Consider the following 72,089-nt stretch of genomic DNA (forward strand, 5'->3'; position numbering starts at 1 on the left):
TCAAAAAATATATTACCTTATTGAATTTCAATTGAGGATTTCCAAAAGGATGCTTAGGAATTGAAAATGAAACAGGATGCCGAGTAGATGGAAGATTCGTAGGAGTGAGAGACCATTGCTACAATTTGATTAAAGTTGAGGGACCATTGCTATAATTTACTCTTTTTTTAACACTGCAATATTAGTTTTCTACTTGTGTGCTATGGGATAAAATTATTTCTTATGTTATTATGTTGGTTTTTTTTATAATTGTATCTGTGTTCTAGGGAAAATCGAAAGGCGAAGCTGGTGAAGCGATGGAAGTTGCTGAAATTTCTCATGTTCGGAAGCTTGTTGAAGGAGAAAAGCCTTGTGACATAGAGAGATGACATGGAGAGACAGCAATGTTTGTAAATACCATTCGTTTTTTGTTGGGCTGGCTGAGTCTTTTTGGTATCAGCCTGCAAAAATAGTAGTATACTTTCCTTATGTTGGTAATACCGTTTTGCTGGGCTAGATACTACTTTCCTACTGTTGTTAATACTGTTTTGCTGGGCTAGCTGATTGTCATTTCGGCACGAGACTGCAAGAACAGTAGTATACTTTCCTTCTGTTGTTAATACTGTTTTGTTGGGCTAGTTAATTGTCTTTTAGGCACGAGTCTGCAAGAACAGTAGTATACTTTCCTTTTGTTGTTAGTACCGTTTTGTTGGGCTAGCTGATTGTCTTTTCGGCACGAGTCTGTAGTATAGTTTCTGTTGTCTTTTTGTTTCTTCATACCATCACGAAATTAAGTTTTATTAAGATTCAATGTTGTTTTCCTGAATTCGTTGTATGGATTGTGAATTTCTGAAATTGTTGTAAAGATTGTGAATTTCTGATAAATCGTTGAGGATTTGCTTTAACAGTATTGGTTTATAGAATGTGTTGTTTGATTGTTGATTTCTAATAAATTGTTTAGTATTGTTTACTTGGTTGTCTATCTGTTTCTTCATGCTATCACTGAATCAAATTTTGTTGAGATTCAATCTTGATTCCTGAATTGGTTGTATAGATTGTGAATTTCTGATGAACTGTTGGGGATTTTAACAATAGTAACTTGGTTTCTGCTGTGAATTATTTTGTTTCTTCAATTGTGTTTACCTAAAATAGTCGTATCAATTGTTGTTCTCTGATAAATTGTTGAGTATTGGATTTTGTTTCTAGTATTAGCTAGTGAGAAAGTAAGAGAGGATTATGTATGCATTTACAGCTCAAGTTATAGATCTACTTGTGTTGTAAATTTGAAGATTCAATTGGTTGGTTTGTTGAGGAAGATTCAGTAATGCTTTTTGTGCTGCTATCGTGATCGATCCTTAGAGTGGGTTTGTGGCTAAAGAGTGAAATCGATCTTTGATGGGGAACTTAGTATACGAACCGAAAAAACCCACCCTATTTTCCCCTTTTTATGAGATTACTAGCTATGACACAAAGACTTTCTAAAATTACACTTTTCTTCATTAACTTAGTCCTATTTTTGGCACTACGATCTAGTTGTATGTGAGAGGTTTGAATTTCATGGACGGCGACTCCGCAACCAATTTATTCTCCCTCTCTCATTTTGTTTTCTTTTTAATTTCACCGCCTTTTGTAGTTTGCCATGAATTAGTTGTGCGTTTAAAAGTATTTGCTGCTCTAATTTTATTATCATTAGCATTCAAAGTTGCAATCTTTTAGTTTTTTTTCGAATTTCTGTGATGTTTGCCATACCATGTATTCCTGTACGAAGAACAGGTCTGCTACTTATAGCTTTCTATTCGATTCGTAAATGGTTCAGTAGCTGTACTATGTATGTATCCTTTAGACATTAGTTTCTACAGTACCAGTAGCCTTTTTCATCGAAATAGTTTGCGTGGTTCGAAGGGATTTTGATTGAAACAACTGAACTCCAATTGGGCAAACAACTCCAATTGGAAAAACAATTTAATCATCTAAGACTATATTTTCCAATAGCCTTAGGACAACTAATCATGGACCCGAAAACCAAACAATTCTTGCTTAGCAATATTTTGTGTGAAATTCTGATTAGCTTTTTTGATTCTGAATGCTTTGAAACTTTTAATGTGACTCTTAGATTCAACACTTTTAATGCTTTCAAGCCACACTCATGTTCATAGGACATGAATGCTTTTTCAAATGAGAAGACGTTTTATAGTCTCCGTTCCCTTATGAAACAAGTTCCAATTACAAGAACGCCAATTGCAATCAATCAATCAATCAATCCAACAATCTGCACAACAATAATCATGTTAAATCTTGATGGTCTCCATGATTCTTTGTTGGTTGAAATCCTCGGTCATCTCCCCTACGAATCCGTAGTGCAATGCATGCGTGTCCAAACGTTGGTACAATCTCGTTTTTAATCCTTATTTTCTTAGCCGCTTTTCTTGTGTCCGACTCCAAACCGATAGTCAGACCCCGCTACGCGTACCATGATCGTCACAAATCCAAAGAACCCTAGCAATTTCTTTTCCATGTCATCCGAGCAGCCTCTTGGCCCCACAAAATTCCATAACTTCTCTTTGAGTTTCCTCCCTTGTTTCCAAGGGCCTCCTGTCTTCGTCAGCACTAGTACCCATGAATTTGAACCAGGACCCCCTGTGCTAGCATCGTATAACGACCTACTTTTATGCTGCGCAGCCATGTTTTCTCAACGTGATTACTACATCTGCAATCCGTACACCAAGCAATGGGATGCCCTTCCTCCCCCTCCTCAATGCCACCACCTTGTAAAAGTTGGACTCATCTGCAATCCCGGCAATCAGCTGGGAGTGCTTATCAATGAATATAGCTACAGGGTTGTGCGAATAATTATTCCCCCACCTCCAGTGTATCCTTCCAAGCAATTTAAAGTACATATTTTCGCTTCCGAGAATCGTACGTGGACAGAAACTGCTGTGTCATCCCCAAGAGAATTTAGTGTTGCTAGTTTGCTTTCAATGGGTGCAGCGTTTGGTTACGATGGAACGTTGTACTTCGGGGGCAGTCGTGGCTTGATTGGTCTGGAACTATACTCCAGCAATATCAATGCTACTTGTACTATTCATTGCCGTTTCATTGATTTACCTGAAGATAAGGCCAATGTCATGGATTTGCCTGAAGATGATCAGGTCAAATTCATTGACTTACCTGAAGATGTATATCGCTTTTCAAACTTTGTACACCTGGGTGCCATTAAAGCTGGAACTGGAAGAGGATTTAGTATGCGGATGTGCGAGCCCTTTGGCCATTTTAAGAATGGACACTGTTACCATGATGGTGTGGGTGTTTGGGACTACTTTGAAGACGATCAGATTCAGGTCGACAAGGGAACCAAACGTTGGTGTTTAGTAGACATAGTTGCCCTCAACTGGGTACGTCGTCAATGCCCATCGATCACGGATTGCAGTTGTAAATATAAGGTCCACGTCGACAACTGTACAAGGGTACTCGGTTTTGACCCTTATAATGAAGATATCTTGTATCTAGAATTTTGTCAGCACCTCGTCATGTACAACGTTGGCGCGAAAACCCTAACGCAGGCTTGGAGAACTGATCTGTTTAGTTATGGTGATGTTATGCCCGGAGGAACTGTCTTCCTGTATGTGATCCCATGCTGGCCAACACTAGTTCTTGGACACAAACAACGGGATGAGGGCTCTAGTTCATATCATGTAGCGGAAAAGGTTAGTGTTTCTGCCGCTGCTTTAGCCACAAGCAATCCTATTTCTTACCCTAGCGTAAGTCCTGGAAGCAGATCAAGCTCAAGCTCAACAAGGTCGGGACTTGAAGAGATTGTTGCAAATAGAAAAGGTGGTACAAAGGAACATAAGAGCAAACGCAGTCGCCTTGCAGCTAATTCAAAAGCAAGTAAAAAGAGGAAAGCGAATGAGGCAGGTGGATGAAAGGCAAAGTGCGGCAACCGATCTGAATTTGAATCTACCAACTGATTCATAATATCCCCAGTTTTCCCTTAAATTTTCCTAGGTATTTTCATGTCTATTTATCTAATTAATTTCAATTTTATATGATAATAATTTATCACTCATCGGATTTGTTAGTTTTCACGTTAGTTATCAAACTATTTGCATGTCTATATATAGATATATATATATATATATATATATATATATATATATATATATATATATATATATATCAGTAATGTTATTCTTATCATATTTTTATACCACATTTATATAGGCATCTGATGTGTACTATGTTGGACCATTGATTGACGATGAAAAAGAATCGGGTAATGATGCAGATGCAACAGAGGAGGAAGACTGGCGTGGAAAAAAATTGGGGTAAAAAAAAATGGCGTGAAAGAACTGGCGTGGAAGAAGAAACGGGAGAAGAAGTAGGATTGAATGGGGAAGGAAGGGTATGCCACAATCACCATTTAATTCCAGCTTTTCTTAAATTATTGGTTTATTAACTGGTTTTTAATTTAAATTAAATTCTGATTAATTTAAATGCCACATAAAATGGTATATAAATGTGGTATAAAAACATGGTAAAAATAGCATTACTATATATATATATATGTATATTCAACTATATAATGAAGCATATTGCATGTATTTAAGGAGAGTTTTTGCATACAACTAACTATAGGCTAAAATAAATATGTGCATGGTCTCATCTATTTATATTTTACTGGATTGCATCTTTGCTTGTCAAATCTATTTCTATTCCAATGTTTCTTTTTTTATCTGTGTTATTTTCATATCAATCAAAATGGCATTTGGATAATAGTAGTGTTTAATTAGTAATCCCAAATAATACGGCTAGAATTAGAGTTGTTCATTAGTAATATCGACATCATACATATATTGTGAATAGGTGCTTATCGCAGTAATGAATTCTTATGTTCATAACTCGGAGCAATGCTTTAGAATTTTGGCATGGGAAATAAGGGACAACTTTGGGGGTTTCGGGTACTCAAATAAAAAGGCCATACCATACGTACCCAGCTTCTATTCCATAGTTGCATTTCTCTCCCGGTGTCCTAAATTGATGCCTCTAATTCCCTATCTGGTAAGGCCCTTGCCTCCCGCTACAGAAAATAGATCTCTACTCGACTGCCAACAACCGACTGTTAGAAAGAACTCCAGACGAAGGTGGAGTTAGGAGATTCAAACTAACAAGACACTCGAGTCTAAAACACTGTACGGGACGGGTGAGGCCTTTGTGGATTTTGGAGTATGAATTCACAAGAATATAGGTATGAATAAGGGAACATTCATGCATTATCAAGGGACCATTGCTTCTAATTTCTCGTTGCTTTCAACTTTAGCCGGTGTTATCTCCATGAACTACATACTAACCGATAGACGCGATATTACTACATTCGCTATCCCTAAGCCACTGCCCGGAGCTGAAGCAAAATCGAGTAAAAATAGCTAGTTTGTTCTCTTCTGTGCTGTATTTGTGGTTGGAACTCTTCTACATTTAAGTTGGTCGTACTATATAATTTGTGAATTGAGCCAATTGAGTTATTTATTTGGAATCATAACAAAAAAAAAAAAAAAAAAAAAAAAGAGGGGTCAATTGGTTTGTGCTTACTTATTTGATCTGTAATTGCTTATTGTGTTCGTTCTCTCTTAAATTTAATTACTTATATAGGATGAAGAGTGAAGTAGGTATTTTGTTGATGCACACACATGGCTTGGACTCACACAAACACAATCGAAAGGCAATATACTTTAAATTTGATTCGCACAGAGAGGAACTGGCACGCCCGCATGCACACTCGGCTCAATTCAATCCACCAAAAGAAGAAAATTAAAAGTTATTACTGTAATTTTTTTAGTGCAATGATATATTTTATACTAAAAAAAGAAGGAGTTCGGCTAAACCACAATAATTGGCAACTTAATTTGATATCGAATTCGTCATTCACAAAATTTGAACTTAAGACCTCTCACTCACAAGTGAAAGGGATACACCAGACCGTAATACTGAGTGACAAAATTTATTACTGTAATTAATTAGTCAAGATACTGTTACATTACTACACTCTATAAGAATCAGGGTACCCGAACCGAAAATATTTTCATAACAGCGCTAGTACCGAAAAAACCCACCCTATTTTTACCCTTTTATGTGTCATGCTAGCTATTACACAAAGACTTTCTAAAATTACACTTTTCTTCTTCAACTTAGTTTTATTTTTAGCACTACGGTCTACTTATATGTGAGAGATTTTAAGTTCAAATTTCATGGAAGGAGACTCCGCAACCAATTAATTCTTTGCGTAAATTATTATTATTTTTATATAAAATAATAAATAAAAGTCTGATTGATAATTAATATCAACTAAACTTAATAGTGCATTTTTTGTTATAGCTTTCGTTTGGAACTTCTGTAGGAGCCCCTTTTTTGGTCAAGGGGAAGATTTTATTCCAACCAAAACACAAACTTGCAAACAGATAAAGACCCAACAACACCTATAAACAACCAAAAAAGGCCTAAGCAGAAAGAAAAAACAACAGAAACAAAGAATGAGCCCAAAAGCCCAAAACCAAAGAACATCCAAGAAGCACCCACTACCTTCTCCACTGACGGTCCAAGGAACTGCCAGCCAGCCGATTCTCCAACCACTGCGGATCATCTCCTTCACTGACGTCTCCTGCACACAGTCATAAGTTAGGGTTAATTGGCATCCACACTAAAGAGGCCAATCACCAGGTGGAAGCTCAGACCAAGTCCCGAGAAACACTGCAGCAAGCGGCAAACACAAAGAAGAACGTGGTGGTGTGGAAAATACCCTAGCTGGTTCAAGCGTCGGAACTCTACACAGGACATGGCTTAAAAACGAAGCAAAGAAGAATGAGGAAGAAGAAAACCCACAAAGTTGGAGGAATTGGACAGGCATAATTGAAAACTGGGGAGAACCAACAGTAGATGCAGGGAGAAAAGGGAGAGGAGGACGCAACACCCAACCCCAGCCGAAGCTAGGGCCAGTGCCACCGAAGAGTCTGGAAGAAGGTCTCACAGAAACACTCTCACAGCAAAGAGAAAGAAACTCTCGCAGAGGAGATCTCACAGAAGCACTCTCACAGCAATGAGAAAATTGTAGCATTGATAATTAATATCAATGCTACATATATAATTGAGTAAATTGTAGCATTGATTCCTTAACTTTAACTCAATTGGAGCAATGGTCCCTCAACAAAAAATTCATTACCATTGGCCGCTCAACTGATCAAAACATGCAACTATGATCCTTCTACTAAAAATCCATTATCATTGATCCCTTAACTTTAATCCAACTGGAGAAAGGGTCTATCAATTTTACCCAATTGAAGCAATGGTTTCTCAATTTTAACCCAATTGTAGAAATGGTCATTCCAACATTACTCATTTTGACAAATTCTAATGAAGTTGATGAAAAAGACCATAACTACATGTTTTGATGAGTTGAGGGACCCTAATTGTAGCAATGATCTTTCTAACATAACTTCTTTTGACCAAATTTTGACGAAGTTGACGAAAATGATCATACCTACACATTTTGATGATTTAAGAAATTAATAGTAATGAATTTTTAGTTAAAAGATGGTTACACCAATTTAATTAAAGTGAAGTGACTGTTGCTACTATCTACTCTATATAATTTGGTCATTCCGAGTCTCCAGAGCAAAAAGTCTTTCTCAAACATCAAAATTGCGACTAAAAACTCGATCCTCGGCACCCAAAACCCAAAACCCAAAAATGGCAACTTTGGTTGCAATGCCCAAGATTCGAGTGAAGGTTAGACTTTTCCCAGATGTTTTTCCTCCATTTTCCCACAATCCCCCAGTAAAGTCTCAGTCTTCCATGGAAGGAGAAGGAGTTTCTCAGTCTCTGCTGCGTCGACCCAACATCCAGTACGCGTTCGCTTCGCTCCTTCTCCCACCGGGAATCTCCATGTCGGTGGAGCCAGAACTGCGCTTTTCAATTATCTGTTTGCCAGGTTCCTTCCTCTTTTTGTTTTCCGTTCGGTTTCAGGTTTTGAGCCCGAAACGTTTCGGGGTTTTGCTTATTTGATTGAGCATTGTTGGTTTATGAGCATCTGTGTTGTGTTGGGTCAGGTCCAATGGAGGGAAGTTTGTTTTGAGAATTGAAGACACTGATTTGGAGAGGTCTACTAAGGAGTCTGAGGAGGCTGTGTTAAATGATCTCTCTTGGCTTGGCCTTGATTGGGATGAAGGTACTGCTTTTTAAATTGTTTACTTCTTCTCCACTTCTTAAATGCCTAAATTTCCGATCCGAACGCAGTTTTTTCTTCCTCTGTATGTGTATGAATTTGGATATTACTTGAATTGTGACTTTGTACTCTGAAGAATTTGGATATTACTTGAATTGTGACTTATGCTCAGTGACTTAGTTGTAGCTTGTAATGGCTTAGTTTGAGATGGTAGGATAAGTACTTTTCTCAATTGGGTTTATCTTGGAAAGTGTCCAACTTGGTCATTTCATTTTTGGTGAACTTTGTAGGACCCGGTGTTGATGGAGACTATGGTCCTTACAGACAATCAGAAAGAAATTCATTGTACAAGCAATATGCTGAGAAGCTCTTAGAATCTGGTCATGTTTATTGCTGCTTTTGCTCTAGTGAGGTGATTCTCTTCAATATTTGAGTCTTGAAACGTGTCTTTACGTGCCAAATTATATGATTGGAAACTCCCTAGAAATAAAATTATGCTGTAACAGATTTACAAATGGAAACTTTAGAAGACTGAATGCCTTTATTACTTGTCTTTGCTTTTCCTTTTAATTTGTTACTTTTGGTTCTGTATGTCTTGTTGTTGGCTAAACGAGTGGCAGATTTTTGTTAATGTAAATTTGAAACCTTAATGGCTTTTTCTGAAACGGAACTTCAATAAAAATTGCTTCACATATTTTTCGAGGTGTTTTGGCGTCGTAAATCCTTTATTGTTCATTCAGTATTTGTTCATTCTCTCCAGGAACTAGAAAAAATGAAGGAGATTGCAAAACTAAAACAACTGCCACCAGTATACACCGGGAAGTGGGCCAATGCAACAGACAAAGAAGTACAAGAAGAGCTGGAAAGAGGAACTCCTCAGACATATCGGTTTCGTGTGCCAAAGGAAGGAAGTTTAAAAATCAATGACCTTATTCGAGGCAAGGTGGTTCATCTTTCTGTTGCTCACTATCAAAGGAAGGCACTCCTAAGCAATTTTAATTAGCTTCAATCACAATTAATTTATTATTTAAATTACTTTTATAGGAAGGATGGTAATATGTTATATGTTGTCATGAAGGTCAGTTGGAACTTGAATACTCTTGGAGATTTTGTAATTATGAGAAGCAATGGTCAACCAATGTACAATTTTTGTGTCACAGTCGATGATGCTACTATGGCCATCTCACATGTTATTAGGTAATAAGAACAGTCTATTTAAAATGGATTATAATGTGCTATTTGCCAGCCTGCTAGTTCACTATAGTTTTTTGGATTTTTGTTTGTTGATTTTTTGTTCATCTGTTTATTAATGTTTTTGATTTATCAAAACTTGCATTCAGAGCAGAGGAGCATCTACCAAATACCCTAAGGCAAGCATTAATATATAAGGTAATTTGCAAACTTGTGGCCTGATTTTTATTACTGCTAAGGTTTCTAATATCTTTCAACCATTACAGTGAAGCTGATTTTGTTTTCTAAATACCATTGTAACACAGGCTTTAGGATTCCAAATGCCTGACTTTGCACATGTTTCCTTAATTCTTGCACCTGATCGGAGTAAATTGTCAAAGAGGCATGGCGCTACTTCAGTGGGCCAGGTGGTTATCTATATATGTGCTTATTAGTTATTATTATTGATAAATATGTTGGGCTACAGGATGTTTCTTACACTGCTTATTAGAGGTCCAGCCCCACCTTTCTCGGTTCTGATTTCCTTGATTTAAGAGTTCCTTTATCAATATTTAATGATTCAGTATTCTTGATGTCTAATAACTAGAGCACAACAGTACAGGGAGATGGGCTATCTACTCCAGGCAATGGTGAACTACTTGGCACTGTTAGGTTGGGGTGATGGCACTGAAAATGAATTCTTCACCCTTGAGCAACTTGGTTAGTGAAACTTTTGTCATTCTCTTGCTCCCTATCATCTTAAGCTGCTCAACTCATGCGTGCTATTTAAATAGCCAAGTGTCATGTTTGACTAATTTCGTACTCTATTTCATGCATTCATAGTTGAGAAATTTTCAATTGGTCGTGTCAACAAAAGTGGTGCCATTTTTTACTCTACCAAATTAAGGTAATTTTGGCTTTTAATCTAGTATAGTGTTATATGCCTAGAATGGTAGCTAATTATTGCTTCTACCTAGCATTCCCCTCCCTGGAGAAGCAGATTGAATGAACATTTTACAGTTGCATGTTCTCCGTAATATCCCAAATCTAGATTTAGATTTTCATGATTTAATGTGGATCGTGTCTTTGAGAATTTAGGATGCTTAAAGAATTCTTGAATTAATGGCATTACTGAAGCATTGACATTTCCTGTTTATATTTTCTTTCCATATTCTTACAAGCTAAAGGTGGATGAATGGTCAACACTTAAGAGCACTTCCATCGGAGCAGTTGACAAAGCTTATTGGTGAGCAATGGAAAAGCACTGGCATCCTTACAGAAGCAGAGGGCTCATTTATTGAAGTAAGACTCATTTACTCATCATTTTCAATTTTCAGTTAATTTTTCATTTCTAAGTTCTTGATTCTTCAACATTGCTGTAGATGATACCTCTCTTTCAAACAGGATTGTTTGTGCCTTACAATCTTTTAGAATAGGTCTGCTGTATTTAGATAGTTCTGTTACAAAGAGCAGATGCATATGCTTCCAGGGGAGGTTCTTTACTTTCCAATGATTTTCTATTGTTGAAATTCTCCGTAAATGAAAAAGTGTTGACTGCTTCTCTTGTTACTTCAATGTGATTTCTCTTGTGATATTTTATATTCATGAAAAGTGAAGCATGTGTGCACTTTGTAATTTTGCAGGAGGCAGTAGAGCTACTCAAGGATGGGATCGATTTAACACCAGATTCAGATAAAGCCCTCTCAAACTTGTTGTCTTGTCCTTTACATGACACTTTATCCAGGTGATTTTGAATTGCACTGGAACTCTGGTTTTATGTTTTCACCATTCTGTTTGTTGGGAGGAAAATTAACTTTTGAATTGGCACTGTGAGAGTTTCATAAGCATTTTAGAGAGGTTGATATAGTTTTGTCTAATAGAATATTGGAAAAAGGCTTGCCCACTTCTCAACTTTGATGTTCTTTTCCTCACTTTTTGGATAACTAGTAATTTCCCTATTGAGTGCATTGGGTAGTTTTCGGAATTCTCTCTTGAATTGGGTGACAATGACTTTGAGTGCTCTATCTGAAACAACAGCATGCAAGCAACAACTGAGTATCGTATAAGTCTGCTTTTGGGTTTATGATCAATAGTTGACGTGGCCCTTTGGGATCTGGTTGGGCTAGGCCATATCATATCTTGTATAAGATTGTGGTCTCACTCAGATGGGATATTATATGGATTTGTTTCAACAGAAGATTATCCCTAAATCCAAGGTTGCAATTAGGTTGTGCCACTTCTAATTCTATTATAATGGCTTGCTGTTCATCATATTTGGTTTACTTGTGACTTGTAATTTGTGTTTGAAGCCGGGGACGGTTGTTGGCTGTTGATGTTAACAGAATGCTGTATGCTAACCATGATTTTGTCTCTCCTGGCTGCAGTGTTGAAGCCAAACCAGTTTTAGAAGACAAACTTTCAGAGTTTGCTGCAAGTTTCATAGCTGCTTATGACAGCGGTGAACTCGTTGGTGCCCTTGAAGAAGGCCATGCTGGTTGGCAAAAGTGGGTTAAGAGCTTTGGCAAATCATTAAAGCGCAAGGTGGGCTCATTTTTGTTCACTTTCTTTTTTTTTTTTTAAGCTTTAGCAAACATTCCTTCGTTTCTGGAAAATGAACTGAAAGTTTTGTTCATTTGAAATCCTAATCTCAGGGAAAATCACTGTTCATGCCTCTCCGAGTGCTGTTAACAGGAAAGTTGCATGGCCCAGATATGAGGACTAGCGTGCTTTTACTGCACAAAGCTGGAAAGTCTGGTATTATTGCTCCTCTAGCCGGTTTTGTAACGTTGGATGAAAGGTTCAAACTTTTGAGAGAAGTCGACCGGGAAGCATTAATTAGGGATCAGCCTCTCCTGGAGACTGCCACCATATCAAACTGAGAGTACGCAGTTTTAACCGGCTTTTTTTCTTTCTTTGGCTTCAAAAGAGGGTATCTATCGCGTTCCTGTTGTCAAGAAAACACGAAATCTTTACTCAGTTACATGAATTGCACCCTCATCTGGGTGTTTCAGTGATCGTTATGGCGAGTACATTGGTGGCACATAGACAATGAAGAAAACCCAGATACCAACACCACAAGAAAGGACGTGACAGATTAGTGTAGTTTCACTCGAGTTGTCTCCTTGATCTTTAAAAAGATTTATAGATCCGACGGAGTGAAGTCTCCCCGTGCATGTGCTTGATTTCCGTCGTGTAATTTATTTTTGAAGCACTGGTATTATACCAAGAGTTCTCATAGAAATGTGACCTACATGCATTGGTAGGTCCTATTTGTATTAGAGGTAATGCAAATGCGGTATGAAAAATGTGATAAATATAGCATTATTATTGCCAAAAAATATAAATCTTATGTTTTGGTGCCCAATCTGTAGGAGATATTTTTGGGTGAAACCAAAGCATTGCTCAATCATGAAACGGCTGTAATTTTGTTCATTGGGTTAAAATTAAATGGGCCAATCCTGCTAAAGCTGTCTGATGGACAATGACCATAGATTTTAAAAATTAAAAAAAGAAGGTAAAGAAGAAGAAAAATATGAAAAGTCTATGGTCCACCCACCAGTAATGATAAAATAAAGTCTAATAATTCTACTTTTGGTTCTTTCTCTGGATTTTTTTTTTTGGCAATTTTCAATGAATTTAAAGACAATCACGTCACTTTAACATTTCACTCAAATTTTAATACTTTCGTCCACATTTATTATAATATCTAAAATGATACACCGACTCGTATTACCATGCCTATAATATTTCTCCTGTTTTTCTTGCATTGAAATTTGAGAGTTTTGTCTTTGTGTACAACAATAATAACAACCAAGTCTTATCCCACTAATTTCGTCTGTGCAAGTTTTTCCCTGACAAATTTCACATGTGCAAGTTTATCTTACGCTTCCAGTCCCAAGGCCAAATAAAGAAGAAAAAGTGCGTTAGGTAGGTCGACAATAAATTTTCCGTTTTTCATGTTGAATCCCTATATTGTAGTTTTGCCTCCGTGCAACAAAAATAAAAACCGAGTTTTGAGAATTTCTGTAGAGGGCATCAAGTGGTGCATATGGACAGTTCAGTACATGAAAATATTATCCACATACATCCCAGCACACTTGGCACCTTACAATCTCTGCATAATATCCACACTTCCCAAAAATATTCAAAAAATATATACAAACCTTTGGCAAATAAGAAATTCAAAGAAACAGATTTGTAGAATTTACAGAAAAACAAAAGCCACATTTCAACAAGTTCCATTATTTGATTGTAAAAATATAGCTAGCTAGTTAGCTCCCACCAGATAAAGAAAGAAAGAAGGAGAGAGAGTAATGGCTTTGGAGAACTGCTTGCAGCTAAGCACAGTATGCACTACAAGAGTTGGTGCTGCTGCACACCATCCATTTTCTTCCACGGACAAGTTTGTTGTGCCAACTTCCAATGGATTGAAGAAATCTGCTTTGAAATTCTCTTCATCATCCTCATCGTTTTCTCGTTCCGGCAAATCACAGAAATCTCGCTTTATTTGCAAAGCTCGTGAAGCTGTCAATGAAGGTAACTCTAGCTTTATATATCTTTTAGGAGTCCCTTAAATTCTGTATACCTGCATATATATGGAGCAAATAGAGTGCGATATGTGTGTGTGTGTGTGTGTGTGTGTGTGTGAACATGGCAAATAGAAGAACAAACAGCAATACATTTTAGTATGATGAACAACTAAAGGGTATCACAGATAAATAAATAAAATAAAGGTTAGTGGTGTTGCAAGCACCTACAATAAAAAATTGTTTATAGATAGTTCATATGCCGACTTGTGTTGGTCAAGCGACCAATTATTTTAATAAAGACAGTATATACTCATCGCATGCGAGAATTTTTCATTCGCTACACGTTGTGGATATCCTTCACTTAAATTCAACTATTCGTACAAGTCAAAAGCAATCCTCAAAGTACTTTTGTTTGGAAGAAAAGAAGATGTCACATTTACCCCATTTAGTACAAAGAGCATGCACATATATGAAATTAGTGACTTCACTGAAATGTGCAAAATTTGCATGCAGTTCAAGTGGTGAATGATTCAAGTTGGAATACTCTTGTGATTGCAAGTGAGAACCCAGTTCTGGTGGAGTTTTGGGCACCGTGGTGTGGACCGTGCCGGATGATTGCGCCGGTGATCGATGAATTGGCAAAAGAGTACGCCGGAAAGATATCTTGTTTCAAGCTCAACACAGATGAGAGCCCCAACACTGCCACTCAGTACGGTATAAGGAGCATACCAACGGTGCTCTTCTTCAAGAACGGGGAGAAGAAAGAGAGCGTTATTGGTGCAGTGCCGAAGTCCACATTGTCTGCAACTATTGAAAAATATGTAGATCTTTAATCAAATCATGTATATATAGACTTCCATGCTTGTGCCCATGAAGCTATTCATTTTTAATCTTCAATTAACTTCTCCCTTCGAATTATGTATATTATTTCCATCTTTACTGGTGTTTCTTTCTCTTAATTCTTCTTATTTTATGCAAAATTTCCCCACTCAAATTTTCATTGAAACAATATCCCCTAAAAATTGTCTTACGTGAAAAAATCAACTTTAAACAAAAGATTAGGGGTGTCGTTATTGACATTCTAAAATAGTCAACCTGCACTCTTTTCATGAAAAAAGTTAGGAAGGAAACAACACTACGAAGAAGAGCATAATAAGTTTTTGAGAGTCACAATAATAGCTCCCAAGATTAGAGGTGGTTAGTAGTCTTAGTTGTACTGTTGGAATTTATCTAGCAAAATTCGCTATTTTGATTTAAAAGAATAATAATAATATTTGGTTACAACTTTGTTTTAAACCAAAGGGATGAGAGAGATAGGAATTTATAACTTTATACATTAGAAAAAAAAAATATGTATCACTAGATTAAGAGAAGAGCTGGTAGACACAGCTAACCAAAGTAAAAGAGGTGAAAAGCTTGTGAAAAATATCGAGAAACATTAGTTGTCAAGCTTATGCTTATTTTCATATTTGAAGATTATTCGTTTCCCATTTCGTTTTAGTTTTCATTGTGTTAGAGATAGAGAGAAAATACCTAGGTGAAACTAAAGTATACGGAAGAGTTGAAGGATGGTGGAAGAGATGCACAACAAATGTAGGAAGTGCACACAAACTAAAAACTAAGCACCAAAAACCAAACTATTACATTCATGCTTCTTCGTTTTCACCTTCACAATTTTATTTTCATTCATTCTTGTATCTTCCCATCCTTCCCACCACCTTCATTTCTCATTTCCTTTACATACTTCCACCCTTCCACCCTTCATCTCTCATTTCCTTTACATACTACTCTCATATCTCGAGCACTAGTGAAAACCGAAAACTTAAAATCAAAATGGTTAATAACTTTAGAGTAATGCTAGGTAGACCAAATTTTTAAAACCAAATTTGCAAACTAAATGATGTGGTTGTAAATGATTGGATTATTAATTAAATATCGATTAACGTACTTGTTTTTTTATTGGTGACCAATTTGATTTAAAAAATTTAGTTTCTCTAGTATCACTCAAAGCAGTTCAACCAACGAACTTGCATGTGATCAAATCGAAGAGAAGCCTAAAAATACACTTGGTAACTAATGACGTTTGAGATGTAGAACTGAAACCGTAACTGAAATTGGGAAATAACAAAAATACATGCCCAACGAATAGGTCAGAAATACAATTTTAGGATTGGAAGAAACGATCAACAGCCTAAGTAGAAACCATTTGCACTCTTTGACATCTCTACTCAAAGGGAAAAAAGTTGTTACTAGGAAAAAACGAAGCGTCGTATACCACTATGATGAGATTTCGAAACGAAAAAAAATGAAATACATTTAAAAACCACAAGAAAATGAGCCTCTTCAGCCACAACCAACCACCAAATTTTCTTCTTTTATATATAAATAACAGATTAGTACAAAGTGGGAGCGAAAGCCCTGTCAAGTATTTCAATTCATCCCAGCACTGCCATCTTCCACGGTGCCAGAGGCAACTCCTGCCGTTTCTCACGCTGCGCAAGCAGCTAAATCAAGAAACGGTGAAACGAGCCATCAACATGATCAACAGAGCCTTTCAAGGAGAATGTTTCCAATCAAATTGAAGATTATTAAAGCCGTTCACCGCTCCAAGCCCACTAAGTAACTGGTTCCCCAGATCCTGTTGTTGATGATGCATACTTTGTTCTCGAGCCATTGATGCCATTCCGACCCTTCCATTCATAACAGAATTATTTCCCATTGCTGCTCTTATTCCATTCGCCATGGCAGGCTGCTGACCAAGTCCGCCACCCATACTCCCAAATCCAGCACCCCCAATGCCTGAGCTATTGTTAGTCATGCCGTTCAATCCTATGTTGTTGCTTGTTGACAAAATCCCATTCATGTTTTTCACATCGTTTCCCAAAGAACCAGCACCGACCATACTGCCTGGGCCGTTAAGTTGGTTGGACATCATCATTTCGTGTACAAATTTGTGGACAGAGCTCTGGGAATCACTTGGATCAGCCTCGCCAGATAGGGTTGGGTGTTGCACGGATATATTTGCTGGTGAATTTGCTGTACTCATGTGATTGGCAGCTGTCATGGCACCATGAGATATTTGTGAAGGATTATTTGATGAGGGTGTTGGTGACTGGAATGGAGAAGGGTTTGGTTGCGCCTGCGGGATTGCACTAGCAGAAACAGGGGATGGAATCTGAACAGAACTTCCTCCATAGGGACTGTTTGTGTTATTCATAGAACTTTGCTGTCTGGAATTCATTGAATTCTGATGGAGGAGCCCAACAATGGTGCTTGCAGAGGTAGATGTGGATGCTGTGTTTGGAGCATTATTTACACTCGCAATACCATTACTGACAGCAATTTGTGTAGCGGCGGCCTGGACAGAGCCTGGATCTCCGTTTGAATTCTGGCCGATCGTTTGTTGTTGTTGTTGCTGCTGCATTTGCTCCTCGGACTGCTGTGCTTGACTGTGAAAGCCAGACGAAGCACTCGTCCTTCGAGGAAACTTGGCCAAGCTCTCTGAAAGAAAACAATAGCAATGAACTACATGTGGACCCAAACTATACCATAAAGAAGCTGCTAAAGTATAATGAATTGTAAGTATCAAGCCTAGAGTAATGACTTATACGACTATAATGGATTGTAACTACCAAGTGGACCACAATATAATGCTTCAAACTGCCATGATATCATGAAATAGTGCAAAGAAATACTTTTAGGGGTCACAACACAAGTGCAATAACTTTAAAAAAAACCTGAGCATAATCTAGGTGTATGCAAACAAATTTTATAAGATGATTATGGAAAACACATAAGAAAAAAGCAATTGCCCCAATCACTATCACAACCACCATCCTAGAGCTAACAATTAAAGAATCAAGTTTACGTCTTGGTCTGAATTGTTAAATGACAAGGGACCATCTGGATCCTGATTGAACCAAACCGGATTTTATGCTTTTATGAGAACTAGTTCAGGCAGTTTTCATCTAGATTTTAGAGTTGCAAGGGAGCCAATTACATTCGAACTCTTTAGCTCCTTTTCTTATTCTACAATTCCGAACATTCATATGGGGTTTGAAGCATTTGAGAATCTCTTCAAAAGAATCTGAGAAAAGCACACGGAAAATCAATTCTAGGTGCAAATATATATATATATATATATATATATATCTTGTAGAAGCTTGGTAATAGCAGCAGCCTCATTCACTCGCACAAAGATAACTCTGTCTTCTTTTTGCTCTCAAATCATTGTTACTCACCAGGACATTCTTTCCTCATTCTATAGCTCTTACAGTTGCCAGCTTTTTATAGCATATTTCAGCAATAAACTTTTATGTATTTCTTGCTTTCGTGCTTTACTTTCTCCTATCCTTTTTGAACCTTCTGCTATTATTAGAAATTGTGTATTGTTTTAAAGCCTCATGACCTAAGCAGATTATACATTTTATGAATACATATTGCTGAAGAAAACAACAAAGAGAAGATCGCACGCTAGATAGCTTATAATTTTTTACGTTCAGAAAATAAAAAATCTTGACTTGTGGGCAATGAGAGAAAAATTCCTCTATGGTTTTGAAGTTCAAGTTACGAGTAATCTAGGACTACAATTGCTCTTTAATTGAGTCTATACTTTAATGTCCAGCAAGCATTCTTCTCGGTTTCCACAAATTTTACCTGTCCAGATTCAACAATCTTTTCAAGTTTAAATAAATTTACGTACACTAAACCCTTGTTTCTTAAAACCCAAGACTTCAAACCCAACACACAACCAAATATAAGCAGATTTATCCCAATCTGCCTATCGCTTCTAGGCACCAGGTCAGTAGTTCTCATACTCTTCTTCCACTCAGTTACTGCAAAGCTACATCCCCCAAATCTACTCCACTGCAGGCTAATTTGTTCTTCTTAAGAAATTTATATTTGAGTTCTAAAAGTCATAAGGTAGCTCTTTTTTTTTTTTGAACAAATAGTTAACTCTTTAAGTCTTATTATGTGACAAATAAATAGTTCTAAACCCTATCATATCTCTATAAAGTAACGAATGAATAGAAGAAGAAAAAATCAGAAATTTGTACCATCATTAGTAATTTAGTTAACATAGAAAAATCAAACTTACCCATAGGTCCAGTCCCCGTCTCTCGGCTGTAATCAATCAAGTCTTTCATACTATTAACTACTTCTGATATCTGCATTGCAACCCAAAAAAGATATATTAAAAAGAAAAACAAAACAAAATGGTCAATCAGGCTACAAGCAACCTCAGTTACATGGTTCACTGAAACAGGACCCTAACTTATGAACATAATTTGTTTGAAATATATGATATTATATTACACTTCATGAGGAAGAAGACAAAATATTGGTAAGAAATTTGTTTTGAAACAAAGGCATTTCTAGCAAAACAAATAAGTAGAAATCCATCACTTCACTATTAGAATCTTGGAACAGAAAACCATGAATAAACACAGCCCGACATAGCTTATCTAGAAAAAAGATAAACTGGATGAGAAATTCACGGTTGTAATAAGTCAAAAAATCAATTTTCCCCTTCACGTGTCCAATGTAAATATATGAAACTGTATTTCGGGTGTTATAGGAGGATACATTTAACATATACAATTTATATCAGGAGTATGATCCCAAGGCAGATACAATGAACACTGAGTAGATTTGGTGCACAAAGGAATGGCTGTAAAATACAAACAAATACTGCAGCACTATATGCAAAATAGAAGCGCATCTCAAAGCCAAAGATGATACATAAACTCTGCAGTGATTAAGAAATTACCTGAAGACACCTCACATATCGCTTTGTATAACCTAAATCATTTACTAATGGCACTTCCAAGGTTTTTGCCAACTGTCGAGCTGACGATACAAACCTAAACAAACATTACACAATAAGAATTAAACAAATATCATAAATTCCAAACCCACCATCTATTTGTTTAGACACTTTAAACTGAAAAAGACAAATCCCACATAGGCTCATAGTATCATTAAGATCTAAATGATGAAAGCACAATGTAATTGCAAAATTAAATATCTTTTGTAGTGTCTCTCCTGATACAAGTTTCATTTTTCTGGAAAAGTCCTGATACAAGTAATAAAGAACATACAACTTTGTGGCATTAATAAAAAAATAGATGAGGGCAATGTGCAGCATTCATCTTCAAGAAAAGCATTGCCTGCTGATGACTCCACTAGACTATACATATGAATAAGTGTGTGTACGGAACACGAACTGATAAACAGAGAGATACAGAGCAGAAACCGGCATAAGGACAATTCAACATTCACCCATCAGAAACAAGCCATCAACATCAATTATTAGCCAAATCTCTATACAAAAAACACACCACTTGAAAGCTCAAACATTGTCAGGCAAAAAATAAAAAAATAAACTCAAATATTAACAAAAATGAGAAAGAGATTTAAGAACCTACATATTACAATTACTTTGTATCTCTGGAAGAGATATGTTGGATGATGCATTTTGAGTAGCAGCCTGGTATTTTTGAGCTGCAGCACCAAGCTGACTAACCTGCATAAGGCAAGTAAACATTAGATATGCAAAGTACCATATGACTGGTACATATACTCAAATTAGCATCACAAACAACAGATAGAGAATGTCAAGAATTGAGCTAGTTTGGTAAAATCGGGATTTATGTCCAAAACATATAAGCCAGACCACTCCGACCTGAATCTCATATTTATAAATCATTTACTAAAACCACTAGTTATTATATAAAATTACTAAATATTTAATATATACAGTGAAATCTTTACTCACAAATACAGTTGCTCCTTGAACAACTGGTGGAACAATAATAAGTTTAGGATTTGATATTTCTCAATATTTTCCATACAATTAAGTCCTATTTCATCCAAACAATGTACATATTCTTGCACAAAAAGAGGTTTGAAAAGATGAATTTGAAGTTTTTCAATTTGCGACACAAAGAGAACAGAAACCCCCTTGTCATGAAAGCATAAGGGTAAAACAATCAGTAAAAAAATCAATTTGATTACTTAACCCTGTTCCTAGAACTTAATTTCGAGCACAGAATAACCCATCACCTAATAGCGTTCAATCATTTAAGTGTCCAGTTGTCAACGACTGAACAAGGGTTCTAAACAAATCAGTAAATTATATTCTTTGTTTTGAAATGTTCCCATAGAAAGGAAAAATAAGTTATATTCATAACAATAATGGAGAAAGGCACCCATCACAAGAAGAAATTTGATAAGTAACCTGAGGTATCAGTAATCTTCGAGGGATAAGCTCTTCATGGCGCCTTGCACAAAATTCCCAAGAGCATATCTGCCAAAAGACACAGACAGTTGATAAAAACTGGGTGAAGCAAGGTAAATGGAGACATGAAAACAGTTTTTTGTCCAACCTTCAGATCTGGAGAGAATACTATCCGAAGTTGACCATCCCGAACAACACGAAGTTGCTCAAAAACACTTTCTTGTATCGCTTTAGCATAGTCCAACACAATCTGGCCAGATGAATTATGATACTCACGCGGCATATCAACATAAAGAAGCTCCTCCAAAGTACCACTTTCATACTTGATTTTAAAAAGCCGGGGAAGAACCTCAACGGTCGCTTCTGAAAATTTGATCAGAAATATCAGATACCAGTCGCAAAAGAGAAAAGAACATGAACAAAGCACCTACATAGAGCATCAAAATTAACACTGGCATCTATCCAAAGACTCTAAGATATGACATTGATGGGCACAAAAGGATAAGTCTCCAAAAGAGAAAGTATAACGTACCAAAGCCACGCCCAGGCTTGCGATTGCATATTTCACAGTGCCATACATCCTGCAAAATATGGCACTCATGATTGTCAAATAGCTCAAGATTCACGTAACACCAACCGAAAATGTATTTCAAATAATGTAATAGCTACCATGACATTGAGGAATAAAGTGACCTCAAAAAAGATGTGGATACCAATACCCATGCTGTATATATTCTGCAATTAATCTCATTTACTAGTACAGATGCCAACATAGATGGGGTTCACCATATTACGGTATCCTAGATACAGACCTGAGGAAAAACGCCAGTTGTTTGTCGGCCAGTTCCATACATAGAAACACACCACTTCTTCTTCGCATGGGGTACAAAATATTCAGCAACAAATTTTCTCCAGAACTCAATGTTGTTGTCCTATATAAAAAGTAGGCATCTTCATTAACCATAACAATCATCCAAAGACTTAACAAATTAGGCATGTAGGTATCTTACTTCAGGCCTATGTTGTTGCTGATACATATAATGTGTCAAACGCTGAGCACACATTCCAGGCTCATATACTGGTTTTGCAGGAGATCTCATGGGCAGATTCTGCTGTGGAAACTGCTGCTGTAATTGGGGGCGCTGCTGAGGCATTGCTTTCAAGAATTGCTGCTGCTGGTGTTGCTGGTGTTGCTGGTGTTGTTGCTGTTGCTGGTTATGTTGCTGTTGATGGTGTTGTTGTAACTGCAATAATCTCTGCTGATGCATAATGTTCATCTGGGCAGCAGCATTCTGAGAAGACTGCCTTGACATGTGGAGGATTTGTTGTTGTTGCTGTTGTTGTTGCTGCTGTTGATGCAAAAACAATGGCTGATCGGAATGTTGGGGTTCCAATTTTACAGGTGGCAAGCTCCTCATTGTTTGAAGTTGCTGTGGTTCCATTTTCACTGAACCAAGGCTCCTTAAAGACTGCAACTGCTGCTGCTGTCCATGTTGATCATTTGTCAATTGGGGCTCTAACTTTACCGACCCAACACCAGCTAAGCCTCCTCGAATAGCCTGAAATTGGTGTTGCTGCTGCTGCGTACTGTGAGGGGAAGAGAACTGTTGCATTGGCTGCTGACCATGCTGGAAATTCTGTGTTTCAAGTTGCTGCTGCTGTTGTTCTGTCAACAGTTGGTTACCAGAAGGGTTTGAAAATTGTTGCCCTTGCCCTTGCCCAGACGTACCAGGATTAGCCATGTTTGATGCACCATATGATGAAGAAGGTGCACTGAAACCCATTCCATTGCCAACACCAGAAAGTGGATCCGATTCAGCACCAGTATCCATAACTCCGCGTTGGCTGCTACCAGGACCAGAGAGGCCCGGATTTGAAATTCCATTTCCATATGACTGACTAAGGAGAGAAGACACATTGGCTACATTGCCAAGCATATTCATACTACCGTATTGAGTACGTGGTGAGGCAAGTGAGGGAAAAGCTGACGGGGAACCTTGACCTCCCAACATTCCAGAATTCGAACGCAAAAGTGAAGGCGAAACAGACTGGGCACCACCAATTGGAGTGGACGACCCCGAAGGTACCATGTTTTCAAAATCACAATCTAGAAATACTAGGTGAAAGTACTAAATCTATCTAAAACAACATGAATTCCACAAACCTAGATTACATAACAAGACGCAAAATCTCGGGGATGGAGCTCAATTCTGAAAGCATTATACCCCTACATCCAAGGCCATAGGCTGCAGAGTCTTTATTGTGCACCAACAGAAAAGGGTAAGCATTGTGTCTGCGAACGTCGTGTTCAGTTTTACCAAACACAGGCCAAACAACAAAGAAACCAAATACCAATGAACAAGCTCTGATTCTGAACATTCTACAATCACGCTATCTTCACCAAGAGAGCAGTCTCCGACCTGCTTCCGCATGAATCTCTGTTTATTACACGAACTTTCAGATCCACCATAACCCCAGCCTTTGAGCAAAAAAAGCTAAATAACAAACAAATCAAACTCTCTGCCCAAAACCAGAGTAGAAATCTGAAAACTTGTCACTCTATCAACCAAAAACAACACCAATCAAAAACCTGAAATGAACTAAATCACCACAATTCACGGATTGAACAAAAAGCCACAAAATTGAACAAAATTTGGACACAACCCAATAAAGATTATACCCTAACACAAGTGAAACCAAATTACACACCCAAAATCCCACAAACAATCTAAAGATTTTCCAAACTTTGCAAAACTAAACCAGTAATAGTAATAAAATTGCCAATGCATATACTAAAACAACATCGATCGGACCAAAATTTTCCCAAATCAACGATCAAAGAACTTCAAATAGTAAATGAAAATCACAAAATAAACAAAAAGAACACATACAAGAAATAATATATAGTACTCACCCAGTAGAGCTTCGAACAGTGAGGGATACAAGGAAAGAGAGAGACTTTCCAAAACCCACAAAGATTCTACTGCATAAAACCCAGTAATTTGATTATTCACTGAGTTGGCTTCAATATTGAGTTGGGATTTTGTTCTCTTTTAGGGTTTTCTCACAGTGTGCGTTGGCTCCGAGCGCAAGTCCTGTCCTTCGGCTGTTTTAGCTTTAGAGAGGGAGATTAGAGAGTTGTAGAGAGAGAGGAGGGGGAGAGAGAGTGTGTCCTTGCGGACGTCAAAATTGTATTCGATTCGATTGAATTTTCTTCATTCTTTACCCTTTTCTCTTTCTTCTTCTCTCTTCCTCTTCTCTCTCTTCTGAAACCAAGTCAAATGTTATTCTACCACTCTCCTCTACTCTCCTACATTCTTATGTTATGCTATGCCTATGTATGTATATATACACACATACATGCATGCATCATCACATACATCTCATCATGATCCATTACATCGTGTATTAATTATTGAACGACACTCTTGCTGCCTTATTTACGAAGTTGCCCGACTCTAATTGTTTAATAAAATTAGTTGTTCGTTCCCAGTCGGTTTTTTTTTTTTTTTTGATAAGCCTAGTCAAAATTAAAATGAGAATTCAAATTTTTGTCCTCCATAGAAGTATTAAAAATAATAAAAAAATGTACATACAACAAACTCACTTGAAACGTGCTTTTTTAAATTTAAAAAATTACATATGTCAAAAGAATATCACAATCTTATAATTACAAACACGTTAAAAATACAAAGCGATTCTTCTTTCATGGAAAATCCTTAGTCATAAACCCTAAACCTTAGTCTTGAGGACCGTTGCAATCCCCGAAAGATATCTTTAGAGGCTTCACGAAAAAGAGTCCCCAAAAAAGTTGAAGAGTGAGGACGGTTTTCCATTCTATTATGTTGCTAAACAAGATGTTGCAAATGAATTTATTTTTTACCATATAATACCAAATTCTTTTCGAATGTTATCATAACAAAAATTGAAGAAAAAGAAATGACATATGTTCAAATACTAACACGCCCCAATCTCGATGTTTGAGGGACATCGGGATGGCCACGTGCTGGCTGAAACCCGAGGGTGATGCAAGTCATTTAATGAATGCATATGCTGAGAACATGTAAATCATGCGTATAAATTCCATTCGAACAACATAAAATAATATACTAATATTCAATTGCCAATAATGATAAAGATAGTGATAGTGCATGACATGTTCAGAGCATACATCTAATTCAGAATACAACGAAAGGTGTTATTACAATGATGTCACAGCAAAGATGAAGGCATGATATCACTGGTAGAGGAATGCCTCGTAGCGTGAATCGTAAGCCTCGTTCCTATGTCCTCAGGGCGTGCAAAACAAACATGAGTGGACCAAGCTGATATATATATATATATATAATACTGAAACAGTTATCAACATATTAACCCCCAAAGTTTTATGAAAACTCAATATCATAATATGTAATAGTTTTATCCGAAAACCCTAGCATGCTATAAAACCTTTCCTAAAACATATCTTGTATATAATGTGCCAACTAGTGGTATCAGTATCGCCCATATGCACATAACAGTACCCTACACACACCCGCCCGAAGGCAATATAAGTATCATCTCTCATACGCACAGAACAATGCCTTACACACGCCCACCCGAAGGTAATATAAGTATCATCTCCCATACGCACAGAACAATACCCTACACACGCTCACTCAAAGGAAATATAAGTATCATCACCCATAGGCAGAACAGTGACCACTAGATACGCACAAAACCATTGAATATAATCTTTCCAAATATAGGTACATATATCTCAAAATCATCTTCATAGCATATAGTTATCTGTCATATATACTACAAAGAAGTGTAAAAACATGTTCATAAATAGTATATAGTCATCCATCATATATACTACAAAGAACATAAGTTTCGATAAAGTATGGTATTCCAAAATATTCTTAGTAAAGCATGATAATCATATAATGTAAATCCAATTTACTTATAAAACGTTTCATAAAACGTAACCATTAAATCATGTTTTTCATGTATGCATTTTTACTAATAAAACATGCATTTTGGAAGGGGTCCACTCACAGATACTCCGTCGTTGAAGAGCCGTCCGAAATAGGAAAGACAAAATTGCCGCCAATAATCGCACCTAAGCACATAAAGGGTCCAATTAATAAAACTATACTCAAATGATTGAATTTCAGAAAACGGACGTCATAAACGAATTCAGGACGTCGAAAACACATAAAGTGGAACCTCGGGGTACCCTCCACGACCGTCCCACGCACACTCACGCGCCGCCGTGGGTAGCTGGAAAAGTTGTCGGCGCCGCCGCGGACGGTGGTGCATGTGATCCATGCATTGGCACCTGTAGGCACCCATTCGCCACCCACGCACAACTAGGCTTCTGGGTTGGACTGGGTTTGGGCTTGGGCCTAAAAGGTTTCTGGGCTTAGGTTCTTTGGGCTGAATACCTAATCTTGCACAACCCAAAGGCCTGGGTTCGTAGGGTTTTGGGTTTAGGTTCTATCAGGCCTTGCCCAAAGTAAGGGTTTTAGGGTTTAAGGTTAAGCGGGCTAAGGCCAAAGCTGGTAAGGCCCAAGAGGCCCCGGGGTTAAATGGGTTTTGGGATTCGACGAGCCAAATGCCCTAGTTTTCTCGCCAGGGAAGAAGGTTGGGCCTCTCAAGCTCAAGTCAACAGTGATCGGCCAAACTAACATATGATCTAACACCCAAAATAAAAGGTAGAGATGAGAGCAAGTGTTTGTTACCTGTGATTCGTCGTGAAACTGCCGGAGGTGGCCGAGCTTGGGCTTAAATGTCACGGGCTCGCGAGGCTTAGGTTGGGTGTCATTTGAGTGTCCCGACGCTTCATGGAGGTGAGCAAGAGAGAGAAAGAAGGTCCTAGGTTTAAGGGTTGGTGTCTGTGGGGTGTGGGTTCGAAGGTTTGTGTGTGTGTTGATCGGGAAGGGGTGAGGGAAAGTGAGCTAAGGGAGATCCGAGAGTGAGAGAGAGTGTATGAGCTGAGAGAAGGAGAATGTTGATTCGGGGGAGGGGAAAAAGAGAAGAAGAGAAAAGGTATATGGTGCTTCCACGTGGTAGGCAGTGTGAGGATAAGAACTAAAGAGAAAATCTGACAAGAGGATCCGGATAGGGTAAAGTTTCAAGGGCACAAATGTAATTTCATAAATCTTTGATATAAAATTACACAAAATTGAGGAGGGGTTTTACAAATACCATACCAACATGTGTTTTGAATTGTTATTTTATGTCACTAGTGGTTAGAATTTACTTTGTTCAACAATGGAGGTTGGAAGTAGGTTTGAAAGCATGAAAAAAAAACTTCAAGAGTCTAAATAGTTATTTTACATTATGGCATATAAGTCATTTCATAATAAAATCTTGAGTGAGATAAATATATTCAACAAATCGTAGGATGTCAAAACCATTTCCTTTATATCAGTCTTGCTCTCTTAAAGTTCTTATTTTGAATATCTGTGAGGACTAAATACATATTAGTCACAAAATTATAGTTCATATCCAAAGGCTTAAAATATTTGACAATTTGATAAAGCAAAACCAACTTAAAATAGCTATTAGAAAACTCATTTTCTTATTCTGCTTTATTAAGTTGTCAAATATTTTAATATTTTGGATCTAAAAATAATATGACTTTGTGGCTAATATGCATTTGATCCTCACAGGTCTTCAAAATGAAGACCTTAGGAGCTCATATTACTTTGTTTTCTACATACTTTCTTTTTGGAATTCTCCTTGGGTTTTTTTTTTTCTTTCTTTCTTTTATTTAGTATTCTATACGTTAGAAATTTAAATACTTATAGTCACATTGGAATGAATCGAGTGATAAAATTTGTACAAAAGCTCAACCATTACAAAGTACAAAATAAAAAAACATATATTTTTTTCTTCCGAGGAATTGTGATTATTTCTTGATTTTCTTTTGTAATGATAAGCATCTTCTGTTCGTTGCTTTTTTCTTGATTTTCTATTAGGCTTTTTTGCGATCTAGTAATTTTTAAGGCTTTATTTGGGAATTAATTTGCGTTGTAAAATTTAAGGCTAGTGTTTGAATGACAGACCCACTTTTGCATCTTGTGTCCCTTTAGAAAAATATACAATTGCCTTTAGCTTTACTGAGAGTATCCTATATTACAGATAAAAGTATGGAAGGGCTCAAGTCGAGGACAAGCCTAAATCCCAACCAACTTTAGCCCAAATACAAGCAAACAAAGTTTTAAAATTTCAGCCATGCTCCTAATAGACTTTTTCAAAACTCTACCATTTACAAAAATTGCAAACTGATTTTAGATTCGTAAAACTAATTTCTAAAAGATCAATTTCACAACTCATGCACTTCTGCGAGATTAGTTTCAAAATTCTTAGCACTTAGGCAAGATCAATTTGAAAATTTCAACAATTATACAAGATTAGTTTCAAAATTCACGCACATCTGCAAGATTAGTTTCAAAATCCCAGCACATTTACAAGATCAGTTTCAAAATTCATGCACTTTTGTGGGACCTTGATTTTCCAGAGTTGGAGTAAGTCTAATCTGAATGTTGTTACCTCAAAAGTTCGGTTATGGACTCACCATCTCCAAGCAGAACTGTATCAGATGAAGTAGGGTGCCACTGTCACTCTACTCCTGGCACTCAGCGGAGTCCTAGCGACTTCACTGGATGACCATGCTCGTTCTGTAAGACACACAATCTAATATGGATATGGACACAATCAGATCCTATAAGTCTTGGAGTCCCTATAATCTAAGGATATGTGTACGCCGCAAGTAATCACAACTCCTAAGACGATGCAATATTTACTTACTAAATATCATTTAAGATTCTCCCAGCTTAAAACGATGATTTTATCCTAAAAATGTTCCTCTCCCACCGTATAAATACACCCACCTACGGTTCATCTACGGTAACGCAATTCCTACACTTCATTCTTTGTCCACTGCTTGAGTTTAAAATCATTTACTAACTTGACCGTCGGATAGCCTGTAGCCGGCACACCCCCAATCCAAGGCTTGCTCATGGTTGTTTACTGTTTTGCAGTTTGCTCAAGTTTGTGCTCAACCCCCGCTCACTGAGGTGCACGAATTTGGTTCCAACACACTTTTGAAAGATTAGTTTCAAAATCTCAGTACATCTACAAGATTAGTTTCAAAATTCATGCACTTCTACAATATCAGTTTCAAAAGTCCAGTACATCTACAAGATCAGTTTCAAAATTATGCATCTAAATCATCAAAACCTCAAAATCAAATACTTTTAGAAAATTCTAGAATGAAAAACCAAAAACAAAAAAAAAAACCAAAAACCAAAAATTCTAGAAAATTTATATCCCCTTATTCTCATAAAAAATAAAAAATAAAACTCATAAATTTAGAGAATAATACAGAAAAGAAGAGAGAGAAAGATAGAAGTATGAAGAAGAACTAGGAGAGATGAGGCTGAAGAAAGAGGAGGGAGAAGTAGGAAGGAGGAGAGAAAAGGAGAGAAGTATTGAAGAAAAATGAGGAGAGAGAGAAATAATGTGACATCCCACATCGCCTAGGGGAGTGATCCTTACATGTTTATTCTCATCTCTACCTAGCACGAGACCTTTTGGGAGCTCACTGGCTTCGAGTTCCGTAGGAACTTCGAAGTTAAGCGAGAAGGGGGCTAGAGCAATCCCATGATGGGTAACCCATTGAGAAGTTACTCGTGAGTTCTCAAAAACAAAACCGTGTGGGAATGGTAAGCCCAAAGCGGATAATATCGTGCTACGGTGGTGGAGCGAGCCCGGGAAGTGATCCCCTCTAGGCTGGGATGTGACAGTTTGGTATCAGAGCCTAACCCTGGTTGTGGTGTGCCGACAAGGACGTCGGGCCCCTGATGGGGATGGATTGTAAGATCACACATCGCCCAGGGGAGTGATCCTTATATGTATATTCCCATATCTACCTAGCACGAGGCCTTTTGGGAGCTCACTGGCTTCGGGTTCCGTAGGAACTCCAAAGTTAAGCGAGAAGAGGGCTAGAACAATCCCATGATGGATGACCCATTGGGAAGTTGCTTGTGAGTTCCCAAAAACAAAACCATGAGGGAATGGTAAGTCCCAAGCGGACAATATCGTGCTACGGTGGTGGAGCGGGCCCGAGAAGTGATCCGCCCGAGTCGGGATGTGACAATTTGGTATCAGAGCCTAACCCTAGTCGTGGTGTGCCGACGAAGACGTCGGGCCCCTAAAGGGGGTGGATTGTGACATCCCACTACGGTGGTGGAGCGGGCCCGGGTTGTGGTGGGGGCTTAGGTCGGGATGTGACAATTTGGCTTGAGAGCTCACTGGCTTCGGGTTCCATTGGAACTCCGAAGTTAAGCGAGTAGCGCTCGAAAGCATTCCCAAGATGGGTGACCCATCGGGAAGTTCTCGTGTGATTTCCCAAAAACAAAACCGCGAAGGCGTGGTTGGGGTCCAAAGCGGACAATATCGTGCTACGGTGGTGGAGCGGGCCTGGGTTGTGGTGGGGGCCCGGGCCGAGATGTGACAATTTGGTATCAGAGCCTAACCCTGGCCGTGGTGTGCAGACGAGGACATTGGGCCCCTAAGGAGGGTGGATTGTGACATCCCACATCGCCCAGGGGAGTGATCCTTATATGATTATTCTCATCTCTACCTAGCACGAGGTCTTTTGGGAGCTCACTGGTTTCGGGTTCCGTATGAACTCCGAAGTTAAGCGAGATGGGGGCTAGAGCAATCCCATGATAGGTGACCCACTGAGAAGTTGCTCGTGAGTTCTCAAAAATAAAACCGTGAGGGAATGGTAAGCCCAAAGCGGACAATATCGTGCTACGGTGGTGGAGCGAGCCCGGGAAGTGATCCGTCCTGGGCCGGGATGTGACAAATAAAGGGATATAAATTCATCTTCAAAACGATCATAACATATGATAGATAATTTCATTTTATGCTAAGAGCTGGTTTGGTATTGCCATGTTTTGAAAAAAAAAAAAACTGGTTCTGCTGTGCTGTGAGGATAAGCTCATTTTTGCTGCTTCATGTTTTTAGCTTTTTTTCATCCAAAATTGTGAAAACAAACTGTTTTTAAATGTTTATCAAATATCTTTTTTAATTTAATTTTTTTTATATTTATTTTTTTATAAAAATATATCAGTATCAAATTAGTACTAAGTCTTTTTATGCTAACTCGATATTACCCTGAGCCTGAGACTTCTTTAATTAGCTAGCGGTCGATACAAAGTGACGAAAATGCCACTGCTCCGACGTAGATTCACAGTGACTGATATCCTCATGTATGGGATACTGCCATGTGGTGCTTGGCTCTATCAGATTGAATCATTTCGAATGATGAATACAGCCCACACATGAAGCAATATCTCCTGCCCACTCACTCAAATTGACATAAATACCCATCAAAGTAGCAGAATGTTTGATGGAACTTGTTTACTTGCTCGAGGGCATGGACGTGAACAGTCAAAGCCCTACAGGCTACAGATCATGCAGGGGCATGCGGAATTCATTCATAGGTCGGCCACTATTCACTGAGGCCACAACTAAAGTATTAATCTCTAGATTTTGATCGCACATATTTAGTCAACCGTGCTTTAGATCTTGTCATGCGCAGTCATATTGGCTTTAAGAAGACTAATATTGACTTTGTGCATATTTGATCAAACTAACCATAATTAAAATAGCCGTACTTTCAGTGATAGAGTTAGAAATTCGAATCAGAAAGAAATCTTTAAAAACTAGAGCTTCTATTTTTTGTAATGAAAAATAAGATGATTAACTTCTGTAATTCCCTAATTTGGTCATTTTTCTCATTTTGTTTTTGTTCACTTGTTGAATGAAATGAAATAATTTACCCTCATTATACTAACAAAATATATGCATTTCAAGAGAAATTTTGACATGATAATGAAGGTGAAAACAAAGATGAGAGGTACGGATGAAATACGAGTTGATGATGGGTCGTGTTAAACTTAACAAATTGATGCAAATTAAAACACTAAGCTGAGAAACTGACATTGAGACGACAATGTGAATGATCACAACAACAACATCAGCCTGTGAATTAAAAACTCGAGACCAAGATCTTTTGCATGCTCACCACTCCTTATAATTAACTTGAAACTAAGGGGCGTTCTTAGTGAGTTGTATTCTTGGTGTGTGCTGAGGTAGCTTTGTACTTATATGGGCTTAACCCGAGTGAATTTTTCCATCATTACATCATTAGGGTTTACGTCACCCATTTCGATCCATCTATCATCCTCAAAAGGATGGTATTAGGAGCCATTATCCTACAAGACAGCAAGACATTAACTTCACTTAGAGAACCCTACCCTTATTTACACACCAAACAATTCCATGAATTGTGAAGACCTATTAGTCGTTAAATTAGTGTCTTAATTTCCAACAGTTGAAGAATTTCATCGTACAATCAATCCTAATTCAATAAAATTTCCTGTAAGAAAATCAAATATAATGTAATATAACGCAAAATAAAGATTTCAGAATATGTCAAATGTAATTTCATGTTCATGACTCATCATCAGTACAAACTACAAATAAATTTATTTACATTCATCATTTTTGAAACTGATAAATTGTTTTAAATTGAATACCAAAGAACCCTAAAGTTTCCACCACACCTGAAATTAAATTGCGGCCTCACGTGTTCACCAAAAATTCAAGAGTAATACTAACGAGATCACATTTGTGTATCATCACCTGATGCGGCAAGTGATGCATATAATCAACATCTAAGTAAATAAATTCATTCATTTGACGTGACGTGTGCACATCACTTGTCACATCATGTGATATATACATAAATGTGGTCTGCCTAGAATTTTCCAAAATGCAATCTGTTCTATGTACATACCAACTTTGATACAAAATGCCAAAGTTCGTAGCTTGGACAGACCGGCCAGCATCCATCACCAAATCATATATATCATCCTATGACACAAAATTAATTCGACATTCAATATCAAACAAAGAAATAAAATGACATAATTTATGATTAATAAAATTAAAACTTACAGCTCTTGGAGTAGTACTTGAGTCCTCAGCTGATGAACTCACCTCATTCATGATATTCAGATTAGCATTAATATCTTCTGTAATCTCATATACGCTGAGCTCAAGATCAAACCTCCAAATATAATACAAATTAGTAATATATCTCGGTCCTACAAATAGAATGTACGTAATTGAACTCAAAGTAGAAGGAGCATTTCTGCACTCACAAGAAATAGGGCTACAGAGTTTTCCTATATTTGAGTCGGTTTATTACAAAAAGCATCGGTGTCATGAATAGAATCATTCGTCATGACATCTATTTTGTCGAATTTCTTTAATGAGATTCTCAGGGGTCGTTTGTTTGCCCTCACTAAAGTGTACTGGACTGGACAGGACTAAGGGTTAGTCCAGTCCCATGTTTGTTCCCAACAGGGACTAGGTTTAATAAGACTAAGTCTCACTCGCCTAGACTAAATCAGGGACTAACTGGTCTTAGTGAGACCCCTCGAAACCATGGGACTAGCAAAGACTGTCCCCTCTCTCCCCCTCTCTCCTCCTCACCCTGCTCCTCGACCACTCACCCTAAAAAACCATTGGACTATCACAACCAATTTTCATATAAAATACCAAATTAAAGATGGGAGTGAGGGGATTACAATTCTACCTGAATCGAGGCCAAAAGGTGGTCGGAGGTGGCTAAAAATGGCCTGGAAGTCTCAGCCAGTTTGGGTTTTTATGAATCCATGACAGATTCGAGCATGCAAAGTTTGGATCTGGGATTTATTGATTGACCATAGATGCGAACCTTAGCCAGTACCAGCGACTAGTTTTCGGGCTACGAGGGGGAAAAGTTTGTTGGTGGTGTAAACCTCATCTAATCCGATGAAGTTTAGTCGGAAAACTCGTTGAGAAACTTGCAACTCATCGAAAAAAATGGAGCCATGAGGGTTCCATTTGACTAGCACAGAGCTAGAGAGAGAGAGAGAGAGAGAGAGAGATAGAGATAGATAGAGAGAGAGAGAGAGAGAGAAAGGGAGGAGAGAGAGATACAGACTGAAATGGAGAAAGAGGGAGGAGGGAGAGGCTGGAATCGAGAGGTTTAGTCTGGGAAGGAAAAGATTGGAAAGGAAAAGGGAGAAAATGAGGGAGAAAATGAGGGACAGAATGGGACGGTAAGGGAGAATAGAGGGATAAAAAAATTGGATGAAAATAAAATATTAATAATTATAGATTAAATAATATAATATTAGAGTTTGTTAATTATCCTGCTTGTTAGTCCAACACTGCACCAAACGCTTCACTAAGTTAGTCCAACTTAGTTTAGTCTAAGTCAGTCCAACTTAGTCCCTGAAACTAGCCCAGTTTGAGATAGTTTGGTGCAACAAACGCACCCTCGTAGTCTTCAACAGGATAAAATATATTTTAAGTGAGATTCTAATGGAATTTTTTGTGTGAAAGACATACATTTTTTTTATTATTTATAAATAAAGCATAAGTTGCATGTTACTTTGTGACAACCCGTTCCAAATTTTACATTTTTATTTTATTTAAAAAGCGTGAATTTACGAAATTGCCCTAGAGGCAAGGACTTTGACTTTTGTTGACCATCGTCTAGAGAGACGTATGACTTATTCTTTTAACATATTCTCGTAATACTCGTGGATGTGAACGCATAGGCGAAAGCCGTTTGCGAGTCCGGATTATAACGGTATAGTTACGGACGTTCGAAATTGGTTATTCAAGGTTTAGTGTTGATTAAATTAAATCCCCAATCAGAAATTGGTTATTTAAGGTGAAGCCCAATCAGAAAAAGGAAAGAAAAGAAAAAAAAAAAAAAAAAAAAAATATCCCAGCTTTCCCGTGGGTTTTTCCCACTCGCGACCACCCACTTTCCAAGGCCGATTCCGGCCAACTCCGGTGGAGTTTTTCGATGCCACCACCACCATCTTGAAGCTCTCATTCCCCTCTACAAAACCCACCCAAGAACCACCTTGATTAACCATGGTATGAGGCGGTTTGAGGCCACGAAAGTTGACGAAAATCAATGGTGCTCCGGCCACCCTTCTCGATTTTTCGGCAAATTGGCAAAGCAATGGCCAATGCCACCACTTGGGATTTGTAGCCCATCATCCCAGGAGCAAAACCCAACCAACCTTGACCCCGTTGGACCACCGTAGACGACGAATCGATGTCGGGAAGTTTTAGGCACCCGCCGGCTTCGTGGGCAAAATTGACCATATTCCATCCACTTTTGGACTATGTGGCAGGTATGAAAGTTGCTCCACTCACTGAGATCTTCATTTCTGTGAAGTTTGAGAATTTTTGGAAATAGTTGAATTTTCCGGCGAGTCGGGGCGGCCGACCGCCACCCGCGGCGGCGCGTGCGGCGGCGTGTGGCCAGTGGGCCGCCAATGCTATTTTTAGGCTATGTCAAATGTATTGAATTCAGTTTTGTCATTTGAATGACGTAGGTTGATAGTTGGAACCTAAATTCGTTACGATACGTTACTTGATAAAATGTGAATCGATGATCCGACCGTTGGATCGTCACCAAAATTGGATACATTATAATAAGTAATATTTAAAGATTATAGGAATTTACGGATCGGGAATCCGACTTACGGATCTTCCTGAATTGGATTTGTAAGTTAGTAAAATAAATGTTCACGGCCACTTGTTTTAGGCAATTGGCGGAGATCTGACCGTTGGATCGTAATGAAATTTTAATATGTTATTCTAGAAACATATTGTGGATTGTTGGGAGTTGCGGATTGGAAATCTGATATGCGGATCTTCCGGGTCAAGTTATACAGGGTTGTAAACCCTACCGTCGATCTTTGATCGACGGTTGACTTGTGGTCAATGGGTATCAAACTATTTTAGAATGTCGTTGAGGTTGTGTTTTATGTGAATTACATATTCTACGGATAAGAGTTCTGAGATGTGATTTGATAATTGGTCACAGGGACCAATCATTCAGGACGCCTCGATGCGTGCGCTAGAGAATCATAGCGTGGACTCCAGGTGAGTGCATCTTTTCCTTTTTATCGTACATATTATTGAGAGTTCTATCGACACTTTTAAATTGATTAGGCATATTACTTTCATACATATTTATTGTGAATGCTTGAAGTACTATATGAACTACGAATGGCTTGATCCCTGTCTAGGGTACGTAGGCAGTCTAACGAGACGTTAGATGCAGCCATAAAATATTTGAGACAAAAGCCTTGCTTGGGAAATTGAGTAATGCGAAGGAAATTTGTAAAGGCAAGTTTTAGTTTTGTGAATTAGTTAGTTAAATTAGAGTTAATTGGGTTGTCATGGATAATTATCCCTGAAAATAAGTAGTTTGGGAGTAGGGCGTTACTGATTGTACACTTCACACCATATTGTTTATAATTGAAAATGCTACGACATGATTAAGTAGTAGATTGCATCATGATATATCCATATGTATATTACTTGCATATAATTATTGGGAATGCTTTCAAGTGCAAAGGTGAACTCAGGACACCCAGGTAAGTTCAGGTGAGTTTATGGTAATAGTTGAATCGATTGCGTTATAGCATGACTACAGTTATGAGTTAGGCAATTTCGATACTGTCGTACTGGTTGCCATGAGTTGCACATGTTATATTGAGATGCATTGAGAGCTCATAAACCTGCACCCTGGTGTTAGTGCTCCCGCCCGTGGCCAGGGCACAGTCCTTCACGTGATGTTCACCTCCCGCACCTTACGCTTACCTTGGATTCAAGGTAGGTGCACAGTCCTGTCGTACAGACCACTTTAGGTGGTTCCGACTCGTAGGTGACCCACGATTATTCGCCCAGTCTTCACGTGATCGTAGCACTTGAGCGTATTTATTTACACCCAGTCCTGTCGTACAGACCACTTTAGATGGTTCCGACTCGTGTGCAGGTATACTTGTTGAGCTATATGCTAGCCAGGATTGATGAGATATGGATAAGTCGTACAGGTCACTATAGGTGACTCCGACTTATATGCTAGCCATGATTGATGAGATATGGATAAGTCGTACATGTCACTATAGGTGACTCCGACTTATATGCTAGCCATGATTGATGAGATATGGATAAGTCGTACAGGTCACTATAGGTGACTCCGACTTATATGCTAGTCAGGATTGATGAGATATGGATAAGTCCTACAGGTCACTATAGGTGACTCCGACTTATATGCTAGCCATGATTGATGAGATATGGATAAGATGTACAAGTCATTTTAGATGACTCTGACTGATATATCACTTTGTATTGATTTAGCTCATTTGGCCTACTTATTAATGTATGGTGGAGTCGATGGCAAACCGTGGTTTTGGTCATTTCTGAGTATGGTTTGGATATATGTATATATGTTCTGTCTTATGGAAAACGATACGGGTTTTACATTTAGGGGCATTACTTTTTGAGAGGTAGTAACTTTGGGAAGCTTGGTTTTATTGCTTACTCACAGCTTCTGTTTGGTGCCCTCCAGGTTTTAACTGTTGAGTTTGTATCGACAAGAATTTGTGGCGAATCTTAGTATTGATGGATATTTTTGAGGGTATGATTCTTACCCACACTACTGTACCTTACTTATGCTCTGACATCGCGTGTGAAATGGGTTCGCTCCCACTCGTAGCGCACTCTGGTATTTAGACACTTTTAGATTCAAATTCATTCACTTTTTATACACTATCACATTTTATGGCTTCGTCACCTTCCAAGTGTCGGCCAGCACAGCTCGATTCAGGGTCCAAGTGGACTTTCTGGGTCGGGGTGTGTCATACTTACATGTAGACTCGAAGACAACTTGCTACTTATAAAATAAGAGGATTAGGTTACATCACTACTATTGTTTTCTTTCTTTCTTTTTTTTTTTTTTTTTTTTTTTTTTTTAAGGTGGAGCAAATACTTCTAAATTGCCAACTCTTCTATTAGGAGAGATCACCATACTAACTCGAAGTTTTTGGGTCTACTTAATTTGGCATTAATATTAGCTGATAATGAATCTCTAATCCTTTTGATTTATTTTTCATGCAACCAATTAATTTAAAGTTTTGTTGCTTATCTTCAACCCGTGAATTTAGCTGATACAAAGTTATATAATAACATCCAATTCTTCGGTTGCAAACTCATGATATAAGGCTAGACACCCTTCAATTTATGAAAATTTTATTATATATGGTTTTGGTTTAAGGTTGATTGGTGGTTTAAGCAGGTGTGAAAACTTAGAAGTTGTAACCGAAAAAAGAAAGCAAAGTTAATATTATGGATTACACTTGTTATTGTGAAAATAAAAAACCTATAAATAAAGTTTTACCATTGTTTGCTATGAAATATTTAGTAGTTTTATAGTCTGCATAAATGTAAGTTAGACGAATTAGCATGAACAATATGTTTATCATTTTGTGCACGTAAATGTTTCATCTCTGTAAACAGTAATTTGACATATCAAATTGTCTGAAATGTATGATAATCATCATGATTTTAACAATTTTCATTTTACTCTCAAAGATGGATAGGCACCCAAGGCAAAATTCGAGATTGAGATTCATATATAAGCATATCTCTAAAAGAGAAAAATATCGGTTGTGGGTCCCAAATGAAGGTTATATGTGTAATTCAAATGTTTCGTTGGTGTCCTGTCAAAAAAAAAAAACTTTTTTTTGTGAGATTTTTTAATGCGGCTAGAATGGCTAGCTCATTTGTCCTATAATTATATAAGTAGAGAAACACTTGAATATAAAAATATGACCTTCTTAACATTATCTTATATAATAATATTGATCATACAGTTTTATATTTCAGACACATTAAAAAATAGAATGTGTTATCTATATACCTCATTTTACTTCTCACACACCCTTGATAATTCCTATCCGTTGATTTTCTTGAATTCATCTGATCTAATTGTCGAAAATTAAAAATGTATGTGCGAAGTAAAATAAGATGCGTGGATATCACATCCCTAAAAAATTTCTCAATCCCCTGGTAGGGCATTCAAAAGATCGGACGGTATATGTTTTGCCAATTGGCTCAAAGGGTTTCCTTAATCATTAGTTGGAAGTAAATGACGACAGGTAGAGCTGGACTACAAGAAACCCTCAGTAGTCCTGCGTAACAAAATAAACTTGCTGTCACTTTCAGCATGTCACACATACATTCAAATGCCATGCCCATACATACATCATCCCATGCATGGTACACGTTTTGGCATACATGTACTGTGTAATAATGTTAACATATGACATGGCATGACCATAGTCACATCAATGACAATGTAATTCACACAATGGGGTTTGACACCGTTAGGTTGCGGACAAAAGCAATAACGGCCGTTAAAGCTAAATATCAGCTTAACAGCTGACAATTGGAGGCTGACGATAAATGCTTCAAAAGAAGATTCTCTCTCTTCCGCCACCCTAATTAGCATTTCTTCCATGTATTTGAAAACACAGTTATATCACGTTATTATTATTTTTTTAAATCATAAAAGAAAAAATTATTATAATCTAAAAAATAAAATACTAACGCAATTATAATTGTATTTTTTTTTAGTACATTAATATTTTTACATTAAGATAATGGAGAGTTTGGCAAAACCACACAAATGACATTCTATTTTGGTATCGAATTCGTCATCCATGAGATTCGAACCTAAGACCTCTCACTTTCAAGTAAAGAGGAATACCACCAAACCGTAGTATTGAATGACATTAAGTACACGAAAAAAGGCTAATTAAGGTGGTGTAAGAGGGAATCTTCTCTTGAAGCACGTAAGGTTATGTGGTTATATGATAATTATTATTCATATTAAATAACGTCGTATAACTGTATTTCTTACACAACATTCATATTATTTATTTCTCGGAGGCATATTGTATGCCCTCCTATTTGAGTGCCTTTCCTATTCCCTTTTATTTGTGCGGTTACGGTTAAGTTAGGTCAATATTTTATCTTTCTATTATTTTTTGTCTTATTACCTCTATAAAAAAATTAATATAAAATGTTGACGTGACTTAACCGTTATCGTAAAAAATAAGAAAGCTTCTCATCCAAACAGGAAGGCAGACGATCTGCCTCCTTATTTCTCTATGTGAATATGGATCTAATCAATAGGAAAAGAGAGGCCGGTGTGAAATGTAGTCTGGCGGGAGCATAATGCAGAGACATGTTCGACGCCGACATTGACACGAACACCGATAGAGTTTGGTTGTACCTATTCTTCTCAAGGGTATGAGAAGAGGGAGTCAGAGAAAGAGAAGGAAAAGAATGGAAGGATATGACATTAGTTGACAAACTCGAGCGAAAGTTTTGCCGACGATTGGTTTTGGGTTTGTCCCAAATAATGTTGTGGGTTTAGTTGGGTGTAGCGATAAAACCACAAAATTTTATTTCTATTTCTTTTATATTTAAGGGCATTTGGAATTTTGCTGGAAAAAATATGGCTCCTAATAAAAACTAGAGAAAGGGATGACATTTTGCAGTCACACTTGTAGTCAGTTGGGCTTATACTAACGAATTTTAACCCGCTAGAGTTTATTGGGCTTATGATTCTTGACAAAAAAAAAAAAAAAGAAAAGAAATTTGGGCTTATATATATTTGGAATTCCTGAGGTTAGATATTTCTCATTTTTTGATTTTTTTTTTTTTGAGATTTTTAATGAAACATTCTTGATGCTGTTTATTTTTAACGAAAAATCATCTTTTTACTTTTTTATGGTACTATTCATTATACCTTTATTTGTCATTTTTCATTAAAACTAAAGTTTTTTTGGACTTTTCGTTAGTTTTCTTTTGTTAGGAAAACTAATGAAAATGACTTAAAAAGTTTTAGTTTTAATAAAAAAATCATGTTATAAGTTTTGTTTAATGATTAGTACAAGTCCCATATTAAAGCAGTCTAACTAAAAATAACCTAATTATAATAAATTATGATTTATCGATTTTACCCCAAACTTTTTTAGGTCAAGTTCCAGATTTTTGTTGTTAATGGAGTTCATCGTTGTTTTGCAGACCTTCTTCTTTTTCTTTGAAACAAAAATATAGATCCTCATGCTATTTAATTTATATTTTGTATTATTTCGTTGAAACGTCATCATCGTTATTATTCATATAGTATTCGAGGTACTGTTTTTCAATTTTTCTTCGTTAATGGAGTTCATCGTTTGTTTCTCCAGAAAATAAATTTGAGATTTGCATGTTATTCAATAATAATGATGGGTCATTGTTTCTGGACTGTAAAAATAAACTGTTTATGGAATCTAAGTTACTGTTTATGGAATCAAAGTCACTGTTTCTAGATTCAAATGAAATAGACACATTGTTTCTTAAATGTAAGCTAGAAAAGAAATAATGAAATTCATTGTATTTGAATTCAAAGCAAAATAAGCATCATGTTTGTTAAATATAATCAATTGATGCATGAAAAAAAAGAAACAATCTAAGGTTAAAACATAGACTGTTTTCTAGAATCTAAGTCACCGTTTCTGGAATTTAAGTCATTGTTTCTGGATTTTGGTTATTTTCTTTTTAGATACAGTGTTTATTTGTGCATAGAAAAAACAAACACTGTATCTGATTTATTTTTTTTTCCAGAAACAGTGTTATGTTTTGGGTTCTCCAGAAACAGTTTTATATTTTGGTTCATTTTTTTTTCCTATTTATAGACGCCTGATATGTACGTACATCATTGGGACAGTAGGTCCTTATTGGATCTGATTGGAATGAAATACTAACGCTATAAATTGTTCGTGGTGTAGATAAGAGGATGAGGATGAGGACGATGACGAGGAAGATGAGGATAAGGGCACAAAAGAGGTAGACAATAGTTTTGGATGATTTTTTATTAAACTTTGATCCCTTTTGGTTAAATAACATTTTAGGATGGTTTTTGGTTAAATATTTGTTGACCCAAGTTGCGAAATCTCATTCCTGAATTTCACTGTTATAATCTACGTACTTGTATTATTGAGATTTTATGTTATTTCTTGAGAATTTATTTTGATTTGTTTGAATTTAGATTTTAATTAAATTAGTTACAAAGTTTGAAGTTTGGAAATTAATTATTTAAAATCCGTAGACCTTTTGAGGTCACAATTTATATTTTTGAATAGATCTCAAAACCACGAACGCATAGGCGAAAACCGTTTGTAAGTCCGAATTATAGCGGTATAGCTACAGACGTTTGAAGTTGTGTTACTAAACTATAGATTTTAGAAATTATTTAAACTCCTACTTGGAAGGAAAAAGCCCAATGAGGTATGTGCTTTTGTGGCCAATCAGAAGTAAAGGTTGGAGGGAGGAGCAATCGAAAAACAAGAAAGGAAGGAGCAACCAATCAGAAAAAAAAGAAGGGGAGATGAGAGACCTGAAATGGGTCATTTTTGACCCGTGAACCCCTAATTTTGACCCCGCCATATCTCCTTTATCTGACTTCCATTTTGGGTGATCTTGGTGTCTATGGAAAGCTCTTGACGAGTCCTACATCTATGTAGTGTTAGATTTCCATTTTTCAAGGTCGAAGCCACAAAGTGCTGAGGGTTTTCCGGCGAGTTTTCTCATGTTAGAGTGATTCCGACAACGATTACTGTCGATCACCACCACCAATAAACTCCTTTTAACCCTTGGAGCAAGGTCCAAGCATTGGATGAGGTGTCGGAGTTCGTTTTGGCGATGAATCGAGAGACACCTATTTTTAGGTATTCCGGCAGGTTTGAGGGCAATTGGAGATTTTTCTAGCCAAATTGGACTTGGCCACATGTATAAAACTTGCTCCACTCACTGAGATCTATTTGCCTGTAAAATTTGGTAATTTTTGGAAATAGTTGAATTTTTCGGCGAATCGGGTCGGCCGACCGCCACTCGCGACTGCGCGTGGTAAGTGGGCTGACGATGTCTTTCTAAGTCCAATTAGATGCCCTGAATTCATAATTGATATTGTATGAAGTGGTTTGATTGTTTCAACTTAGTTTCATTATGATACATCACTTAATCAAAATTTGAATTGACGATCCGACCGTTGAATTGTCACGAAACTTTAATGTGTTATAGAATGTAATATTTGAGAATAGCTGGAACTAATGGATCGGGAATCTGACATACGGATCTTCCTAAATTGAATTTCTAAGTTAGTAAAATTAATTGTTAACCGCCACCTAATTCTAGCAATTGGCGGAGATCAGACCGTCAGATCGCGATGAGATTTTAGTATCTTATTCTTTGAGAATAATGGAGACCTTAAGAAGTTGCGGATCTAGATTATGATGTGCAGATCTTCCGGATTAAATTGCTAGGGTGTGGACCCCACAATTGATTTTTGTCAACAGGTCTTGAACCATTTGAATTACTAAAATTAGTATTACTAAAGACTCAGTGAAGCTTTGCAGACTTGTCTTGGTGAGTGACTTTAATATATGTGATATGGTGATTACCCGATTCTTTATATATTAATATCCTTTGTGGATATGACATAGTTTTATAAATGTGTTTTCTGTTAAAATGTGATTCTTTTATAATTGGCCATTGATCAATTTTTATTAAATATGATTTGACTCATGGATTGGAAATATTTGTGAAAATGTGACTTGAAGTGCATATTGAAATGTTTATGAATTGTGTTATAAATATATATTTGAAATGTTGAGAAATGTGTGGGCTAGTAGAGACCGTTACCCTAGTGTCACAGGGTTATGTGACACCGAGTCTGCACCATGTAGCAGTGGTACATGGATGGTCCTGCTTGGTTAATCCGCGATGGGGGACCATATTATTTATGGATCGCGCTTGGTTAATCCGCAATGGGCGATCCTTATGGCCATGTGTACTTAGGAGTGATCATGCTTGGTTAATCCACGATGGGTGATCACTGCCTAACAGTTCTGTATGTGTGACTTTGCTTGGTTAATACGCTATGGGGGGTCACTACCTTCTTGGTTATCTTGACCTTGCTTGGTTAATCAGTGATGGGGGGTCACTCGTGGTTCTGCTTGGTTAATTCGCGATGGGGGACCACATTATTTATGGATCGTGCTTAGTTTATCCGCCATGAGCGATCCTTATGGCCATACATACTTAGGGGTGATCATGCTTGGTTAATCCGCGATAGGTGATCACTGCCTAACAAATTCGTGGGAGTGACTCTACTTGGTTAATCCGCGATGGGGGGTCACTACCTACATGGTTACTCAGGGGTGGTTCTGCTTGGTTAATCCGTTATGGAGAGCCATTTCCACTTTGATTACTTATGTAGGCTTCGGTAGAACTGCATCCATCTAGCCCTAGTTTTTAATGCACATATGAACGATAGTTTTTGGGAATCTTGGTGGTTTGAATGGGAAAAGTCGTTGGATGTCTAGGTGACTCCTTCAGAGTTTTCAGTGACTTGGTTATGATATCATAAAGCATGATTCTATACTCGATGTTTATAGATTGTGATTGATGGTCTGTTTTTATTGAATATCACATACTTGTATTATTGTCACTCACCCGAGCTTCGCAGCTTAACCAAGTTCTGATTTGCCAGTGCACCATTCCCTTAATGTAGGCATTGATTTTACATATGACAGGTCTGGGTAGATTACGAGAAACCATTCGGTATTTTGGTTTCATTGAGTGGTCCGGAACCTGATGTTGTTGGATTTCGTTGAGTGGTCCGAAATCCTTGCTTTCGCTAATTCCCATAAGATTAGTCTAGAACCCTAGATTCGAATGAATAGGAATTACCCACAATAGATCTTGTGAATACAAATTAGAATTATCATGTTTATTACTTATAATCCAAGTAGGGAATTATATAGAGTTCCTTAGTTAAATTCGTGAAGTGATAAGTTATCGCATTGATTGATAACGTAAATAAATGCTAAGGTCATGCATGTTTGATTCATGAATTGATTAATTGACGGGATTGCGGAACGACTTTGGATATGGATGTTATTGTTATGATTATTTTAGTTGATCAATGTGGCTTGAGAAGAATATTGTGCTTCGTCATTGGTACTTTGACATATTACATGGTATGCATTGTGATATATTGTTGAGACAACAATTTATGTGATGGATGTTTGAGTGTAATGAAATGACGAACTACGAATGACTTGATCCCTATTGAGGGTACGTAAGCAGTCTAACGAGGAGGTTAGATGTAGCCATAAGGTATATGAAAAAAATTATTATGCAGTTGGAGCTCGAGTTGTGCTTTGCCCATATCCCGAAGGTGGGGTATGTTAGAAATATGGGTATTTGGTGATGTCATGTGTTGATCTTGAACGTATGTCGGGATCGGGGCGTGACACAAACCTATTTCATTAAAGCTCCCTTGTTTTATTGGAACCTCCTATATTTTTAGCAGTCATCTATCGAATTTAAGATTCTGCAGATGGTTACAAAAAAATGATCAATATTTCAGCACGAAATTACCGAAACTGTATAGCTTTTCAGTAGGAACTTACTGAATTTGTGCATATTTTCAATAGGCTCCAACCAAAGAATGCCTAACACATGCTTTTGTTCAAAATCTCAATTGGCAGCTACTGAATATCCGAATTGCAATTTAGGGTTCAACAAGCATGACGAAAGGAAAAATTATATGAAGTCTTATCTCATGTGGAGGCCTTCAAATAGTCAATTTCGCGTTTCATTCGTAAAAAAAGAATCGTTTCAGCATCTTGTTTTTGTTTTTAGTGGTTAGAATTTTGTTCTATAATAGAGGGTGTGAGTGAGTTTAAGAATTTGAAGAAAAAAATATTAGGAATTTAAAGGTTTATTTGTAACTATTTTATTTATATAAAAAAAATCTTGTGATGACTAAGTAGTTATTTCATATTAGGCATATAAGTTATTTAATAAAATGTGGCACTACAAACTTTTTATATTTAAAAAGAAAAATACACTTGGGAGGAGTGAAAAATAAGATTTTTGAAATGCAAATAATAATTCCCCTTCATATAATATTTTAATTACGAGTGTATTCAACAATATGCAAATAAATTATGTTTGATCTAATCCCCATTATAAAATCTTATCAAACTAGGGCATGCTGGAATACTAAAATAAATGAGCAAGCCCAGTCCAACAAGGTTTTTTAGTTTTAAATTAAAATAAAAGACGCATGCAAGAAACTTACTTTAACAAGAGGTTTACATTTTAGCACTTTACAAAGGAGCAATTTTGGTACCGGCAAAAGTATGCAGACGTTACTGACAAGCATGCAGACAAAACGCATGCTCAAGTCCACCTTATGAAGGAGCAAATTAAGGATGGAGTTACAAAACGTCTTCTTGCTCCTCCTCTCGACGGTTCACTACCAATTTAAGCGTTTTATAACCTCTTCCATTGCATGCCATACATTCGTAATTCATCCCTTGTCTTCTTCAGTATGTCGAAGCTCGTGATGAGACTCTGCTTCTCAAACAAGTTGATTATTCACATTATTGCGCTGTCTTGTGGATCATTCACTTTCGTGACATCAATGTGGAACGTATTTCTTGCTATGTGTAAAAGTCGATCCAGAAAAATTGCCGGAGAAAATACCTCAGGATTTAGGAGTTATTGGATTGATCTATAACTGAGGCTTTGATGCTCTATATTATTTGTGTAGTTTTTCCTTTTTCTTTATTTGGATACAATCGTATATCTATACTAAGGAGTGAAAATAATTAGTACTGAACTCTAACTTACAAGTGCAGATGAATATAATTAGATAACACTAGTACTAAGTGACAGGTAGTTCTGTTTTTTTTGTTTTTTTTTGTTTTTTCAAACTATCAACGACAACTAAAAACAATAGATAAGATGACATACAAACTGATAATAAACAAAAACAAATTAAACCTTGAAGGATCAAACCTACTTTGATACAAAGTTGCAAAAAAAATACACATAACAAACAGATGAACAAACAAACAACACAATTACAAATAATACTTAATTAATTGAAAACAAAGAAACACCAGAAAATTACAAAAAACAATGCTGCATAACTTGAATGACTACATTATGACTAACTTACACTTACTTTCAAATGGGCTAGTAATCTTGCAAACATAAAAGGGAGAAATTTTTTACTCTTTATGATAAGTGGGCTATGTATGTAAATAATGTTGAATAAATACAATGCTGAAATTAGAAGTTTTTGGTATGCTGACATGAGATAAATGATTTTTCTGTTGAACGTTTTGTACAACGAGGCGGGTGTTATGCAAAGCCAGATAAGAAGTATACAGGGAGTTTGAATTAAGGATAGCTCAATTAAGGTTACTTGAGGATATCCTTGTAGACTCATTGCATATTGTAACTTAATGATCTAAATTGTGTAGTTTTTAAGTCTTCTTGACGAACCACGAGTATAGTAAATGGGATACAAATGTAAACTCAAGAATCCGAAAACTGGAGTACACCAATTCAGAGAAAAAAAAAATCTCAAAGGTTTTTTTTAAAAGGGAGTGTTGGAGATCTTGGAGTGAAATTAGTTCACAATTTAAAGGGGAGTGTTAGTGTGTAAATTGAAGAACTGATTAGTGAAGATTATAAGTATTTCATTTGTGTTATGCCTCAGCTCATAGGCTGAGTTTGTGTGTTAAAATGTAATGTGTTGGTTAAGTCTCATAGGGCTTAACATTGGACAAGTGTCTTAATCTCATAATGGGATGTAATGGATGGCTAAGATTGAATTTAGAATTGTGTCTATCTCTCTCTCACCTCCAACAGTTATAATTGCAAGTATATGAGCTCATATACTCAGAGTGAGTGCCCGCAATATATGGAAGAATGCAAAGGGATATTCTTTGAGATTTTGTGATCCATTTTCTTTTCTTCTTCTTCCTAAAACTTTCTGAGATTCTCTTCCATAACTACTGCTAGAGAGATTCTCTTCCATAACTACTGCTAGAATTCCCATTTAATTCAAATCCTCTAACATGGCCTCAGAGCTAGGTTAGGTCTGAATTTCTGGGCGTTGTGTTTGTGAGAGGGTGAGCTCGGATTCACAGCAAAAGCTCATTGCAGTGATTCGAGTTCATATCAGTGATTGAGTCTAACATGGCTGGATTTGGAGGAGGAGAACTCAGAGTGCCAGTCTTTAATGGCGAGAATTTTGATTTCTGGCAAATCAAAATGAAGACTATTTTTCGTTCGCACGAACTGTGGGATCTGGTTGAAAATGGGTATGAAACTCCGGTGAAGAAGAAGGAGGAGGAGCTCACGGAGGCGGATAAGAAGTTGATGCATGAGGATGTGGTCAAGGACGCTAGAGCACTTGGAATCATCCAAGGTACTGTTTCAGATCAAATTTTCCTGAGGATCACAACCCAGGAAAATGCAAAGGTTGGGTGAGACATTCTGAAACAAGAATTCGTTGGTGATAAGTAAGTAAGATTTGTGAAACGTCAAAGTCTTAGACAAGATTTTGAGTATACTCGCATGAATGATAGTGAATCTCTTTGTGTGTATATTACTAAATTGTTTGATCTGATTAATCAAATGAGGAGCTATAGTGAAAATCTGAGTAATCAAAGAATTGTTCAGAAGTTGTTAATTAGCTTACCTAAATCTTATGATAGTATTGCAACTGTGATAGAAAATAATAAGGATTTAGACACCATAGATGCTCAGGATGTAGTTGCAGTTTTGAAGGGTTTCGAACAAAGGCTTGATAGACATGGTGAGAGTAGTATAGAGAAAGCATTTGCTAGTTTGAACAATGCATCAAAACCAAATAGGGAATAAGTGTTTTCCCTTAATCTTCAACACAAACAAGGAGCTTGCATTGAGAACAAATGTGCAAGAGTGTGCAAAGATATGGCACAAGAGATTTGGTCACCTAAATTTCAGGAGTCTCAAGCTATTACAGAGTCAAGAAATGGTATTGGGGTTGCCTGAAATTCAAGATAGTGATGCAGTGTGTCAAGGGTGTGCACTGGGGAAGAATCATAGGGAGTCATTTCCCAAGGAATCAAAGTGGAGAGCAAATGAGCAACTAGAATGAATACACTCAGATGTGTGTGATCCTATGCAAACACCAAGTCTGAGTGGAAATAGGTACTTCATTACTTTCATAGATGATTATTCAAGGATGTGTTGACTTTATTTTTTGAGAAACAAATCAGATGTCTTCTATGTGTTTAAAAAGTTTAAAGCTATGGTAGAGCTTTAATGTGGATACTCTGTGAAGGGGTTGAGAACAGATAAGGGAGGATAGTTCACTTCAAATGATTTTAGGAACTTTTGTGAATACCTGGGGATAGAAAGACAACTCACCATTGCATATTCTCCACAACATAATGGAGTTGCAGAAAGGAAAAACAGAACTGTTGTGGAGATGGCAAAATGCATGATTCATGAGAAAGAACTCCCTTACAATCTCTCTGCTAAACAGAAGTCCTACAAAGGTTTTGGGGAACATTACACCTTTTGAGAAATTTAGTGGAAGAAAACCTGGGATTAAACACCTGAAAGTGTTTGGTTCAGTGTGTTACTCACTTATTCCAGGAAATTTTAGGCACAAATTAGAAGAAACAAGTGTAAGAGGTGTTTTCATTAGATATGGTGCTTGTGAGAAGGGGTATAAGGTGTTGAATCTTGCAACTCAAAAGGTTTTGCTCTCTAGGGATGTAATCTTCGATGAGAATGGTAAATGAGACTAGGAAAAGAACAAAGTAAAAGAAGTATGCATTCCATTTTCTGCAAATGAATCTCTAGAAATGAATGATGATGTTGTATCTGGATGTTCTCAAGTCCAAATTGAAGACTCTCCAGCTATTATCTCTAGCGAAACAAGCAGTTCAAGTCTTTCATCTCAGTATGATCATACTCCATTGAGGTATAGGAACTTGAGTAAGATTTATGAGAGATGTCATTTGTGCATTGTTCAACCCGAAGATTTTAATGAAGCTGCACAGGATGAGGCATGGAAAAAGGCAATGTAAGATGAAATGAGCATGATTGAGAAGAACCAGACATGAGAATTGGTAAGGAGACCATTTGATAGGCCTGTGATTGGGGTAAAATGGGTGTATAAAACTAAGTTAAACTTTGATGGCTCAGTTCAAAAGAATAAGGCTAAGCTAGTTGCAAAAGGCTATGCACAAAAGCCTGGGATAGATTATAATGGAACCTTTACACCTGTGGCAAGGTTGGATACCATAAGAACCCTTATTGCACTGGCTGCAAAGAACAATTGGAAGTTGTTTCAACTGGATGTAAAATTGACTTTCTTAAATGGTGCACTTGAAGATGAGGTGTATGTAGATCAACCAGATTGATTCATTGTGCAAGGAGATAATGATAAGATGTACAAATTCCACAAGACTTTATATGATTTGAAGCAGGCACCAAGGGCCTGGTATGGAGAGATTGATTCCTATCTTGCAAAGTATGGTTTCAAAAGAAGTACCAGTGAGGCAACATTATACACTAAGTGCAGAGGAGACTCAGATTTAATCATTGTATCTATATATGTTGATGATATAGTCTATACTGGAAATTCTCAGGAGCTAATGGAGGAAGTCAAGATTAATATGATGCACAAGTATGAAATGACAGATTTGGGCTTGTTGCACCATTTTCTAGGGATAAGAGTTATGCAAATTGAAGATTGCATATTCATACATCAGAGGAAGTATGCCTCAACTCTGTTGAAGAAGTTTGGACTCTAGGATTGTAAACCTGTGAGTATTCCACTAGTACCAAGTGATAAACTGAGAAAGGAAGATGATAGTGGAGTTGTAGATGAAGCTCAATACAAGAAAATTGTGGGAAGCTTGCTGTATCTCACAGCAACAAGGCCTGACATAATGTATGTTGCATGTTTGTTAGCAAGGTTCATGCACTGCCATACTAACAAGCATTATGGGACATCAAAGAGAGTTCTGAGATATGTTCAAGGGACTCTTGACTTTGGTTTGGAGTATAAGAAAGGTGAAGCAACAATCGTGGTAGGATTCTATGATAGTGACTGGTGTGGTTCAAAAAAGGATATGAGAAGCACATCTGGGTATGCTTTTACATTTGGTAGTGGAGTTTTCTTTTGGGCATCTGTCAAACAACAATGTGTTGCCTTATCCACAACTGAAGCAGAGTGTATCAGTGCATCGGAGGCAACTGCCTAAGCCATTTGGTTAAGGTTTGTACTGGAAGATTTGGGTGAAATGCAATCGATTGCAAGGCCACTGAACTGTGACAACACTTCAGCTATTGCTATCACTAAGAACCCCATATTTCACTAGAAAACCAAGCATATCAACAGAAGGTATTTCATCAATGAGGCATTGCAATAGGGAGCGATTGACTTGGTTCACTGTCTTACAAAGGAATAAGTTGCTGACATTTTCACAAAGGCACTGACGAGAGATCAATACACTTATCTTAGAGATCTTGGAATGAAATCAGTTCACAATTTAAAGGGGAATGTTAGTGTGTAAATTGATGAACTGATTAATGAAGATTATAAGTATTTCATTTGTGTTATGCCTCAGCTCATAGGCTGAGTTTGTGTGTTAAAATGTAATGTATTGGTTAAGTCTCATAGGACTTAACATTGGACAAGTGTCTTAATCTCAGAATAGGATGTAATGGATGGATGAGATTGAATTTAGAATTGTGTCTATCTCTCTCTCACCTCCAACTGTTATAATTGCTAGTGTATGAGCTCATATGCTCAGAGTGAGTGCCCGCAATATATGGAAGAATGCAGAGAGATATTCTCTGAGATTTTTGGATCCATTTTCTTTTCTTCTTCTTCCTAAAACTTTATGAGATTCTCTTCCAAAACTACTGCTAGAATTCCCATTTAATTTGAATTCTCTAACAGCTTTGTACACCTAGATATGGAGGTTCATCCATATGGTGCGATCAGATTTAGTGGCTCTACCACCTTATACGATCAGATTTGACTTCTTTGTCGTTTTGTTTGATTCGATATGGTAGCTCCACCTCCTCAATTTGTGGAAGCTATGAATCTTAGTTGAACAATGAAGTTGAAGGTGATCTTGGTTTGAGTGTCTTAATCCTCCACAGAGATAAGTGACCACTGGTTCCCTTCTTAGAGTAGTTGTAACTATTTTGTTTCCTCACCCAACAATAATTCTGCTCGCGCTGCTCAGATAGGTGGATGTGGTTTTCTCCCTTATCTTTGAATAACGACTTTAAGTGGTATCTTCATTATAAGTCTGTTTTGTCTATCGATGTGTGTTAAATCTGCACTGGTGGTGTTTGTGCATTTGTGCTTAGTCATACATGGATTTATTCTAGTTGTTTGTTTGTGCAAATTCACTCCATATCATTTTCTTGTTCACTGGAGCAAGGTACGCAATCAGCAACTCTGTATTTGTTTGTGTTGATCAATGATATACCAGGGGAAACTTTGGTTCCGGTTCCTAGTTCACCAAAATCTTAGACTGAAACTTTATTGATTTGAATACTTTGACTAAAACATAAAATATTGTTAAATTTTAATATTAACTAAGAAATTTAATAATGAAAATTGACAATTTTTCCCTATAATCATGCAAAGTTTATACCATATAGGATTTTAAATTTTTATTTATAAAAAAAAATCTTATCAGATTTCACACGATTCAATTTTCAATATTAATTAAGAAATTTAATTATGAAAATAAATAATTCCTCCTTATAATCATGTAAAGTTTATACCATATAAGGATTTTTTTATTTTATTTTATTTTTCTCAAATTTGATTTGTGTGAAAACTGATTAGATTGTTTTTATATTTATTATAAAACATGTGTACAGGTTAAAAAAAAAGTGAATAGATTCTTACATTGAAAAATGGGTACATTTACGTATAAAAAATTGGTACATTTTTTACAGTGGTACATGACAGTGGGTCCACTGTCAATAAATTAGGTGCACAAAAAGCATTTAATAATGGGTACAAATTAAAACTAGAAAGAAAATTGGTGCAAATTACAAAAATGGTTGCCAAGTGAAAATAGGTACAAATTAAAAATAAAAATATAGGACACACATTTAAGCCATAAATATAAATATACCTAATGTAACGCTTTATAATGCGACGTTTTTAACACTCAATATATATATTCAGAAAATTTTAAATATACTAATGTGTAAATATTTTATTATTGAAATAAAAATGTGGATAAAAATCAAAGGATCTTGATTTAAAAAAAAGAAAAAAAGAAAAAAAAAGAAGAGATTAACCATAAGGCCACATATCAAAATAAAGGAGTTCGACGAATTTCTTGTAGTTGCCATCTTGGCATAGTTAGATCTGGCAGATCGTTCTTTTTGTTCCTCATATGAACCTACCCATGTTAATTGGCTACCAATGATATGTAATTTCCCTCTATAAGTGTGGTAAATTCCATCAAGCCTCAGTTAGCTTTCCAATAAATTTCACGTCGTAATGTTCGCTCTCATGTGTGGTTGTAGTCGAACTAAGTAAGCGGACAATATCTACTAGTGACAGAGAAGACGTATAGTCATTTAACCGCATATGTTGGTTGACATGCTTTGATATTATGAAGGATAATTAATGTTTCAACTAAAACCGATTGGCAATGAGGTAGTTACCCTACTCCTTATTATCCCTTACAAGATTTCTTAACTTTCCCATGTTAGACAAAGATTTAGATCATCACATTAGTTACATCGATTGCCATAGTATAGTTAATTGGTATCATTTTGTATTGACAAACTGTTATTGTCTTTTATGTGATTGTGACTTATGGAAGTTATACTTTGCAAGAATTTGATTAAAGGAATTGAGTTGATTTGGATTGTCTTTTATAATTTCTTTAGATTAGGATGCAACTGTTTGGAAAAGCTTGATCATAAGAGATTGGACGACATTTAAATTGAAGAAACTCACGTTTTCAAACAGAACAATGATAGAGAGATTAAATGTATAAATCAAATTTCGTAAACAAAATTATATGAAAGTTGATGATTGAATTATAAATTAAAGATTGATTAACGTGTTTATTTCTTATTGACGACATATCATTTAGTTTACAAATTTAGTATACAACTTTAATCCATCTAGCATTAATCTTTCAAACAAGTTAAGCATCGTTTTTTTTCAAATAAGCTCCTTTTTTTTGGTCTGATTTTTAGGCATCATCTTTTTGAAAAAGATTACAAGTGTCATTAATTCAGTCTCACACAAACAAGAAGAAAGTGAAATTTGTTTATGCTAATCGAGAGATTTTTTGGTGTGATCGGAGCACGAGTTGGTACATCACGTGTCATTATACAAATGGTGAGATATGTGTGTTAAAAAGTTAATAACTCACAATTTATATAAAAACACGTGGTGTATCACCCGTATTCCGGTCACAATAAAAAAATTCTCCTGCTAATCAATGTGACTTGTAGTCGAAGTTTGTTGAGATTAGTCAATAAACTCTTTCTTAAGGAGTTAATTAATACGAGGTGTGGTTACGTAATAGGTAACTAGTGCAATTAAAACAGATCCACCAGCTATATATGTTTAAACGAGGTGTGATTTACAATGTTCAATTTTTTCATTATGTCATTTAGTATTACTACTGCGGTTTAGCGATATTTTTTTTCCACCATAAGTAAGGTCTTATATGCGAATTTCATGAATGACAAATTCACTACCAAATATTAATCTATTCTCCTACCTCTTAGTGTAAATATATCATGGTATAAAATAAAAAATTTATTTACAAATGCCCACGCCTCCCACCCTCCCTTCTCCCTTGTTTTATGCTGTGTTGGCACCACCCTCTCGCACAGTTACTATTATATATGGGTGCCAAGACATGTCCATTCCTTGCTTACTTCTCTCTCTCTCTCTCTCTCTCTCTCTCTCTCTCTCTCTCTCTCTCTCTCTCTCTCTCTCTCTCTCTCTCTCTCTCTCTCTCTCTCAGTACTAGCTTTACAACAATGGAAAACCAACAGCAAAAGCCTAGGGCAGCAGAGCTTCAGAGGACTTATTCCGTGGAATGTGAGCCTAAAACCCTCACCAAGGAGCAATACGACTTAGTTAGGGTACACACGTCGTGGTTTGAACTTTCAACCAAGTTAATTATCTGTTTTTGTTTTTGTTTTAAATCACAACGTTTTTGTAGGCAGAAGCTATGCAAGCCCTTAAGCAGAGAGACAAGCAAAACACTGTAAGTCCTTCCACATGCTTCCACCTATCATTTAATTTATGTTTTTGTTGGATATGAATAATTGATATTTTGGAAGATATCCATCTTGAATATTATTGGGATTTCATAGATATTTAGGGACTTATTTCTATATTATAGTCCTTTTTCGAAAGATTTTTAGGGATTTTATAGTCAAATTGCTTATATATAATGTTACAAATACCCAAAAAATTGTATTTGCGTGAAAGAAAAATGTATTGAAGAAACATATGGATTTCAAACGATCCATATATCAAATTCGTAATTAACTTTATCATTTGACATTAAATTATTTAAAATTATATTTTTTTCAAATGTCACTTACTACTATGGTTTAGTTGTATGATTCTCTATTTACAAGTGAGAGATCTTAGATTCGAATCTTGTAAGTAGTAAGTTCATAATCGACGAGTTTTGTAGAAACTAATTATCACTAGCTCATTGTGTGGCTATGCCCAAATCTCATCACCTTTGTGTTTTATTTCAAATACATTTTATTAGTAGTTAATCAGGTTCAAATTAATAATAAAACACAAAAAATTTCGGAGAACTATGTAGAATAGATTTATTGAATCGGTTATTATTCTTGATCCTAACCAACGAGTTTTGTATCAATTAATTATGGCTAGCATTGGCAAGTGAGCCTTTACCATAGAAAGGTGTTGAGCTCTTACATGACGACGTGGATTCGAATTCCGTCGATGGTTAATCTAACATCTAATATAACAAAATCTATTGTTTGGCCAAACAATAAAATAAAATTATGACTAGCATTGTGTGGTTATGCCTAATCTCATCACCTTAGTGTTTTATTTCAGATACATTTTGTTAACATTTTCTCAGTTAGAATTCAAATACCTATTTGTTTTATTTCATTTTACTTTTGTTTACAATTATATATATAGTTTTTATAGAATCAAATAAAAAATATCAACCAATGTTACTTCTAATGATGAATTTAAGCTTATGGGTTTAATAGGAGTGATATCATTGACATTCAACAAAATCATTCTACACTCTAAACTTTTTACTATTTCTAAACAAAAATACACTCATAAAAAGAGCAACATCTTTATATATATATATATGTGTGTGTACACGCGCATTCTTTGTTTAAATAGAAAAATAAAATACACATCCTTTTCTTTCTAATGATGAATGTAGGAGCTGGTAAGGGCAAAAGAACTTGAAGACTCTAACTCGGGGAAGGATGCGGACAACAATACTAGTGGATTGAAGCTTCATGCTTATGGAAAATAGTAGTGTACCCCTTTCCATGCCTTGGACTTGGAGGTTTCATAGCAGACCATCATTAGAAAGTATTCCAAGGCTACAGTCCCTTTTCATTTTATTATAAAAATGATATTGGTGCAAGTAGGATTCCAAGGCAAGGGTTTCAAATTTCGGAATAAACGATGTTAACTGCTTGAGTTACCTTTTTTCATAGTTAAGATGATTTTTATTTTATTTTAATATACTTTTAATTTTGATCATTTGATTACAGTACATTACATAAATGTTTCCGTATGCATTTTTGGTTACATTACCCTATAAGTTATTTACAATTTTTTTGAACACTACGGGTACATTCATTTGACATTTATTATTTCAAAGTTATATTGTTACATATTTTTATCCGTTTATTCAATATTAATTTTTTTTTTATTGTAACCGTTTTTAATATATATGCCACATAGTATGGGCTTTTAAATCCCAAAACATCTCAAGTAACTAATATTAGACATATGGAAATATATTAATAGTAATAATGAGGTGTAAAAAGTCAATGGATTTTGATAAAAAAAAAAAAAAAAAATACTATTAAGGTTTTAGTCAAAGAGTGTTAGTGACTAAGAATGAGATCTAAATTCTTTCTTTAAAGATAGTGTACGGGATTTATCTCCTTTGGGCATGTCATTATAGACACGCGTAGGGTGATGAAATCAATCCCACAGATGAAGATTAATTTTAGCAAACAAGAGACGAACAAGAGTGCTCACAGACTCGCAAGAGTTAGCTTGACTTCGTATAACTCTGTAATTTAGTTTGAAGAATATTATGATGTAATTCTTTATCTTCTTCTTAAGGATAGTATCTTTTAGTACTTTATTGATGTGAGACACTTTTTTTCCTTTCGTTTGAGTTGAAATTCCCAACAAGGTTTTTATCGAGACCCATTGTATGTACCTTATCCTCAATAAATATCATTTCATTCTCCAAAAAGCTAATGTATGAGATTGCAATTGCACCTAAATTTGAGGGTGCAAAATATAATTTACCATTTTAGTACCTTAATTGTAAATTACCTCAAATTTTCATTCTTTCCTATTTTTCTTTATTTTTTTCTGCTTACAATGTTTAATCTCTTTAGCTAAAACGCGTGCGACAATCCTTAATATTGTGAAGATTCTATTGTGGATTGAGTAATTAATATAAAGATAAGGATGACTAACGATATGGTAAAATCTATAGGGCAGGCTTTCCAAATTGTTCTGAATAAATGAAAACCATATAAAACATATCAAAACCGAATGTAAACAGATTTATGCCTACTCTTATCAATAAGGAGGATATATTTCTCTGGTTCGTGCACAATTATCAAGAAGACACATCTTGATCGAAATTTCTTTAGGTTTTGTTTTTTTGTAGAAAAAAAAATGATGTAAGGTATTGAGGTATCTAAATACCAAGATGCAGCGGAAGATGTCTCTATCCCTAAAGGGTTTGACGTGTATGTGATTTTCAAACATCGTATCCATGATTTACTAGAGGTATATCAATATCAATGTCATCACTTTTTCTAGTCACTTGCAATTTTATGTATAACAGTGTATAAGCATTTGAGGTGTTTTATCCACACACCATACATTGTTGACACACCTCACATCCACATTTTCATTTAAAATTTATCTTATTACACCCTCATACGTCCCTATTCCACGCTTTTCACATACACCCTACATCAACCTTGCATATTCTTTATTCGTATGCTTCAAAACAAAACATAAAAAGCCAGCGGCGTCTTCACCACGAAACAAAATTCTAACTGGCATGTGGAAGCAATAACATATTACTTTGATTCAAGTTCTCTGATAGGGACTTTACCACACACGTAAACAGGCTAAAAACTCCTATAATACTTGCAAGAATGACAAGGTTATTGTAGTATAAACGGATCTCGTAAGGTCGTTTTCCACATAGATTATTAAATAAATCGAAGCAAACCAATTTCCAATTAATTATTATAAAGCAGAAAGTTGAGATGATTGATTTTATAACCTACTTAAATTAAAACGAATTTAATTAATAAAAAAAACTAATACGCAATAATAAAGCTGAAAGAAAAAGAAACAATTTTTAAAATACCAATTTATAAAAGCACTAGGGTTCCACCATCACCTAGCAATCCTATTCATTTTTACCAATTACTTCTGATCTACACATGCCACTTTGAAGGTTAGGTTTTCCTAATTTATATTCTACTTGGAACCTCCAACATAGAACGTATATCTAACATGCAATCCGTCCAGACGTTCGGATCAAATCTGAACACGAGAGACTCTTTATGCTTTATGAAAACCCTTTGAAAAACCATGCAACCCTTAAGACGTGGTGTTCATCTTAAGTGAAATTACAATTATTAACCACAAGAAGCCATCGTCAATTTCAGGGAACCTTCCGACCAAAATTGCATCAAATTACTTTTCTAAAGATCCTAATGGTGATCAAGCATTAAGACAATTAGATAGTTTTAATCACGGTGTTTAATAATTCAAAGTGTGCATGCAATCAATCATAAACAATTAAATAAAAATCACATATTTATGCTAAGGCTCAAGGTTTCATCCTAGCAAAAGGAATTAGTTACACATATTCATAATTGAAATCATAGAAAATATTATTAAGAATAAAAGGAATGAAGACACCTTAAAGTAGAAAATCTCCAAGAACCCTAGCAATCACTCTCTGTCTCCAAAATAGCATAAAAGAAAGCGTAGTCCCAAACTAGGGCTGACTAAAACCTTAAATATTTCCCTCAAAGCCAGCCGCACAAACCCTAGGAACCAAGTCTCTTATTTCCACTAGGAAGCTTCTCTTATTTCCACTAGGAAGCTAACTAATAATAAAATATATTAAAACATAAAGTCCTAATTAAGTTAGGATAAACTGCATAGAAACTGTCCAGCCACGTTTTAGCCTCAAATCTCCTCCAAATCCGGCCCATAATAGTTTATTTTGAAGATTAGGACGTTCTGAACACATCTCCAGGAGGCCACGAACCCATCCGAACTTATCTTGGGCTCCAAAAACGCAATTCAAGCCCAAAACGTCACTATTCCAGCACTTCGCATTGCTCCTTTATTTTATTGCCAGAAAATCATTGCTTGGTAGAAAAATCTGATATTTTGATACAATCAAGCTAAGTGACTCACGATCATTCTCCAACTGGAATTACTCCAAAATTCGTCCACTTGACCATGTTTTGCTCCAGAGGAAGTCAAAAGTCCTATATTAAAAATATAATTCAAAGTATCAAAATTCTTCTAAAATATTAACTAAAATATACTAAAAATAGAGTTAAATATATAATATAAAATCCGCCAATCATTATCCTTGGCCACAAACTCTTGTAATCTCTCTTGGTCTAAACTCTGTTTACTATTCTTCTAGTCTTCCAGGAACTGTGCCAATAGACGCTTAATTGCTTGACCAACAAAAATATCATCTGGAGCGTCAGAAATTACGTCCAGGACCAAGATATCACTTGAAACAAGTGAAGGATAAAGGTATGGTTTTTCTATCTAGTGAAATTGCACTCAAATACAATAAGAGATTTTATTTTTGCTTATTATTATTATTTTTTTTTTGTGTCAATTATTTAAAGGTGGAATATGTCATATCCCGGCCCGGAGCCCATCACATTCCGGGCTCTCTCCACCATTGTAGCACGATATTGTCTGTTTTGGGCTCCGATCACGCCCTTACGGTTTTGTTTCTGGGAACTCACACGAGAACTTCCCAATGGGTTACCCATCCTGGGAATGCTCTCGTCCCAAACTCGCTTAACTTTGGAGTTCCTAAGGAACCCAAAGTCAGTAAACTCTCAAAAAACCTCATGCTAGGTAGAGATGAGAATATACATATAAGGCTTACAAAATCCACTCCCCAGAACAATGTGGGATGTTACAGAATAACTGGGTGAACTTAATTACCATGAGTCAAATTGGGAGGTTCAGTGGGAAGCCGCTAGCCTATGCACGAGTCCTAGTGGTTGGGGTGAGCAAAAATTATCTTCCCTTGAATATACATTTGAAAATAATTTGGAGTGTAGATTGTATTCTAAAAATAATTTTTATTTTTTAAATCTATTACAGCTTAAGTGTCATTTCATATGAGTATTATATAATGTTATAAACAATAAATTTTTATGTGATAAGGTTTGTCGTGATAATTACTTGAAGGTTTCTCTGTAGTCTAATTTTCTCCTTTTCTCATCAGTAAACTTCGTATATGCATGGATAAGCACTAGAACTCTTGATCTCAAGCGATCGACAAAAAATGCATCTGCAGCTTTGATATATTGAACGACTGCATATGAGTAGTATGTTCTAAAGAAAAAAATGTTGCTCCAATTTGACCTAGCTGGCGAGCGATCCCAGTTCGGGGCAGGGAACAAGACAGCAAGCCAGCGAGGAATGAAGAAGCAAGGGACATCTATACTTTATATTAACTTTATGCATTCTCTCTTTTAACTGATTGGATAGGTTCTTTCTTTTGTTTACTGAAGTATTAGCTGTACTTCTTTCCTCATGTTTCAGCTCTTCAATATAATTTCCATCTCCGCAAGTCCATGTTCACAAGCACCCTTCAACCTTCCAATCAATAATCATGTCAGAGAACATAACAAATCAAAACTGTCCAGACATTAAGCTATGGGGTCCTATAAAATTGAAGGGTTTTTGCAGTCGCTCCTTAACGCATAAGCCGAAGGTTCAAAATTTACCCACTCGAGTTATCATAGTGAACCTAACTAACTTGAATTTGAGTTGATCTATATAAGAACAACTTACAATATAGCATCCCAATTTTTTCGGAGAGACGAGCTGAATAAACTAATCGAATTCTCCCACCTGGAGTTTAATCAGGATTCCCAACTTCAGTTTATAACAAGTTATTAATTGGATTTCCCGCTTGCAATTTGACAAGAAATCAAGCTCGTTTTATTTATGCTAAATAAAATGGAAGTATTCTGTTATCATATTCTTAGGCTAGGCCAAGTATGATTACATAGCTAGGTCGTAGGTTTCTGATTAAGTTGATTAATGATTTCTCCCTAAATTAACTTATGATTCACATCCATGCCTCTGAGAATGTGGTGTGAAAACAAAGAGTCTCATATCAAATTATCAACGAAAAGAAAAACTTTGTAAGAGTTTATAAGAAGTTGTTTCCTATATTGTCGATTGGTCTTATGGTCAATTTTTTTCATGATATTAGAGTAGGCTAACAACTACATGTGTTCTATGTCATCTAATTTGTGTTGTTCCTAATTTAAAAATCCATAACATTTAAAAGATGTATAAAAGTAAAAAAGTCTCAACGGTGAAAATAAAAACCTTACAAAAACTCATAAAAAGTAAATATTATTTTCTACATTATTAATTGATTTCACGATGGTACCAACTTTCTTCATCCTCGCCACATAAGTTAAGATGTAAGAAGTCTGAAGGAACTCTAACCGTTGAGAAAAAATAAAAATAAAAGGACAGCCGATGGAATTTGATCTGTTTGTCTTATTAGGATCACTGTTCACATGCACACTTTGGAGTTTGGACAGTGCATGCATGGTCAGGCGCCCATAACGTGGACTCAGTTCTTTATGTACGTACGATATTTATACGTGTTTGAGTTGGAGGGACCTAGATTGTCTGTCATGTTCGTCTCGTACCCTTCTCATAATTTTTTATTTCTGTAGTCATAGTTAAATCACGTTAATATTTTATATTTTCATTGTTTTTTATCTTATTATTTTTATAAAAAAATCAATATAAAATGTTGACGTGATTTAACCGTGACCACATAATATAAGAGGGTATGTGATGGGAAGGGTAGACAATCTAGGTCCGAGTTGGAGTTCATCTGTGTGAAGGAAATCAACTAATTCACCGGCATTCGGACAGAACGGTCATGTATGAGAATCTCTTCATTTTGTACAGTATTAGCATGATCTCCTCTTTCTTATATACAAGAGCAACTAAAATGACACGTATATTTTTTGAGGCATTTTATGTTAATGATATAATGTTACATGAAAAAAAATTTATACATGTTGTGAAATTATTGATATAAAATGTCACGACAATTGTACTGTTGGTGTAAAAGTCCTCCTATTTGTATAAAATGAATAATGTAAAATGCATAGCTTGGCCCGATGAGTTTGCGAGGTCTAAGAGATCCATAACTGTGGCTGCGACATATAGGGCACCCGTACACAAGAGTTTGTCTTAATGGAGAGGCTAAGTAATTTTATTTGGTATCCATAGGATTGGGACCTGTAAGATCCCGGCCTCCGCATATTTGACATGAGAAAAGACGCATTAAACCTTTGAACGATATAGAAATCAGCTAAGACGCATTGATTCATTAAAACATCATTAGCTGGAAATTTAAGCTACTACAAGTACAACACTAGACCAACAAGAATTGGAAAATGGAAGTTTGGTGATGCCATTGCCACGTGGCAATAACGCATTGTAGGAAGCAGACGGGTTCTTAGACATGCCCATCTTGGGCGCCATTAATGGCAACTGACTGCTTTGATTGTTGGTCAGGTTTTGCAAGGCCCGTATCCATTGATTCGTCAGCAGTAGTTGTAGCACCATTGGGCTTCTTGGTGCCACTGCCCTTGCCCTTGTTGTCACGGTAGATGAAGTACAGGATCAGCTGCAGTGCCCCTAGGCCACTCCCAAACCCATTTGGAATCTGCACCACACATCAGATCATTCATAAGACGAAAGGTCTATGGACTCAAAATCTTAGGTTCAACTGGATGAATATCATATTGTATGTCTATATCTCTTTTATCGGGTGATAGATAATGCGAGAAGGGAGATAATCATAAAGATATGCACGTCTTGTTACATCTAAATTATTCTCGGGTTAACAAGTTTTAGTTTTGAATTTGAATTGAATCACATCTTAATTGTGTTTTAGTCAATTAAGGGGTTAGTGAGAAAAAATACCCAGAAAATTTAAATAGAAAAGTTCATATATATAGTTAAAAGACAAACATAAATTCATAGAGGTAGATACTTACAGCAACAAATGGATCATGGCCAAGCAGGCCATAGATAAACCATGAAGTTCCACACAAGAAGGAGAAAAGTGACAAGAAAAATGGCATAAACTCAACACTCTTAGTTCTCACCACTGTGCTCTGCATTACACACAAATTAACACAATTAATCCCAAACAATTCCACGTACTTAACTAAACCATGAAAATTGAATGAATGTTATGAGTGAATACAAGTAAACTTACCATAATCGAGAAAGGAGAGCTGTACATGATGATCGAGAAGACGGTAGCAGCGAGGCCACAGAAGAGCTTCCGGGTCTTGTCGTGGAGGGCAAAAAGAGAGACCAATGCCACAGCAGAGAACAGAGCAAGCACAGCAGTGAAGAGACCAAGAATTTTGGCCTTCTCCCTTTTGGGGGCAAAAATGATGAAGACTAACACATATATCAGTTCAATGGCTGCACCAGTCCCATTGATTGTTGACACCAGAATGTTGTTTGCGGACACAAATGGCAGCCCATACCTAACATAATGCAAATCATACATAATACATTAATTAAATTAATCCAAGTTATTAATTAATTACACATAATTAATTAATTGCACAAACTGTTATGTCACACACAAAACATGGTATAACATGTAATACACAGACGATAATAGTACAGTTTCCTCCGACCCAAATATCAAGAATCATATATTTTACACACAAATCCAAACCATTTTTCAACCAAAATTGCCAATTTTAGTGATGAAATGCATTGTGAATCTGATTAAGTAAAACAGTAATAGCAGAAACAGAGGTAAAAGTGCTATATAATCCAATTTTTAGTTATAAAAACCATTGCGATTAAGGCAGCAAGATATCTAACAGAGAGAGAGAGAGAGAGAGAGAGAGAGAGAGAGAGAGAAAGAGAGAGAGAGAGAGAGCAGTTGAAGGAGTGAGAAGCAAAGCAGCATACCAAGCGGAGAGGAGGCAGTTGAGCATAGTCATCACGTAGGGAATGCCTGAGAACTGCTCTGTGCATTTCTTCCTTATGATCCTCTTAAATGTAATTCTACACATTTTTAAACCAAAATTACTCTGTAAATTTCACAGAAAATTAAAGAAACCCAGTAAAGATTCAACCTTCATTATTATCCGACAGATATACATAAACCCATTTAACAAAATCCAATTTATGACACAAAATACATGATCTTTAGCCACAAAAAGCGAGAGAGAGAGAGAGAGAGATTGTTGCTTTTTGAACAATGCAGAATGTACATAGAATCAAAATATCATAACCCATTGAACAAATGAAAATTTAGGCAAAAAGGCATCACCTTTAGAACCCGAATGAAAGAATGTGAGAGAGAGAGAGAGGGCTTACGTGGGTGCCAAGAAGAGGAAGAGAGCGGTGCCATTTCCTGTAAAAACGAAGAAACAGAGCATTAACAAACGCAAACGCTCAAATCTCAAAGGAAATTGGTAAGAAAGAATTCAATTGAGAAAATAATCCGAAAACCAGAGAGGAAAATTTCAGAAACTCACCCAAGACTCCGAACAAAACCTTGAAAACATGCATTGTTTTTTTATCCATTTCAACTGAATCTTGAAACAAAAGAAAGAAACGTAGAGAACCCAGTTGAGGACAATCCCCAGAGAACCAGAAACTACACTGAAAAGGAAAAAGGGCCACAGACAGAGAGAGAGAGAGAGAGAGAGAGAGAGAGAGAGAGGATGATGGAGGAAAGAGCAAGATGTTTCTTCACAAAGTGGGAAATGGGGTTTTTGAGAGGAGTGCAAGAAGCGGTTGGGGTTTTAAAGGAAAAATATACAGAAACAGAATAGTAAACGGTAACCTAGTGGTTTCTCTTGCAGTAAAAATGAAGAGATGTATTCTGATTTGGGTATGGAATGTCTGTCTCTACTTATACTGTGCATCAGAAATCTGATAATCTGATATCAGTGCACGTACCAACGGTTAAACGGTGAAAGCTGTAACTTGTGAAAACTGTCCCTCACAATTGATAACCGTACTTTGTAGGGTTTTGCTGCTTCTACACGAAATGATTCGAAATACCAAATATTTTTCTTCTTGAGTAAATTTTCATTTTGCTACGTTGAAATATCGCGGTTTTCAAACTTTTATACATCGAGTTTTTTTCATCTTAATGTCATACTTAAAAGTGAAAAATTGTGGAACACTTTTATACATTTGTTAGTTTTTCATGAGAACCTCTGTTAACTCGACATGTGCTTCTTACAAGAAGCACTTTAAGTGTTTTTGAAATCGAAGATTAATTTCACCAAAAACACTTTCAATCATTTTAATAACATTTTCAAACGAGTCTTGAACGTTGTGTTGTTTTGATAACTATTTAGTTTTTAATTTTGTGCATTAGAATGAGAATTGAATAAGATTAAATGGAATAGTTTTTTTCTTTTTACAAAACGATAAGATAATTTACATAAAATCATACGGAGAAGAGATTCAAGCACAAACTTCGAATGCTTGAATAAATATATTTAAATACAAGTCACTTGGTACTTTAATAGTTTTTGGTTTCATCCTTTCTTCCATCTACTTTTCTTATGGTTATATCTCAACAATAAAACTGTCATCAAAGATGGCCTGAATAACTATGTGATATTCATTTGCAAGCTTGTAACAGAATCCTAAAGATATTGATCTTCTTGTAGCTAATTAAAATTAGTGTTCACAACCTCTTTTGTTTTATCGAAATTCTGCCAGCTTATAAACTCAATCTTGATGCTTGATTTTTCTTTTTTCATTCAATTGATTTTTTACACTATGTAGTAAATCAACCAAAAAGTAACTTTTCTTTTATCCTAAGGAACACTAGTTACGATTTAGTGTTATTCTTCTTCACTTATAAATGAGAGGTCTTAAGTTTGATTATCGTCAAAGACAAATTTGAACAACATTAATTGTACTTAATCAACCAAAAAGTAACTTTAATTATATAACAAGTAAATAAACCATTTATACTTCAAAAGACATAATTGTATTGAGATATATAAATTACAAAATAAAATTACTTATAGATTATAAAATATTATAACATATTGAAAACCTGGGATCGAACATACAATGAGTGTTCATCAAAGTATGCAACAAGTATCTTACAATTTAAGAAAAAATAAAATGCAAAATGCAAATTATCTAATCTATGTCTAAGTAAGATAGAGTCGCGACCTAGGTGGATCTAGGTGGGCTAGGCAGGAGCTTAGGCAGGTTTAGATTGGAGCCTAAGCAGGTCTAGGTAGAGACAGGCAACGGTTATGGCGGGCAGGTAACCGCCGTTATTTACCCATAACCGTTTATACTCATACCCGGATAACTGTTTACCCGTTGGGTTAAATGGTTATACCCATACCCATAACCGCATACTCATTTAACCGCAATCGTTTATCCATTTATCCATTTTTTAAACCCGTTTATCCCCTTTTTTTTACCCTTTTTTCACTCTTCTACATATGAAAATAAGGATCTTTCCTGCAGAAATTTGATAAGATTAAAACCACACCAAAATTTTGATAAGATTAAAAGCACACCACAAAGTAGCACACAAATGTCCTATTGATTTTCCTTATTAACACTAAGATTTGTCAATTGTAGCATATGAAAATAAGGGTCTTTCCCGCAAAAGATTGTTTTATCTAACTACTTAAAATGTCACAAAAACTGGGTTGCTGTCCCTACTGACCAGTCACCAAAAAATAATTATTAGATCGACTTACACTTATCTAAAGTCTACGAAATTTTGGAAGACACTAGACACATAGAGCTACACTCACACAAATTTTTGAAATTTTTGGAGTTGATTTGATATTTAAATTAAATCGAACAAAAATAGGACAGAGACAGATTTTAAATAATAAAAATAGATTGTAGTTCACAAGTTAAGAAAACGAGTTAGGGGAAGTGTTATCCACCACCAAATAATCATGCAAACATGTTATATTTCATTCAAATTCCTTTTATTTTAAGATGAAGATGCTCAAGTTGGCTCAATGTTAGAACTCAACCTATTACTCTTTCTTATGTAGTATGTTAAGAGAATGACGTTTTCAACTTAACTTAGTCCCTAGCATGCAATCTAGAATGACATGTTCATAGATTTAACAAGTAGAAATCATTAAGAACGAAAAGAGTTAGAGTCATCACAAGGCATTGTAAGTACTAGCGTTGTCTTACTTATCCTAGAAATTGATTCACATGTTAATCGCAATTAACAAGTACTATTCTAGAACATATGTAGGTCCTCATTCGACAAGGGCAGGCACACACATATTCATAGCATTAGAATCCTAACTATGCTTACTAAGTATGCATCTGTAGAAAACACATAAAGAATTCATTAATAAGACAAGTAGTGAACCAATTTTCATCCATTCATAAAAGTAATTCAACGAAATGTCATAACAAACTTGCAATCATATTCGGGGCTTCAAAACAGCCCCTAACTACTAAAAATTTAGTTTCACAATCCTTAAGTTAAAACAAAAGATAAACATGAGTTTGAGAAAATAGAACCGAAAGAAATCGACTGAGGCCTCCTCTTTCCTTCCTTCCCCAACGCTACTTTTAAACCAATTCTTGCTGCATCATTTTCTTCTCCTTAACTCACCCACTAATAGCCATTTAGTGATGACAATAAGTGAGAGGAAAAGGTAAAACAATTGTAACTCCTTGGGTAGCCTTTATGCCAATTACTCCCACTTAATTTTCCATTTTTAATTCCATTTCCTCTGATATTTGACTGCATCAGTTTCGGCTGCTAGATTTATTGCCTTCAATGCTTTCTTGTTAGTTACAAACTGCTCAGCCTCTTGGGAATCTTTCAGTGTTAAAACAACCATAACTTCTTCTAGAAAAATGATATTAACAATCCGCAAAATACTCCAGAAAATAGACATCTGTAGCTTTCCAAGCATATAAAGCTCATTCTCTAATTCATTCTGCACTATTCGCAACTTGCTTCCAAAGTCAGCTGATCTGCACAGGCAATTTTGACGAATTTGTTACTTAAAATCTCACTTGTGCTATTTTTCTTTTCTTTGCTTGACAAATCCTACAAAACACAAAAAACAAAGTAAATAGCTCAAAAATATAAGAAACTAACTAAGAAAAGACAAGTGAATTTGATGTAAAATATATATAAATATGAGCTTATCAGCAATTTTCTTTCAGACGAAACAGTTTTTTGTCGACTCGTGGTTTTCTAAGACAGCTTCACCGACTGACTAATTGGCAACTTCATATACTTTCTGATAAATGATAGTGAGATATGAGCATGATCTCAATTAAGACCTAATCCACAACATACAAAATGCTGTACTAATTAAAAACCAAAGATTAATTGCCTTCTCAACCCTTTTCTCCAATAAGCTAGTAAATGCTAGAGTGTACGTATACTTGTAAGATATGAACATGTCATATACAACCCCATTTTGTCTTCTCCAGTTGCTCAACGTAGAAATTAGTTTATGTGCAGACGTCTTTGCTTCAAATATAATAGCTGATAAGAACGTTCTCCTCAATAGAAGATATCCAACACGATAAGAAATTAGATTGGAACTAGATACAATACTTTATGTGAACATATGTACTTGATGCAATCAACATCAATCTAACCGTCAAAATGATCATTGTTTTAAGTACATGTAAGTATTGTTCACGTGTTAGACTTGAAAATCTGTCACACGCAAGAGAATGTGTTGAGAATGAATCTCATATTCGTGAAAGGAAGTAAAACCCCAACTTTCTTCCATCTATTTGCCCACCAAGGTTTTCTAACTTCTCGCTGCTAAATTACTAAGTTTTTCTTTTTAATTTTATACAACTCTGCCTGTATAAATTAAATTTGAGATGAAGAAGTTGAAAGTGATTTTATACAATTCTGCATAAACTAAATGGGTAAATTACACTTTCATACATCAGGTTTGGGTCTATTTCGATTCCTTACAATATCTTCAAAACATTTCACTTTCATACCTTAAGTACTATTTTATTTCAAAATAATACCTCTGTTACATTTTCCATCCATTCATCTGTTAAATGATGACGTGGCTGCCACATATATGCCACGTGGCTGCCAAATGTCTGCCACTTGGCAAATAAAATAATTTTTTAATTTTTTTTTTTAAACCTGAATTTTCTCACAAAAAGAAAAAAAAAGGGGGGGGGGGTAAATTACACTTTCATGCCTCAGGTTTGGTGTCTATTTCAATTCCTTACAACATCTTTAAAACATTTCACTTTCATACCTTAAGTACTATTTTATTTCAAAATAATACCTCCGTTACATTTTCCATCCATTGATCTGTTAAATGCTGACGTGGTTGCCACATATATGCCATGTGGCTGCCAAATGTCTTCCACGTGGCAAATAAAAATATGTTTTTAATTTTTTTAAAAAAAAAATCTGAATGTTCTCAAAAAAAAAAAAAAAAAAAAAATTAAATAGACCCCATCCCATCTCCCCGCAACCACCCCCACAAACCCATAACCCTTTCTCCCCACCTACACCCGCCCAGCTCGTCTTCCCCCTTCCTTCCGGCGACCCACCTAAGCTAGAACCTCGACCCTCCTTCCACCCGCACCCCCCACAGCGCGACCAACCTCGACGTCTCCCTCCCCGCTACCTCACCCTGCTTCCCCCCTCGCGACCTCACCCTCATTCCCCCTCCCCGCCAAAGACCTCACCCTACTTCCTCCCCGGCGACCTAACTCCCTGTGTTTGACTTCGCCCAGAACCCAGATCCTGACCCGGGCAATTATTATTTTTGCCACGTGGTGTGCCACGTTGGTAGCCACGTCAGCACTTAACGAATCAATGAATGGAAAATGTAACGGAGGTATTATTTTGAAATAAAATAGTACTTAAGGTATGAAATTGAAATGTTTTGAAGATGTTGTAAGGAATTGAAATAGACCCCAAACCTGAGATATGAAAGTGTAATTTACCCAAAAAAAAATGAAACCTTCTACCCCTCCCCCCCCCCCCCCCCCCCACAGCGACCCACATCCCTATCCCTAAACCAAAACCCAAAAAACATGCAGCAGTAGCAAGAAGAAGAAGAAGAGGGAGGAAGAAGAAGAAGAAAAAAAAAACCCCAAACCCAGTTCGTCCCCCCCTCCCCCCCCACAGCGCCGCACGACCTTCTCCCTTCCCAGCCCCCCTCAGGTCAGGATCTCGTGATTTTCAGTATGGGTGGGTTTTGAAAATACTTTGAGTTTGAGATGATTTTTGGACTAGTTTTGTGGTAGATCCACGTAATCTTGAGTGGAATTTTTGTGGGTGATGGGGGATTTTTGGGAAGGGTGATGGGGGGTGGGAGAAAGGGGTGGCTTGGGTGGGACAAACTGGGGTTTTTTTTTTTTTTTTTTTTTTTTTTTTTTTAAATTCTATTTCTCCCTCTTCTTCTTCTTCTTCTTCTTCTTCTTCTTCTTCTTCTTCTTCTTGCAGGTTTTTGGGTTCTGGGTTAGGGTCGCTGGGGGGTGGGGCGGGGGAAGGCACTGGTTTCAATTTTTTTTTTTCTTTTTTTGAAAAAATTCAGGTTTTTTTTTAAAAAAATTTTATTTGCCACGTGGCAGACATTTTGCAGTCATGTGGCATATATGTGGCAGTCACGTCAGCATTTAACAGATCAATGGAGGGAAAATGTAACGAAGGTATTATTTTGAAATAAAATAGTACTTAAGGTATGAAAGTGAAATGTATTAAAGATGTTGTAAGGAATTGAAATAAAGCCTAAACCTGAGGTATGATAGTGTAATTTACCCAAACTAAATTTGAGATGAAGAAGATGAAAGTATTTATGTGGATGCTGAGCTGTAGAGGCGTCATTTTGTTATCTAAAGATTGACGCGAGGAAAAAGAATGATATATTTCTCGAACAAAAAGATGAAACTGTTAATTTCCAAAAAGTTCTGATGTTGTTGAAACTTCCGATATTTCCGAATCCAAACAGACTAAAAATTTCGAAATTTTGAATTGGGTAATGTGAAATAAGTGAATGAACTAACTACAACAATCTTTCTATAGTTTTTCGAGATCAAGACAAGCAAGTTACAACTACTGGGAAAGTTGATAATTTCTTTATTTTAACTGCAAGGTCTTTTTGGTAATTTAAATCCTAGTGTTGTGTTTATTAGTAGTTCCCTCCCTGTCAAAGAGAAGCTGCCGGCAAAAAGTGGGGAGAGTGGGATAGCCAACTCTCCCCGAACAGTTTTCCACATCTCCATTTATTGATTATTTAATGCCACATGATAAAGTGCCCAACTCACACGAAATGAATTAGGGTTCGGTATGGGATACCATACCGAAACTAGTATCCCGAATCCCAAACCGAAATTTTTCGGGACGGGAATTTGAAGACCAATCCCAAACCAAATTTTCGGGAATCCCGAAATATTTTCGGGATTTTGGGACAAATCGGGAATCCCAAATTGAAATATGAAATTATAAATTGTTCTTCAAATATATAATTCAAGAACACATTC

At 36.3% G+C, this 72,089-nt stretch overlaps 4 protein-coding genes, 1 long non-coding RNA gene and 1 pseudogene across 10 annotated transcripts; 4 read left to right on the forward strand and 2 right to left on the reverse strand.

Annotated features, from left to right (window-relative positions):
- The first annotated feature begins 2,660 nt into the window (after window positions 1–2,660).
- LOC137729391 (glutamate--tRNA ligase, chloroplastic/mitochondrial-like) lies at window positions 2,661–12,734 on the forward strand. Its single transcript, XM_088677562.1, has 16 exons — window positions 2,661–3,890; window positions 4,201–4,304; window positions 4,896–5,037; window positions 7,761–7,957; window positions 8,076–8,194; window positions 8,482–8,603; window positions 8,952–9,134; window positions 9,270–9,388; window positions 9,532–9,580; window positions 9,688–9,789; window positions 9,979–10,081; window positions 10,205–10,268; window positions 10,549–10,663; window positions 11,005–11,105; window positions 11,746–11,902; window positions 12,013–12,734. Exons 1-16 carry the CDS (start codon window positions 2,661–2,663, stop codon window positions 12,238–12,240), a joined length of 3,135 nt encoding a protein of 1,044 aa, XP_088533688.1. The 3' UTR covers window positions 12,241–12,734.
- A 662-nt stretch (window positions 12,735–13,396) lies between these two features.
- LOC137728771 (uncharacterized) lies at window positions 13,397–14,825 on the forward strand. Its single transcript, XM_068467529.2, has 2 exons — window positions 13,397–13,897; window positions 14,404–14,825. Exons 1-2 carry the CDS (start codon window positions 13,675–13,677, stop codon window positions 14,721–14,723), a joined length of 543 nt encoding a protein of 180 aa, XP_068323630.1. The 5' UTR covers window positions 13,397–13,674; the 3' UTR covers window positions 14,724–14,825.
- Window positions 14,826–16,224: 1,399 nt separating this feature from the next.
- On the reverse strand, window positions 16,225–24,442 carry LOC137727742 (transcriptional corepressor SEUSS). 6 transcript variants are annotated; one of them, XM_068466555.2, is made up of 10 exons: window positions 24,045–24,442; window positions 22,141–23,568; window positions 21,943–22,062; window positions 21,663–21,711; window positions 21,279–21,493; window positions 21,131–21,199; window positions 20,319–20,416; window positions 19,661–19,754; window positions 18,989–19,058; window positions 16,225–17,391 (listed from the first exon to the last, which is right to left on the reverse strand). In XM_068466555.2, the coding sequence occupies exons 2-10, from the start codon at window positions 23,218–23,220 to the stop codon at window positions 16,445–16,447; spliced, it is 2,742 nt and encodes a 913-aa protein (XP_068322656.2). In that variant the 5' UTR covers window positions 23,221–23,568; window positions 24,045–24,442; the 3' UTR covers window positions 16,225–16,444. The 6 variants fall into 6 exon arrangements, with proteins under 6 accessions (XP_068322656.2, XP_068322659.2, XP_068322658.2 ...); XM_068466558.2 differs by having other exon boundaries at window positions 22,141–23,609; XM_068466557.2 differs by having other exon boundaries at window positions 22,141–23,625.
- A 10,966-nt stretch (window positions 24,443–35,408) lies between these two features.
- LOC148693314 (uncharacterized) lies at window positions 35,409–37,834 on the forward strand. Its single transcript, XR_015952744.1, has 2 exons — window positions 35,409–36,157; window positions 37,632–37,834. It is a non-coding gene; the product is annotated as an uncharacterized LOC148693314 (long non-coding RNA).
- Window positions 37,835–49,836: 12,002 nt separating this feature from the next.
- Window positions 49,837–51,243, forward strand: LOC148693315 (secreted RxLR effector protein 161 pseudogene; annotated as a pseudogene).
- An 11,665-nt stretch (window positions 51,244–62,908) lies between these two features.
- LOC137727533 (bidirectional sugar transporter SWEET1-like) lies at window positions 62,909–65,459 on the reverse strand. The gene is made up of 6 exons (XM_068466384.2): window positions 65,108–65,459; window positions 64,947–64,983; window positions 64,536–64,631; window positions 63,817–64,096; window positions 63,593–63,712; window positions 62,909–63,258 (listed from the first exon to the last, which is right to left on the reverse strand). The coding sequence occupies exons 1-6, from the start codon at window positions 65,154–65,156 to the stop codon at window positions 63,049–63,051; spliced, it is 792 nt and encodes a 263-aa protein (XP_068322485.2). The 5' UTR covers window positions 65,157–65,459; the 3' UTR covers window positions 62,909–63,048.
- Window positions 65,460–72,089: the final 6,630 nt, after the last annotated feature.

Source organism: Pyrus communis, chromosome 10, assembly GCF_041283825.1.
Source record: "Pyrus communis isolate YQ-2024b chromosome 10, ASM4128382v1, whole genome shotgun sequence".
NCBI lineage: Eukaryota > Viridiplantae > Streptophyta > Magnoliopsida > Rosales > Rosaceae > Pyrus > Pyrus communis.

Bases quoted from the DNA above. Each gene is read 5' to 3' on its own strand.
- LOC137727742 (XM_068466555.2), bottom strand. From the start codon at position 23,220: ATGGTACCTTCGGGGTCGTCCACTCCAATTGGTGGTGCCCAGTCTGTT. The intron at 22,063-22,140 runs GTAAGATACCTA...CTTTTTATATAG, and splicing joins AGCAACAACATAGGCCTGAA to GACAACAACATTGAGTTCTG. The intron at 21,494-21,662 runs GTACGTTATACT...TCAAATTTTCAG, and splicing joins CAAGCCTGGGCGTGGCTTTG to AAGCGACCGTTGAGGTTCTT.
- LOC137729391 (XM_088677562.1), top strand. From the start codon at position 2,661: ATGTTTTCTCAACGTGATTACTACATCTGCAATCCGTACACCAAGCAA. The intron at 9,790-9,978 runs GTGGTTATCTAT...AGAGCACAACAG, and splicing joins GCGCTACTTCAGTGGGCCAG to TACAGGGAGATGGGCTATCT. The intron at 10,269-10,548 runs GTAATTTTGGCT...TACAAGCTAAAG, and splicing joins TTTTACTCTACCAAATTAAG to GTGGATGAATGGTCAACACT.
- LOC137727533 (XM_068466384.2), bottom strand. From the start codon at position 65,156: ATGGATAAAAAAACAATGCATGTTTTCAAGGTTTTGTTCGGAGTCTTG. The intron at 64,984-65,107 runs GTGAGTTTCTGA...TCGTTTTTACAG, and splicing joins GGTTTTGTTCGGAGTCTTGG to GAAATGGCACCGCTCTCTTC. The intron at 63,259-63,592 runs GTAAGTATCTAC...TGTGTGGTGCAG, and splicing joins GCCATGATCCATTTGTTGCT to ATTCCAAATGGGTTTGGGAG.
- LOC137728771 (XM_068467529.2), top strand. From the start codon at position 13,675: ATGGCTTTGGAGAACTGCTTGCAGCTAAGCACAGTATGCACTACAAGA. The intron at 13,898-14,403 runs GTAACTCTAGCT...ATTTGCATGCAG, and splicing joins TCGTGAAGCTGTCAATGAAG to TTCAAGTGGTGAATGATTCA.